At 44.2% G+C, this 72089-nt stretch overlaps 1 protein-coding gene across 1 annotated transcript; it reads left to right on the plus strand.

Moving 5' to 3' along the window:
* Positions 1-10614: 10614 nt before the first annotated feature.
* On the plus strand, positions 10615-13849 carry ATOH1 (atonal bHLH transcription factor 1). Its single transcript, XM_063136087.1, has 3 exons — positions 10615-10623; positions 11483-12093; positions 12562-13849. Exons 1-3 carry the CDS (start codon positions 10615-10617, stop codon positions 13847-13849), a joined length of 1908 nt encoding a protein of 635 aa, XP_062992157.1.
* Positions 13850-72089: the final 58240 nt, after the last annotated feature.

The following is a 72089-nucleotide window of genomic DNA, read 5'->3' on the forward strand; positions in this document are numbered from 1 at the left end:
CCCTCTTCCATAATACTAGTACCCAGGGTCATCTTATGAAACTGATTGGTGGGAGATTCAGGACAGATAAAAGTAAGTAGTTTTCCACACAGTGCATAGTTAAACTATGGAATTCACTACCTCAAGATGTAGCGATGGCCACCAATTTGGATGGCTTTGAAAGGGGATTAGACAAATTCTCGGAGGACAAGTCTATCAATGGCTACTAACACTGACGGCTATGTGCTACCTCCAGTATCAGAGGCAGTAAGCCTATATACACCAGTTGCTGGGGAACATGGGCAGAAGGGTGCTGTTGTACCCATGTCCTGCTTGTGGGTCCCTGGTCAACAGCTGGTTGGCCACTGTGTGAACGCAGTGCTGGTCTACATGAAACTTTGGTCTGATCCAGCATGGCAGTACGACAATGTAACCAGTTACCTAGGGAGGTTGTGGGCTCTCCCACACTAGAGGCATTCAAGAGGCAGCTGGACAACCATCTGTCAGGGATGCTTTAGGGTGGAATCCTGCATTGAGCAGGGGGTTGGACCCGATGGCCTTGTAGGCCCCTTCCAACTGTACTATTCTATGATTCTATGATTCTATGTTCTTAAATACTATAAGCACTATATAAATAATAATATAAAGCCATAAGATGTAAGAGGCCAGCTGGAGTTTGTTTATTTATAACTTTTATTTATTATTCTTTTTAAAGATAAAAAATAGATGTTCTAAAATAAAGAATGCTTACTAAAAGAGAGGTGCTGCTAAAAAAGAAAAATATATTTTTTAAAAAAATAGAAGCAGTGATAGTTCTACTGCATTGCCACTGCTCAAAATGTGGCTTTTTGAGCTTTGGCTTGTGCAAACTAGCGCAGTCTCTGAGAGAGCAAGCTTTTGAGCAATGTTGTTCTTGATGGATAGGATTGCAAATGATATGAGCTTCTCATCTGCCATCATGGTAGATTGCAAGTATGTTTTGATGAGCTACAATTTTGAAAAGCTACAATTGCTAAGGGCAACTGCCAGTGGAAGTGTCAGGAGAATTTGTTGTGCTACCCAGATGTTTGGGAAGACATCAGTCATTTTGGTAGCATGAATGTACTGCAGGGCACCTCATGATGAGCCTTTTCCAGGAGGTAGAATGTGATGGAGGTGGCCCAGCTAACACAAAGGTCACACCATCGATGTCAGAGTGGTTGCCATCGGTGAGCACCTTGTATTGATCCATACAGTGGGTAGTAAATATCTTTTCTGGAAGCTTTTCAAGGTTGTACAAGAATTCCCATGTATTCCTGTAAGATTCAAGCTGCTCAAATTGTTCTTTGGGCTCCATCACACCTACTTTTTTCCTGGTATGCACCTACAATTTTGACCTCTGTTTCATTAGTGCAGCAAGTGCTGGTCCCTTACACGATGTCCGTTGTTGTTTGCTCCCCTGCTATTGCACCCACCCCACCCCTTCTCTTTCCCCCTCCAGTTCATCGGTTTTTGTCGGGTGATGGACGTGGTTGCCTCTCCCCCCACCCCACCCCACCCCGTCCTCACTCTGGATTTGTTGTCTAGGGTTTTACCGATTCAGCATTTAATCGTCTAGGCGCTGTTTCTGTGGGCAATGAAGGTGGGGTTGGAGCAGCAAAAGTCTGTTCCACCAGCTCAGCACAAGTCTGTTCATTCGACTGACAGACTCAGCAAGCTGGAGAAGAACCGCCCCACCCTCCTCTTTGGTCAGCAGGACCACCACCCCCAACAAAAGCAACATAGTGGGAGGGTGGCAATACATGGGATGGAAGGGCACTTCTCTTTCATGTGGAGAAAATATATTGGACTTTCTGGGTGTTTTTATTTTTTGTGATGTGAGGAAGGATAGAAGGGGTGGGAGGCAGACGATATGAGAAGGACCCATGAGAATCCGTGAGTGCCCAGCAATGAGAGTGCAATAAAATGCTTGTCTGATGGAGCTCTTCATTTGAAACATGGGCAGTGTCAACAAACATGTAGAAGAACTCCCATTTGAAGATTTCTTCTAGACTGCTGCGCTTCTCAATGTGAGTCTGGCTCTCATATTCAAACTGCCTCTTCTTGCAACATTTACATGAGGGCTCTTTGAAAGTGGCATCAGCATCAAGGGCTTCTATGAGCTCTTTTGCTATGTTAACCACATCTGCGTAACCACTTTCCCTCTATGCTGTGATGAACTCCACACATTTCTTCATCAGGAAGGTAGCAGTTACTGCATAGCCTTACTTGCAATATTCACATGGAACAGGATGTCGTACCAACCTATGATTGATATCAAGAACTAGGAGTCCACCAGATAGTCTGCAAGGTACTGTGCTTCATGGTGAAGACCTGCATCTGTTTGAGGTGACTGTTATTTCCATCAGAGCATCATAAACTTCATTTGTTTGATATCGAATAGTATTCACACTGTTTATCTTTCCCAGCAAGTGCAACTCAGTGGCTTCATGGTGAGGTTGGACAGATTGTCTTTTAGTATCTGCCATTGTTGAACAGAAGCAGATAATAGCAAAAGATGTGCTGCAGCATGCCAAAAAGGGCAATAGATTCCTTTGATGATGAGCATATTTGAAACTACCAGACTGAGAGAATAACAACCCACAGGGTACAAATGGAGCTTGTTCAGTTTCCCTTCATTTTGACACCATTATCATAACCTTGGCCATGGCAGTACTTGATGTTAATGTTGTTTTCCATCAATGTATTCAGCAAGAGTTCTGTAAGCCTTTCTACAGTTCATTCATGACTCCTACATATCCTGACTCCTACAAAGTGTTCCTTTACATTAATTTTGAATGTAACCCATCCACATCAACAAATCTCACTGTCAGCAATATTGATCCCCATCTTGACCCTACTATATTGCTTCCCAGAATTCTTGGCATTTTGTTTAAAGTTTTCATAAAAAGAGGAAATGGTGTATTATAGTATAAGATGACGCTGAATTTCAACATATAATTGTGTCATAATAGGACTCTCCCCAGCCATGATGAATACAATATTTTACATAGTTATGCATAAAACAGAATAGATGCCAATCTGAGGCTTAAGCTGGCTGTGAAATGTATCCTTGGGAGGCTAGAGGGAGGGGTATGCTAATTAGCTAGGCCTGCAGCCCATCTGAAAGGGAGTCTAAACTAATCATGGTAAGCTGAAATCTTTCTTTATATCTGGGCAGCAACAGAGGCCATAGCTAGACTTAAGGTTTATCCCTGGATCATCCAGGGGTCAAACATGTTCATCTAGGTGACACACAGGGGAACCAGTGCTCAGGCAGGGGTGAACCCTGGATGATCCCAGGATAAACCTTAGGTCTAGCTGTGGCCAGAGATAAGATTGGTCTGGCAGGTACATGATTGGCCCAGGGCAAGCAGCCCTAGTTACAGAGTTTGTTGTAAGGAGAGAAGGAACAGGGAAAGCTTTAAGGACGGATTCCGTAGCAGAGCAGAGCCTGTCCTTGTCACAGAAAGAACTCCAAGCCCACCAGGGAAAGAGTTCAAGGAGTGAGTGAGTGAGTGAGTGAGTGAGTGAGTGAGTGCCAACTAAGATTTCCAGGCAAGGTGCCACTGGAGAGTAATTATTGAGCAGAAGACCTTCAAAGTGAAACTAGGGCCGTTTCTACACCTGCCTTTTTTCCCGGGATCTTCCCAGGATCATCCCTGTGCATCCAAATGACACACAGGAGATTGTGGGAGCAGGCAGGGATGATCCCTCCATTTTCCTGAGATAACCCTTAGGTGTAGAAAAGGCCTAGGATGAGAATCTACTGAATTAACACCAAAAGGTTCAATTCTATCTCTTGCAGCTTGTATCAAGTTAAAGGTTGGTTGGCGGGAGGTGGGGAGTTAATCACACTGCAAATATTAATTAGCTTACCCATACCAGGATGTCTCTGTTACCAGCAACCACTTTTTTTGTAAAATTGTCACTGTTAATAATGTAATTGTCATAGTCTGTACTTTCTACATTTTATTCCCCTTGGAGCTCACTGTTTATTTTCCACAGAGACACCACATGGGTATATATTTACTGGGTATAGTATATATACGTTCAGCTCAGGATAATACTTTGTGCATCCCATCCAAGAAAGTTTATACCATAATAAAGTTATGGAAGTATTATCAACTCAACTTTAAAAGCTCTCAGCAAAAGCTATGTACAAGTGATTTTAACAACATGTGACCTATTTATATATCTCCTCTTTTTGAACTTTTAAAAGTCATGCACCATCTACCTCCTCCTTGTCCCTGAACTAAATGAGAATTTTGCTTGACTCTCACCCTGGTTCTACATGTTTTAAGCTAGAAATACTATCTCTCTGATTTCAGTGGAAGATACTTCCAAGTAAATATGCGTAGGATCAGGATACATACAGTAAGAAATTGAACAGGCTGAGGCTTTTTGTATACTTTTGATTCCCTTGGTGATTCTTCATTTACCTAGATTCTGTAGAAAATATATCTTGAAGCCGTCAGACATTCTTGCTATTATACAGTGACTGTTCCTGAGCGGTATGCTTATATTTCCGATTCCTGTGAAGTTCTCTCTACAGCAGGGCGTACCCTGAACCACATCAAAAGAACCAAGTCCAACAAAAGAGAAAAGAAACTCAAGTAGGCTTGAACATACAAAGAGAGCTAGTAAAAGAAGAGAAAAGAGCCAGGCAATGTTGAATACCAAATGAATTCAGCCAACCCCAGGAGTTCTTAAACACTTACATTTATCTTATTCTGGGAGAGCAGAGCTAACCCAACTCGACACGAGCCACTTACTGCCTTTGACTTTGACTCTTGGCATGCATGTGTAGTAGCAAAGGATATGTATGTATGTATATATGTAGACAGGGTAGGGAGTTTTAATAAAGGAAAGGATGGTTATAAGAGTAGCAAGTGGTTTGCAAAAAAGATAAAGAAAGCTAATCTGTATGTCAGTTAAGTCTTGAATATTTGGTTTTAAGGTGTCCCGTCCCCGTCCCCCGTCCCCCGATGTCAGTGGAACTGGCAGTGCAGTTCTACTGGCTTTAAAGCTGCAAGCCTCAAATAACTCATTTTGTATTCTTTTGAATTAAAGGGGATGACTCCAGAGCAAACAAATTAATTCCCTCTAGGATCAGAGCCTGGAACCCTGTCACTAATCCTATTGGCAAAAGGCAACATTGATTTCAGTGAACCTGATTTCTGACCAGTTTAAGGAGAACAGTGTGATTCCATTCTTGCCCTTTTAAAAGCTGAGAAACAGCTAGATCTACACTACTGTTTTATAGTGGTATTAAAATGTACTGATAACTGTTGGGGGCACAACCCACATTCTATATATACGATTTTCATAGTGTCATATCCAGCTTTTTATTCCACATTCGTAATGATTTGACACAAGGTGTAGATTAAGGTCTATAATATGGGATTTAAGGTTTGCAGTCAAAATTGTTTAACACATTATATAAAACAAATCGGATGTTAGCTTTTCTTTTTTGGAGCAGTAGAAAATATCATCTCATTGCTTTTGCTGTAAAGAGTTTATTAGTGTTATATATTTCTCTTCACATTTGTTCTCAACAACAACAAATATTTATTGCAGTCAATAGACCATTCCAGCCCACCAAAAGTTATGTACAAAAGGACCGAGCTATTAAAAAGACAAGTAGTCATGGAGGATCTAATAGAAATGGCCAATTTGTTATCTGTCATGGAGGATCTAATAGAAATGGCCAATTTGTTATCTGTCTAGCCTTTAACTTGCATTTAAGTTAAACCATTACTCACCCAATACAAATAAATAGTAAGGCAACTCTATGTTTTAGTTTTTACATTTCGGTAAAAAAAAAAGCCTTAATGGTGTTGTTGCAGAATGAGGTTTCTGTGACCACACTAATTAATGTTTTATCCTAGGTGAATCAAGTGTGATGATTTTATTTATTGTATTACTAAATAGCAACCCATTTGCTTCCGCATCCCATTACTAAGCAGGTCTGGTTTGCTATTACATCGCATTACTAAACAATCCCCCAAACTTACCCCAAGATACCAGTCACTGAAATGCCCAGAGACAGGTGCATATATGATGCAAATTATTCCTGAAGTCCTACCCCACCCCACCCCACCCCACCCATGTGCAGATACACACACACACACACACACACACACACACACACACATTGTCCAGTCATATAATCAGGGCCGGCGCCAGACTATACTGCACCCTAGGCAGGCGTGTTCTGAAGATTCCACCCCCCCCCACTCGCTCACTCACCACCCCCTCACTCGCCTGCCCACCTGCTCGCTCACTCAATGCTCTCCCCCGCCCGCTCGCCCGCCCACCCACCTGCTCACCCCGCCGCCCCCCACCTGCTCGCCGCTCCGGCTCCCCCCTCGCTCACATGCTCCGGCTCCCCCCATCGCTCGCCCGCCACCCCCGCCCGCTCGCTCACTCACCACTACGGCTCCCCCCTTGCTCGCCCACTCACCGCCCGCTCCCTCCTGCTCCTAGCTTTGAAGCCAGGACGCTGGGGTTGGGGGGCGGGGCAGATGCTTTGAAGCGGCGTGCCCGGAAGTGGCTTCCTGGTGTGCTGTACTGAAGCCTCCGCCTCCAACCCCAGCATCCTGGCTTCGAAGGAGCCAGGACGCTGGGGTTGGGCGGAGGCTGGGGCGGCGGCTTTGGAACAGCACACCCGGAAGCCACTCTAGGAGAGCAGCTTCTGGGTACGCTGTTCAGTGCCCTCATTTGCTTGGCGCTCTAGGCGGCCACCTGAGTTGCCTCAGTGGCAGCACCGGGCCTGCATATAATAGTTTTATGGAATATTGTTCCACCACATCTAGCAATGGTTGAGTTGTAATGGAAGTTGGTGGCTCCAAACCTAGGCTTCAGCACCTTGGGTAGTTCCTTTAGAGTTCTGACTGGTTCTGACTGAAACCCAGAGCAGATTCACTAACCCACTGATATCAAAGCCACCAGCCTCCACTGTTGGGACATAATGCTGCTGTGGTTTTATGTCTTAAGTACCTATGATTCATGAATTCCCTTGCTGGGATCAAGCCAAGTGTACATGCAAATAACTGCATGAATACAGGGTGGAGACAGAGAGGGCCCATCCCCCTTATCTTTTGTCCAAGCCTCCTTAGCTACCATTTTCAGAAAACTACAGGGGGCTGTTCTTTGGCTAAAAATGGAGTCTGGTGGTAGGGTTTGTGAATTTCTTTAATTTCCCCTCCCAACTACCTTTTCCCCCATAATTTGCTCATTGCCTTTAGTCCAGCATAATGATATCACTGGACTTCGTTATTACTTGGTTTAGAATACGAATATGTGCAGATATATTCTGCATCGAGTGCTATATATCCACGAAACTGTTTTCAAGCTTTGGATGGAAAACAGTTTTCTGAGCTTGCACAGACAGCAATGCATTTAGCAGATCAGGGCACCCAAAACTAGTGGCATTGTAGGGTGAAGTGCAAATGTTCTTTGATGTTAAAATCCTTTCTTTTGCTGAACTGCCCATTGGTTCCTGTCAACTACTTGATGAGACTACCCAACCTCATGGCCTTTTGTAGGGCGATGATCTTCTATTTGAGCCAATTCTCATATTCTTTGCAAACATTTGATGTGGTTGTTTTCTCCGCGTAAGATTTAAAATCTTTTTTCCCTGTGTGTTTTGAAAGGTAGGAATAGGAAAGGGCACTTGAATTTCTAATACTGGGAACTTCATAAGCAATATATTATGGTACATATGTGTAGCACCATCAGCACCCATGTGTCAATATTAGGAACTAGGGGAGAATATAAAAGCTGAGGTTTTTTTTCTTCTGAATACACAACAAGAAAGCTTATAATTTCTGAGCCAGTTCTGAATCAAGCCAAGGTAAATTCACCCATCACTAGCCTAGCATTGCTAAGCAGCCAAGCTGGAAATTCACAAGCACTACATAAAGATGAGGGTTACCCACTCTTGCCTCTTGTATCTATATTACCTCTGCTAGTTGCTAATACCATTTCCAGCAGTCTAGAATAGGGCTTTAATGCTTTGTATAGCTCCTTCCCCTCCCAGTGGCCAGCCAAAAATATTAAACTACCAAATAGGAAGACATTTCTAAATCAATTATGGAAAATGAGATCTTATGACAAATTTATCTTCATATCTATAAATTATCCAGGTTCCAAAAAATACAGGTTTCTTCACACAAAAGTTGGATTGGTTTTTTAAGTGTTTGCTTGTTTGCTTTAAGGCAGAGAACATATTTGTAGTCTCAGTTATGTCGCCTAAGGCTGTAAGCCTACTACGCAAATATGTCAGGCCAGGCCTGCCCCAATAAGCCCCAACTAAAATGATCAATGATAAGAGATGATGGGTGTTCTCACCCAAAACATCTGGAGGGCACCACATTTGGAGAGGCTCTGTTAGTATGTCCCACTGAACTCAATTGGACTGCCTTCTTTAATTTCGCTATACAACATACTGAATCTGGGAAAACCCCACCCACTAGTATTAAAATGCAGTGGTATTATCTGGACACAACCTAAGGCAGACTGTGGACTACAAGACCACTACCAAATATTGGATAGACCACCAAGTGCAGAAATGCACAGTTCAAACTACTGAAGGCCATTGTTATACCATTGTTAACCGAAAATGTCATCATCCCTGAGTTTTCTGTGGAAGAATATTTTTGCTACAATGTTAAACTCATTTATCTGTTAATCCTGCATAAAATTATCTTTCTTCATCACTACAGTTCTCTCTGAAGCCCTATTTCTGTTATGCCTCCTATTTCTCTCTGCACTACCTAACACTCCCTTTTCTCTCTACCCTTTTCTCTCTCAGCCACTCCCCCCTCTATCCCAGGCCACAAGTCTCTCTGTGTCCCACACAGCATTGCTTTGTCTCTCCTCACCACTGTCTGTTCCCACCTTTTCTTTCCCCAGCCCCCAAGTCTCTCCACAAGTCTAGTCACACTCCCATCTCTCCATTCCTCACTTTTCTTTACCTTTTGTTTGTTTGGGGTTGTGGTTGTTGTCGTCATTGTTCTTTCTGTCCCTCCCCTCTCTCATTTCTACTCTGTTGCAACAGCATGCAAGGTTTTCACTCTCCCAGCAATTCAAGAGGGGAGTGCTCCTGCAGCTTTAACTGTTGTAAAGAGGGAATTTCACCAGGTGCTGCATGCATACAAGTGACAGCTGCTGAAATTCCATTTTCTAAACAACTGTTTAGAAAAGTTGCAGGAGCCCTGTCCTCTTTTTCATATGGTCATACTAACATAGTGCAAGTGCCTCTGGTATAGGCTAGCTTTGTAGTGTGGCTGGTGGGGGAGGGAGAATAGAAACAACTCCAGAACCCACCTCAAAATCCAAGGAAAGGATGAGTAGTGCAAACACAGTGATGTAGATATTCCTCCTTTCCCACTCTGACTTTTGATGGAGTTGAGAGGGCCTTACCTGTCTCCACAAAGAAGCTGGAAACAGTGGGCAGCTGGAATTCTTTCTGATGATTGTGATCAATCTCTAGGCCTTATGATGTGCAGACCTCTAGCTGCTTGCTGGGGTTCTTGCAAATAATGATGAATTTGTGTTGCTGCGCCTCATAAACTTACATATGTGTTCTCCCTGTTTTACTGTTTTATTGGTTCATGCTGTGCAGTTTTATTGTGTTTTATTGCTTTCGTAGCCCACTTTGGGATTGTTTTATAATTAAAAGCAATAATAAATTGCATGTACGTATGCATGCATGAATAAATAAATAAAGTGGGCCTTCTGATCCAATAAGACAATTAAGATGTTCACAGAGAATAATCCTCTATGGCCTGTTCTACACCAAGCAGGATATAGCACTATGAAAGTGGTACAGATGAGGCAGGAGCCACATATAGCACTATGAAAGCAGTATGAAAGCAGCATATGGTATGTGCCAATGGGCCCCAACAGTTGTCAGTGCACTTCAATATCACTATAAAGCAGTAGTGTGGCTCCTGCCTCTTTTATACTGCTTTCATACTGCTTGCATAGTGCTATATCCTGCTTGGTGTAGATTTGCCCTACATGTTCAGACAGAAAAATGTTCTACAACTCCCAGCATGCCCCAGCCAAAGGAAGGAAAGGGAAAGAGGCATTTTATTGAACTAAGTAAAACATGGAAACAACATGATACTTACATTTTTAAAAATATGTAACTGATAAGAATGTCTGCCAGCAGAGAAGACAGACCTCTGTGCAGTTCAATTTTATGCATGCTTAATAGGAAATATCTCCCGCTATTCATTCAATAAGGTTTATTCCCATATAAGTGTATCCAGGTAGGATTCTCACTTGAAGAGACATTCTAGTGCTGCATCCATAATCCAGTAGAGCCACACACACAAAACCACGTAGGATGATAAATGATTTTAACTCATAATTTGGAGATACGTTTTGAAAGTAAATGCCACTTATTTCAATGTGATTGCCTTTATGAGTTCAGAATTTGTTTTCTGCGCCATTCACTGAAAATTCAGTTCGTATTCTTAATGCTCAATGTCCTAATGAGTATTCTGGAGTAAGGAGTTTCTTTTCAAGCTTAGCAGATCGTATAGGGGAAATAGGTGCAAACTCTGGGAGCCACTGAATCAGCAGTAATCATGAACAGTTGTAATGGTAATGGTAAATTGTGCCATAAGTGTAAGCAGTTGTAATGGTACACTATGTGCCTATGCATGTTTACTCAGAAGCAGTGGAGGCTGGTGGCTCCAATGTCAGTGGGGCTGTAAATCCACTCAGTCAGAACCAGTCAGACCTTTAAAGGTGCTGAACCCTTTTGGGGGCTAGCTTCTTCAGAGTTCTGGCTGGTTCTGACTGAAACCCAAAGTGGATTCATAGCCCCACTGACATTGGAGCCACCAGCCTCCACTGCTCAAAAGTAACTTCACACAAGATGGCAGGAAAGCTTAGGATACAATCTCATGCCTATTTAGACAGAAAACAGTCCAGCTCTCAGAATTCCGCAGCTAGCTTGACTGACTAGGGCATGCTGGGAGTCGTTGTTGTTGTTGTTGTTGTTGTTGTTGTTGTTGTTGTTGTCATCTAATTTTGCACCCCAGGCAAGGCAAGCTACTTGCACCCCCACAAAAAAATTGCCAACTTCAATTCAGCTGTTCAAGAAGAGTTTCTGATCTATTATATTTTCCTTTTATTACGTTTTTTTTTCTTAAAACAGCTCATTTGTATAAAACTGTGACCCTCAAAGGGCAGTACTGCACCCCTCTGGGGTCTGCGCCCTAGGCGCTGCCTAGTTGGCCTAATGGTAGCGCCGGCCCTAGGCAGCGCGCAGCACAGAGCGACCTCTGACTGGCGAACTTCAGCGGGCTCCGTCCAGGGAGCCCGAGGTACGCGCACAGCCAGGGAGCGTCCTCCTGCCACTGCCCCGCTGCCGAAGAGCGAGCTCCATCCCTTGTCCAAGCCAGCTGGCCCAGTCAGAGGTGCCCAGTGAGCGAGTTCGATTTCGTCCCCGGGGGCCGCTCAGTTTCCCGCACGCGCCGCGCCTCCGTGCTCCGACAGCCAGCCTTCCCAGAGGCGCGCCGCCACTCGCGCCCTGAAACGCGAAGCGCGCCGCGGGCGCCCGACACCGCCGCCTTGCAGCCCGAGAGCCCTCTCCGCCAGAGCCGCCGCAGGGTCCGGAACGTCCCCCTACGCCTCCTCCACCCGAAATGAAGCCGCGGCCCCAGCCGGACTCGCAAAGCCAGAGGAAGAATCCCGCCGGGCTTGGGACGCAATTCCGCTTCGTTTTTTCCGCCCGCTCGCCCCTGTCTACAGCGGAGGCAGCGAGGGGAAAGTGCGCTGTGAGTTGGGATGGCCGAGCCCTCCCGACCAGCCGGCTCAGGGAAAGCAAATGCCGTTGAATCAGCCTTCAGTTTTTCTCCTGGCCGAAGGCATTGGGAAAGCGGGACGTTTCAAGCCTCCCGAAACAAAACGACCTTGCAGAGCTACTACTATCGTCACTGCTATTATCACCAGCGGGCGCCCTCCCCTCCCAACTGAGCCCACGACGTCCCACTCCGTTTACAAGACCCTGGAGAGTTGCGCGCACGGGGCCCATTTCTCGGCACGCGCCCCCGCGCTCGCCTCTCCCACAATGTGGCACACTTTTACCCCACGCACTCTTGCCGGTGAACGTAGCCCCACACACGTGACACCCTCCCCACACGCACGCTATAAAAACTGTCCTACTCCAACTTAGTGGCGGCGCAACTGTCTCTTGGAGACACTCCTGTTATATCCCTGTCCATTGTGTAAAGTTTTTCTGTTCTTTTTATCTCTCTCCTCTTCTTCCTCCTCCGCCCCCCCTGCTCTGGTGCGGGCCAAAAAAAAAAAAAAAAAAAGAAAGAAACGCCAAGAAAGTAAGCCCAAACAAACACCCAACCTTCACTCCTTTGCCCATTGGCTGCCCGCACGCGACAAACCCCGCGGGCTCCAATGGCTGAGCCGACACGCGACTGGCGCGAGGAGGGCGGGAGGTGGAGGGTGGGGCGCTGGGAAGGGGTGTGTGTGTGCAAGGAGGAGGTGGAGAGGGTGGGGGACCCCGGCGCGTGCCGCTTTTTAAAGGGGGCGCAGCGCCCTCCGCAACCGGAGAAGCCTGGTTGTACGCGGGGACGTGTGTCTGTGTGTCTATACGTGCATTTACACCAATATTATTATTACTGTTATTCTTTCTCTGGATGAGCGCCTGAACGGCTGTTGTCGGGACTGGGGGCTGGGCGGTGAGAAGGGCGCGTGCAGCTGCACAGACACCCAGGCGACCCCCGCGCCACCGCCGCTCGCTGAGGTGCGCCTCGCCGCCGCTATGAGCCACCTGCGCGCTGCGACTGCGCCCAACGAATGGGGCGAAGGCGGCCGGGAGTTAGGCTCCCAGCAGCAGCTGGAGGAGAGCCTTCTGCTGGGACAGGACGCGGCGGCCGGCCGGGGCAGCGCCTTCCCCTCCGCTTGGCTGGGCATCTGCTGCCCGGGCCGCGTCCCCTCGTCGCCCAGGTACCTGCTCTCGGGAGCAGCTGAGGGGGATGAAGACGAAGAGGACGAGGAAGAGGACGACGACGAGGAGGAGGAGGAGCTCTTGGAGGCAGCCCAGCACCTGAGCGGCGGCGCCCGGACTTTGAGCGGGGCGTCCGGGAAGCAGCTGTGCGCGCTCCAGCACCGGCACCAGCACCAGGCCGGCGGCGTCCCCTGCGAGGCGCAGTCGCGGCCCCGGGCGCCCTGCACCGGCGGCGGCGGCGGCGGTCTGCTCCGCCCGGGCTCCCAGACGAGCGGCGTGCAGAAGCAGAGGCGCCTGGCGGCCAACGCCCGCGAGCGGCGCCGGATGCACGGGCTGAACCACGCTTTCGACCAGCTGCGCAATGTCATCCCCTCCTTCAACAACGACAAGAAGCTCTCCAAGTACGAGACGCTGCAGATGGCGCAGATCTACATCAGCGCCCTGGCCGAGCTCCTGCACAGCCCGCCGCCCGCAGACAGCGCCCCCAGCGGCAAGGGCGCCCCGCCGCCCGCCGGCCAGACCTTCGAGCGCGCGCCTTGCGCCCCGCCGGTAGGGGGAGCGCTGCAGCCGCCGCAGCCCAGGTCGCAGCCCGCGGGACCCTGCAGGACGCGTTTCCCCCCGGAGCCGCCGGCCGGGGGCGGAGCGGGGGGCTTCTCGGTGCAACTGGACCCGATGCATTTCCCCTCCTTCGCGGAAGGCGCCCTGCTGGGTCAAAAGGCGCCTTCGCCGGCCCAGCTCCTGCAGCCGACGGGCCAGCAGCCGCAGGGCCAGCAGGAGCGCAGGAAACCCTCCCCGCCGGCCCATCGCAGCGACGGGGAGTTCTCGCCCCGATCCCATTACAGTGACTCCGATGAGGCCAGCTAGGTGTGCCGTTGGGCAGAACACCGGCAGGGTGGGGCCCGCTGCCCGTCAGGCCTGCGCTAAGCTGGGAGGCTGCGGGAGAGGGCGGCTCCTTAGGCGGGCTAGGAAACAACCTTCGGACGTGAAGGGGACCGCTGGGTCCTGGCCAAGCGGGGACACAGACGTGTGCTGCAGGCTCTGGACGCCCCACCCCCCAGCAGCCTTAAAACGGCTTTGGAGGCCTTCTGGCGGAACTGCCGTGAACTTCAGCGCAGCTTCTCTCTCTAGGAGTAGCCATTTAACCCGCGGAACTCTAGAATGGTAGAGAAAGCTTTTGATTCCTGACCGCTTGCGAACTCGTGTCTTCAAGCACGATTCTTTCGGAAGGAAGTCCCATTGATTACAACGGGCCTTGCTTGCAAACAACCGTGCTTAGCATCTTAGCTTTTAAGTGGGTTTCTACACACCTCTTGGGACCGACAGTAATCTGTCTGTCTGTCTGTCTGTCTGTCTCTCTCTCTCTCTCAAATCATCATCATCTGTCTGTGCTTCAGTTACATTTTTTTTTCTTCCATCAATGACAGTCAAACATATTTCGGGTGACGCAGCCTCTGGGACAATGAGCTACAGGGCCAGGCGAAAATTAAGCACAGCTTTGAAAAAAGTGCTTAACTTCGGCTGGGTCGTTCCACAAGATTTACTCGGAATTGGAAGATAGGAGTTTGGTTGGATTTGCTCGCGGTTATTCAGCCGTCTAATCTAAAGCAGTGGTCTACAACCGGTGGGTCGAACCCCCCCCCAAAAAAGAGTTCAGTCCAGGTGGGTCACGTCAAAGCTGCTGCCGCCATGATGGGCATAGAGAAAATTGTGACAGTGGGTCCCATGTAGCACGTTGGGAGTCCAAGGAGGGTGTCGGGTCTTGACCAGTTGAAGACCACTGATCTAGAGCAAACACGTTCTATGTTGGGATGATGCTGAAATTCTAGACTGTGATCATATATATATATATATATATATATATATATATATATATATATATACACTTGTACACACACGCATATATGCAAGCAAGCAAGCGGTCGGACGGTGGCAGAAAGAGCCATCGAGCGTAATGGTGCTTCGTTCAGAGTAAACTTGCACAGGAGTGGGGTCGTAAAAAATAGTTAGCTCCGTTGAGTGCGCTGGGACTTACTCCCAGGTCCGTGTGCATAAGATTGCAGCCTTAGCATTGAAATTCTAACGACGGTTTCATGGAAATAAATTTACTGAAATCAGTTGGACAGTTCCAGGTAAATGCACTGAGTATCAGGATTGCCAGAACTCATCCATGACATTTGAATTTCCTCCATATTAAGCTCCATCCTAAGCACAATTACTTGAAAGTAAATGTGATTAACTTCAAAAGAACATCGTTATAAGGTGTGGAGATGATCCATCTGTCAAACTCTCATGACACTCAACGGGGTTCCATTTAGTTTAATTCCAAGCTTGAACGTAAACTACCTTCTCTCTTTAAGGTTCCGCCAATAGATATAAGTGGGCACAATTTCAGGGCTCCTGTCCTCAAGTTGCTTAGTCCGGGTCAGTCCTACAAACTTCACTGAGATCATCGAATAAATGGCTTGCGGATAGTGGCTTTGTTCCGTAACTACACCGACTTTCTGATAGCGGGATCCGCCTCTCCAATAGCGCCCCGGCTCTTCTGTCCTCACTATACATATTTGCAAAAAAGCCCCGTCCCCCACGTCCCCGTCCCCAATGTAATTTCGAGAAAGTCCTGCATATTTACACAAACTTACAGCGCAACTTTAGGATTGATGCCTTAGAGCTCAATGCCTTAGAGCTCAGAAGTGAGTCCCGTTGAGTTCAATGTGTCTTACTCCTAGATAATTGGGTATAGGATTGCAGCCTTACTTGTAAGGATGGGGAGCTTTCCTTGGACTTCCTTTGGAAAGGAGGGTCCCGAGATGGATGCCCCTTGCCTTCTATTTATCTGCCTTTCTACTAGTCCCTCAGCCTTGCGTTAGTGGAAGCGCTCTCGCACTCGCTCGCTCTGCAATTGGGGGGAGTGGATTCTTTTCCCCTTAACTTTCTTCCAAGCCGAATGTTGGAGTCTTTTGTAGGTGGGATTTGGCTCAAGCACTTTAAAAGCCGCCCTGGAGTGGAGGAGATGCGGTTCCCAAGAGAAAAGCGTCCAACTAACTGCCAATTGGATGGTGTACCATTGTTAAACTCAGCCATGTCTATAATAGTTGTAATTAATCTCATTTGCATTGCAAACAACAAAAAAGTGGGTAGGAGGGGAAACTACAATTTTGTTTGTTGTGTCAAACTTTTATATCCGTTTCATTTTGCTTTTGTGATGTTTTAGGTCCAAGGAGAGTTATTTATTACGTAGTGGTTGCTATTTGTTCTGCCTTTATCTCCCCCCCCCCTCGTTTTTTTAAATAATCTTTTTACACGAAACATTTATTTAGCAAAGTCAACTGCCATTGTTTATGTACGTTGTTGTTGTTTTTGAGAGAGAGAGAGAGAGAGAGAGAGAGAGAGAGAGAGAGAGAGAGAGAGAGAAAGGAGAGAGAAATCAAATAATACTAATAAAAAACCATTTTCAAATATTACTTTTGTTGAGGCACTTCTTTCATGGAATCAGGATTTGAAGCAATAAAAAGTAAGTTCCGCTGAACTCAGGGGAGACATACAGTACAATCTTACTCGGAAGTCTGTGCCATTGAGTTCAATGAGGTTTACTCTCTAGAAAGTGTTGGAGTCTTACTTTCTCGGTAAACATGCATAAGGTCCGATGGCGTAAAGATACTGAAATTGTGTAGTTTGTGTGGTTTCTACTTCAGCAGGATTCCTTCGCTTGATAAATAACATACTGCATGGATAATAATAATAATAATAATAATAATAATAATAATAATAATAATAATAATAATAATAATATACTATTACAGAGCTAGGGAATTCCTCAAATATGCCAGTTTGATGCCCATCTTCGAAGGCTTTCCGTATTATTATTTTTTATAAATTGCTGTTTATATTTATCTCATCTATTCCAGAGTGGTTTGAATTGCCATTACATTCTGATTACAGAGTAATCAGGAAGGCAGACAATAACTCAGATGAATATCTGAGAGGCTCTGTTTCGCTGCTCTGCTATTCTGAAGCTGTTATAGTGACATCACAATAGGCTACTTCAGAATCCACAAAGCTGCTGAAAGGGAGCAGTCGAATTTTAAACCAGTGATGACCTCAATCCTAGCCATATTAATCTGCCAACATATCTTTACGATTTCACTTTTTTTCACGAAAGTGCACTTTACCTAGCAGGGAAATCACTCTAGAGTCCACTATTCTAGTGCAGAGATGTGGTGTATTGCCTTGTGTAATCTTACAACACAATCTTCAACATATCTACTCACGAGTAAGTCACGTTAAGTTTAATGGGCTTCCCTCCCAGGTACGTGGGCACAGGGTTACATCCTTACTTGCTTGGAAGTAAATTCCACTTACGGTATTTTAAAGAGACATGGGCTGATTCACAAATGTGTGTACAGCACTGAATGACACTAGCCACTGATCTTCAGTTGAATGTGTGAACTGTCTCCAGTGAAAACCATTATGCTTGGAAACACGCAGGCTGAAATGAAAGCAATGCTTGTGGGTTGATCCCTGATATCTAATGACGAGCCTAATCCACACCAAGTAGGATATAGCAGTATGAAAGCAGTATATGGTATGTGTCAATGGGCCCCAACAGTTGTCAGTGTACTGCCTTTTATATACCACTTTCATAGTGCAATATCCTGCTTGGTGTAGATTAGGTCTTGGTTATCCAGCAATGACCACATACATGAGACCTCACCACTTACTTACGAGAAAACACATGTAGGGCTACCTTAACAGGTGTGTATAGTGGCAGGAATGGATTAAAAACCATTTGCTCAGGAAGGAGCAGGGAAACAAGTCCCGTGGATCCAGAGTCCCTCCACTTCGGGAATATGAATGACAATGTAAACTGAAACTGAAGTCGTCTTCATCACCCCCAAGCAAAATTTGGCACAATTTACAAGCACTCACTCCCACGAGAAGAGATGAGACATGAGATGAGCTACACAACTCCTGGTCTAGCTAGATGGAGCCGTGTGCTTATTATTCAAAGGACACCGGGGATTCATTGACAGGCCTGAAATTAGCAGATGTATGGCTGTACTCAATGCTGTACTCAGTGAAGGCTGGTGTCTTCTATTTCAGCAGGGCAGTAGATCCTCTCTTGATTTCAGTCAGAACCAGTCACAGTTCTAAAGGAGCTATCCAAAGTACTGAATCCTTTGTCATCTAAGGCTTCAGAACCGGCCAGCTACTTTAGAGTTTTTCTGGCTGATTCTGGCTGAAACTCAAGAGCAGATTCTGAGCTCCGCTGAAATAGGAGCCACCAGCCTCCACAGCTGTACTCCTTGCCCGACGTCACCTTTCTGTGGTCTGCTGTGTGGGAAGGCTGGATGTGAACCTCACAGGGCAGGGCTCAGCCTCTGAACTGGTTTTCAGTGCCAGAGCTTAGCTTCTGAAGTCATCATTAAGCCTGGAGTGTCTCTGAGTACGTGCAGAATGCATTTCCGTCCTCACCGAGCAACCGCAAACAGGACACTGTTTCCAGGGCAGACAAAGCCTTAAGCTTTGGACATAGCTCTCTTGTTGTTGTTGTTGTTGTTGTTGTTGTTGTTGTTTTTAGCACGTGGCGCCACGAAAGGCCATTTCGGAATTCACCAGGTGGCCTTTTGGCAAGTCACCTTCTCTGTTTCAATCTTCCCCACCCACCCCATCTGCAATACGGGAGTGGGAGGTTAATAATTCTTACTGATTTCCTTTACAAGATTGTTGTAAGGGTTACAGCAACTAGATAATATTTGCAGTGCTGTGAATACTGAGGATGTGACGATGGTGATGAATTATTTGGTACCAAGCAGGATATAGCGCTATGAAAGTGGGTTGAAAGTGGTATATGGTATGTGTCAATGGGCCCCAACAGTTGTCAGTGCATTCAATACCGTTATAAAGCAGTAGTGTAGATCCTACCCTGGACACGTTATAGTTTCCTTACTGCCTTGGATTTAGCAAGGAGCCCAAGGAAACATTCATTGGATCCAAGGAAGTTATGGTGGGAAAATGCAGAAAAAGATGCAGACCGATTCAGTAAAGCTGAGGGACTGGAATTTATCTTAAACCAGTTCAGCATTCTGATACCCTTAAGTAATTCAACTTTTGAATGTTTTCTGAGTGACAAAGTTCTTCACTGAAAGGCATAGAAAACAGATTTTAAATCCAGAGGAGTGTTTATATTACCCATGAATGATGCCACTATTTTCAAGATGGAATTTACACTTCACTGCTGGTGGATGGGTGGAGAATTTCGCATGAGGAAGATACTTGCTGGATCTGAACCAAGAGCCCAGTATCCTGTTTCCAACAGTGGGCAGCAGGTTGTTTATAAGAAGCCCACAAGCAGGATTTTAAGGCAATCGCACTGCCCTGTTCTTTAGGTTGTAGCCAATGTTAGTCCTACGTTCGACCCATTGAAATTAATGGGACCTAAATTTTTAAGTCCCGTTAATTTCAATGGGTCTAAGTAGAGCTAATATTGGCAACAATTGATGCTGACTGGTACACTCCTTTTGGAGATGGAAAATCCATTTTGCTTTCATGACTGCTAGCCATTGACGGACATAATCCCTTAAATCACTCTAAACCCAGAATCCAATTTAGGCTTGTATCCAGTGTTAGCACAACTTGTCCCATTCATTTGAATGGGTCTACTCTGAATAGGACTAACATTGGCTACCACACCAAGCCAGGAAAATAAGCCTGGTTTGGACCTGGACATTAGAACTTGTTGCACCACAAATCGCACTCCAGGTCCATGATCCAGTCCTGAAGTATTCTGACAAATCATCTATATGAACTTCTGGCAACTGCACCTTTCTAAGTGTGAACATCGGGAAAGCCACAAAATTGCCTTGCAAGCGCAAGCTCTAAAGTTAAGGATCTTTTTTATCATTATTAAAAATAAACTAAAATAAAAGTGCATCTACTTCTATTGTTGTTACCTAACATTAATCTAGATAGGAATAATAATAACAATAATAGCAAGTTAATTCATAATTTTAATTAATAATTAATTAATTAATTAATATGTGATAACTAGTAATAATTAATTAATAAGTAATAATACTTAATAATAATTATGGCAACACAAGCTTTGAGGCCTGGGATATCGATCTTTCTATCCCAGCAGTCTGTAATTTCCTCGAATGAAAGAGCACTTAGCACGAAAAGGCTTTTCTTTTTCTTTTGAAAGAAGCCAGGGCTCTCGCATTTTCATCCGGACTCGCCTCTCAAAATGCGAGCGAGGCATGAGCCTGTATTGGAAAAGGTCTCTCTGTGCCTTGTTCCGTTCGTTGATGCTGGAGTCGTCCCTTCTCTCCTACCAACTAGAAGGCTGCATTCCCCAACTGGGTACCCTCCAGTTCTTTTCTGGACTACAATCACCATCATCCTCAGACCTCCTAGCCAATGGCCAGGGATGAGGGGTGTTAGTAGCTCAAAACTTCCTATGTTGGTGGGCATCAGGTTTGGCATTGGAGGCTGGTGACTCCAACTCCGATGGGGCCTTGAATCCACTCTGGGATTCATTCAGAACAAGCCAGAACTCTAAGGGAGATATCCAAGGTGCTGGACAAATTACTTGGGAGAAAGCCCCACTGAATTTAATATTTCCAAGGAAATCTGTATAACAGGTTGTATCCCATGTTAGTCTAACTTAAGCTTCCCCAACCTGGTGCCCTCCAGATGTGTTGGACGATAGCTCCCAGAATCCCCAGCCAGCCATACCGGAACTCTGGGAGTTGTAATCCAACACATCCGGAGGGCACCAGCTTGGGGACGGCTGGTCTTACTTAAGTCACATTTATTGCAATGGGTCTACTCTGAGTGGAACTAGTATTGGCTACAACCCATCGTTGCATTATCAATCAATGGAGAAAAAGCAGTTTTCTGTTTTTGGTAATGCTCTGATCCACACGCCAGTTCGGCCTCAGTGTTCAGACACCCGGATTGTAATCCTACCTACAAGTACTTGAGAGTAAGTTCCACTCCGTGCGACCCAAATCGAATCGTGTCTACTAAAGAATCTGTCTGATTGAATTCAATCATGCTCACTTGCTCCGAGACAAGTAGCGATAGGTTTTCAGCTTTACTCAGCTCTTCCAGGTAAACTCGCGTAGGATCGGACTTCCCAGCAGCTTCAACCTAAGCACAGCCTGTTTTTCAACAACACTGCCCAGTTGGTATACAATATACTCTCTCAAATCGCATTACACCCAGTTCAAACACTATTGCTGTAGAATTTGGCCAAAGGAGGCTGCTGGCTCCAATTTCGTTGGAGCTATGAATCCATTCTGCGGTGTTACGGTTCAGCACCTTGGATAGCTCCTTTACAGTTCTGGCTAATTTTTACACAAACCCCAAATGGATTCACAGCCCCACGGAAATCCTGGAGGTGAAGATTATCACTGGCTACTAGCCCTGATAGTTGTGTGTTATCTCCAGTATTCGAGGCAATAAGCCTGTGTGCACCAGTTGCTGGGGAACATGGGTGGGAGGGTGCTGTTGCACCATGTCCTGCTTGTTCATCCCTGGCTGAGGGCTTGTTGGCCACTGTGTGAACAGAGTGCTGGACTAGATGGACCCTTGGTCTGTTCCAGCAGGGCACTTCTTATTGCCCTGACTTCCACGGAGAGGGCAGGACAGCTTAAATGACGCACCTTCGTTTCTCACAACAACCCTGTGAGGTGGGTGGGGCTGATAGTGTTCTGCACGAGGGCACCCAGCGGGCCTCGTAGCAGAGTGGGGATTCGAACCTGGCTCTCAAGGAAGCTTTGCAGCGCCTGTTTACTCAGAAGAAAGCCCCACTCTGCCTTGGGTGCCATTGACTCGCGGGATCGCAGCCTTCCTTAAGTGTCTCCCCTCCTCCTCCTCCTCCGTGCAACTGAGAGGGTCCCCTCGCCTCCTCCCTGTCTCTCCTTTCTTGGGCTGCTTATTATCCTCCCTCCCTCTCTCTCTCTCTCTCTCTCTCTCTCTCTCTCTCTCTCTCTCTCTCTCTTTGGAGGTTGTAGAGCTGCCCGGTGGGTGGGGGTGGGGGGTTGTCGCTCGTCTGATGCTCCTGGCAATCAAAGAAAGAGCTGCTCGCTCCGGGAGGCCCCGCCTGGCCCTGATAGGCGGCCGCCGCCGCCGCCGCTACCCGCGCAGGAACCGAGCAGGTGAGAGTGTCACTTTCCCATCCCGAAACAAAGCACCTGCCCCCTTGATAACCTTTTGCACGGCCGGGTTCGCCGGGCCCGAGATAAACATCGGCCATCTTCGGGTTACTTGGAGCGTCACCGAAGCTGCCTGCACAGCTCAGCCAACCACCCTGGGCCGCCTCGCTCGCTCGCCCCCCCCCCCCCGTCCCTCCCGATTTTGTTGACTGAGCTGGGGACACACCGTCCCCGGGCAAGGTGAAAAGTTCAGCAGGATGGTCAGCTCGCTTGGATGGACTGGGCTGGACTTTCCCCCTACCCACCCGCTCACCCCCCTCAAACAAAAAATACCTGCAGGCATGCCGAATCTCAACAACCCCGGCTGCTACGATCCTACGAACTCAGGACTTCCTTTTGGGGGTGAGCACGCAGAGTGGGGTCCGGCTGTGGACAGTGAAGGCTGGTGGCTCCGATGTCGGAGGAGCTGTGAATCCACTCTGGGTTCAAACCTCTAAAGGAGCAATCCGAGGTGCTGAACCCAATCCCCAAAACAGGTCCAGCACCTTGGATAGCGCCTTTAGAGTTCTGATTGGTTCTGACTGAAACCCAGAGTGGATTCACAGCTCCACTGACATGGAGGCACCAGCCTCCACTGGCTGTAGACCCAATTAGGTATATCCAATGGTGTCATTCTGCTAGCATAAACAATATTGCGCTTGTGGAAACTAGGTCCGAACCCAGCACAAGAGGAGAATCCAACTAAAGTTGCATCGTGCAATCAGGTGCGCATTGTGCTTTCACAACCGATTGCGCAACCGATTGCACATAACTTTTGTACAACCTGTTGGGCAACGGGATGTAATGGGCAACGTTCGTACAACTGAAAGATTCAGCGGAGCCTCCGCTGGCACTATTTGCACTTGCTGAGTGATACCTTTGGATACAGTCCGTATGATTGAATCTCAATAAGATAGTTGGACCTCAGTAAGGAGAGCCCTGCTGGATCAGACCAAAGGTCTATCTAGTCTAGCATTCTGCTTACACAGCAGCCGATCAGCTGCCTTTAGGAAGCCCACAAACACGATGTGAGTGAAATAGCACTTTCCTGCAACTGGTGTTGACACCGGAGGTAATACATAACCCTCCAGACTAGAAGCCATTGATAGACTTATCATTTTGTCTAATACTATTTTTTATAAAAGGCACCCAAGTTGCTGGCCCTGACTGCATCTTGTGGTAGCCAACCCCATAGTAAACTCCATGCTGTGTGAAGAAGTGGTTCCTTTTATCTGACCTGTATCTCCCATCCTTCCGCTTCATTGGGTGTCCTTGGCATCTCTTATGATGAGAGGGGAAGGAAAAACTTCTCTCGATCCATCTTCTCCACACTGTGCATAATTATGTACATTTAAGATATATTTTTGCCGATTTATGTTTTAGTATTTGTATTTTTATTGTATGTCAACTCGAGCACTCATTGAGTGGAGAGTATATCCAAAAATATTCTAAATAAAAAAAAATAGAAAAATATACACCTCTGTCATGTTTCCCCTTCCTCCCCTTTTTCTCAAGAAAGCCCCAAACCCTATAAACTCCTACTGAAGTCAAGGGAGATATTTAGTTTCATACCAACTATCCTTTGCCACATGCTGGATCAGCCCATGAGTCCATTTCGTCCAGCATTGATCGTGCAACAGCCAGCCAGCTGCCTGAGGGAAATCCACAAGTAGCAATAGCAAAATCCCGCTGTGTTCCCCAGCATACTGCTTCTGATACTGCGGTCAGCATAGTTGCCTCTTTATCATCTCTAGCCTGAGAATTGCATTTGCACACACGGATTTCTCTCCCCAGTGTAGAACTATTAGGGATTAAAGAGTTTTAACTCCCGTTGCTTTCAATAGCTAAAGCACATCTGTCTTTCATGCATACATTGACTCAAAGGTTCCATTATGTTTAATTGGTCTTACTCCCAAGTAAGTGGGCACAGGATCACAACCTTAGAAGGGCATAAGGATAGATGGTTACTGCTTTAAGGCTATCAGTCCTGTAATAATCCTAATCCTGCAATCAATTAGATTCGACGATATTGCGTTATTGCCTTTTATTATTTTAAACGACATTAGGTAGAAATTTTGCAAATAAATAAATAAATAAATCATATACAGACTTCTCCGGGAGTAAGCTCCATTGAACACAACAGATTAAAAGTCATTGGGAATGCACTGTTAAGATTGTATCCATCCTGGAGGCAGGGGTCTATGTGACATTTGCCCCCATTTATCTCAATGACATGAAATAAAAAGATAAAAGATGAAAATGCTGTGTTTAGGATCACAGCTCACTTGCCGGGGAATCATGGGCCACGCAGAATCTGTTTGGCCTAGCCTACCTCACACAGCGCATGGTTAAATTATGGAACTCACTACCACAAAATGTAGTGATGGCCACCAAACTGGATGGCTTTAAAAAGGGGGGTGGATAAATTCCTGGAGGCAAAGGCTATCAGTGGCTACTAGCCCTGATGGTGGTGTGCTATCTCCACAGTATTCGAGGCAGTAAGCCTATGTGCACCAGTTGCTGGGGAACATGGGTGGGAGGGTGCTGTTGCACCATGTCCTGCTTGTTCATCCCTGGCCGATGGCTGGTGGGCCACTGTGTGAACAGAGTGCTGGACTAGATGGACCCTTGGTCTGATCCAGCAGGGCACTTATGTTCTTGTGATTGTCGCCAGATTAAATGAGAGTCAGTGTAATGTAGTGGTTAGCGTGTTGGACTGGGGAGACCAGGGTAGGATCTACACTACTGCTTTATAACGGTTTATAATGGTTTTGACAACTGTTTGGGCCCAGGACACATTACATATACTGTTTTCAAAGTGTTATATCCTGCTTGGTGTAGATCTGGCCCAGGGTTCAAGTCCCCACTCAGCCATGAAGCTCACTGGGTGACTTTGGTGCTGTCACTAACTCTCAGCCTAACCTACCTCACAGGGTTATTGTGAGGATAAAACGGAGAGGCGGAGGACCATGTAGGAGAAGGTGGGATATAAATGAAACAAACTAACCTTGTCCTATTTGTGGGTTCCTGGTCAACATCTGGTTGGCCACTGTGTGAACAGAATGCTGGACTAGGTGGACCCTTGGGTCTAATCCAGCAGGGCTCTTCTTCTGTTCTCAACTAACTAAATAAGGCGTGGGGGTGGGGCAATCATGCATGTCCCCTGGTACTTCTTGGAGAGAATAAAGATTGTAATGAATTGGGGTTTTTTTTAACTTAATAAAATTAATGTACTGGCAATAAAGGGTTGATATCAACAGCTAAGGAGGGGGGATAGGGAGGAATCCATATGCTTCATGCTTTCTTCTAAATGGGCGTGGATTGTAAGGAAAAACACGGGCACGTTTCCATCGTCAAGTTCTGCTCCGGCGTTTGCGTCCCAACTGTTTGCCAGCCTCCCTCGCCGCCCCCGTTTGCTCCCCATTAACAAGCTGTAGCGCGTAGCTGCAGGTTGCTCTAATCTCATTAATATTTTGGAAACGTGAATATTGAGCGAGGGAGGCCGCTCATTCGCCATATGCCGGGCCACTCCCGCTATGCTGGCTGGTTCCTTTCTCTCCATTATTAGCAATTAGCTTCTACCTTCCCAAGTCGGATCCGAGTATCCAAGAGACTGGGGGCGAAGGAATCAGTGCGGCGCGCGAGCGCGAAGCATGCTTAATAGCTGCTCTCCGGCGAACAAAAGAGAGGGCACGACGTGGCTTTAATAAGGCGTTGGCACCTCCTCCCAAAGCCATCAGCTGGGAAGCAGCTCCCTGGAAATCCATGGGATGGGGAGCACCTCCAAGGACCATGCTGGGGGTTGGAGGGGGAGGGGGAGGGGGAGAGGAGGAGAGGAGGGGATCAGTGGAGGCTGGTGACTCCTATTTCGGTGGAGCTGTGAATCCATTCTGGGTTTCAGGCAGAACTAGGCAGAACTCTGTAGGAGCTATCCAAGGTGCTGAACCTACTTGGATCGCTCCTTTAGAGTTCTGGCTGTTTCTGACTAATATCCGAAATGGATTCACAGTCCCACCGAAATCGGAGCCACCAGCCTCCACTGTAATCGCAAGGGGGTGAAATGAGCCGCAGCCGTTTGGCGAAGATCTCCGACCCCGCTGAAGCGTTTGTTAAAACAAAGCAAAACAAAACTCAAAGAAACATATAAAAGCATTGATTTTAATGGAAGAAAGTTAAACACTTGTTTCATTCTCCCGCTTGGAACCATCAGAGCGCTTCTAATCATGTTCACTCAAAACAACCCTCGTATAGAGCGATGCAATTTACTTCCAAGTAAGTCCGGTACTCAAGTTCGACTGGATAGTGTCTTTATTTAGAAGTGAACTCTCCAAGTCACGTCCTAGGCATATTTACTAAGAAGTAAGTCCCACTGAGCTCAGTTCGACTTACTTTCAGGCAAGTATGCACAAGATTGTCACCTTAAACATTTTAAATTGAAATCAGAACAGGCATACTCGGAAGTCAACATTCGAACTCTTCTGAGAGAGAGGGGGGGAGAGAAATAAAAATCGGGATTTGGAAGACAGCTCTATTGGATTCAGTGAAATTTCTTGGTGAGTAAACATGCATAGGATCAGGCTCCACTTTTACATTTACTCCCAAAGTTTTCGAAAGAACAAGGGTGCAAGAGCTCTTACACACGTGACGCTTTGAGCCTTGGACGCGTGGACAAGCTCCACAAATGGTTCTGAATTGATGACTTCCAGATTTCTTTTTTAATTGGTCTCTCGCGTTTCAATCGATGAGACACAGCGTATTTGGGGTGATGTTAACGTTTGGCTAAGCAGAAGTTATGCATCGAAGTGTGAAATGAGTTGGGGGACCTTTGTATTTCTGTGGCTTTATTGATCCAAGGACGTTTCTGTGGTTTGTACCTTAAGGAGGAAGGGGGTTTTTTTGGTGGGGGGAGGTCTTTTAGATCTTAGTGGGTGGGAAAGGCTTAGAAAGGCAGAACTCCCATGGTGGAATTTTCCAGCGTTTATTCTATTCATTAGAAATCTGACCGTCATTTAAACCGTATGGGAAATTTCATTTTTATGGATTCCATCCACTCCAAATATTATGAGTTAGGTCTACTATCTCGTTGTGTAGTGGTTAGAGTTTTGGTCTGGGAGTTGGGGGAGATCCAGGTTCTAGTCCCGACTAGGTCATGGAAGGTCACTGGGAGACTTTGGGTCAGTCACACACTCTCAGCCCAACCCTACCACACAGGGTTGTTGTAGAGAGGATAAAATGGAGGTGGGATTTATTGGGTTCACTGAGCCAGCTAAGGTTGCCATCTTACTCATACTTACCTGGGCCATCACTGATCACAGTGAGGCAGCTCTGCTGGCTATGGGATTGGGCGGGGGTATTAGTTCCAAGATATTGCCCAGGCATTACCATCTTAAGACCCTTTTAAGCCGACAAGCTCATTCTGCATCTCACTCAAATGCCAACGGTCTTTCCCCCCCCCTTTTTTTTTTTAATGGAGGCTATACATCAGACTGTGGTTTCCTTGTTTCTACCCACCTGGTACTCGCCTACCGCAAAAAGTTCCCTACCCTGACCGATTGTTTGCACCAGACCAGAATTCCCCAACCTGCTGTCCTCCAGTGGTATTAGACTACAACTCCTATTATCCTCAGCAGGTTGGGGAAGGCCGTTAGGCTTAGTACCCTGATTTTAAACTTATTTAAAATCGGTCCTAAAACATATGCCCATCCCAATTTAGAAAAAGAAATATCTGCAAGGATTTCACTGGAAGACCCCGCCACTCCCAGGGGTGATAGTAAATGGTGAGCCTGATCCAGCATGAAGCTCCACTGATTTCAATGGTAAACCTGCCTAGCATTGCAACATTACAGTCCCAACTGCCAGGCCAATCCTACGCTCAAAGGCCCCTGTTTTATTTAGTTGTCCTCAAAACATAAAATTCCAGAGCCTGACTTCAGAAAGACTTCGCAATGTAATCCTGTCCACACTCTGCACTTGGGCATAAATCCATTGGATTCAACTGGAAATATGCTGAATAACCATGAAGAAGATTCGATTTGGAGGGGGGGGGGATGTAGGATGAGAAGATTAACCGTGCATTCCTATAGACACTTTCCTGGTGGTAAACCCCATTGAACTCAATTTGGCTTACTTTTGAGCAGGTATGTATAGGACTGCACTGAAAACGTATTTATTTCCAATTTAAAAAATCGTTTCGGAATAAGTCTCGCTGATTTCTTTGGGACTTGTTTCCAAGTAAGGGGTCTCAGCCTCACTCTAGCTATGAATCTAAATCTATTCTGTTAATTTACTATCAAGTGCCTTTTTAAAAAAAGTAATAGTACCTAGTTAGCTTTGTTTAACAGTCTTGAATAGCGACACAAGGCTCTAAAAAGAATTAATTTAAACTAATTTAATTCTGCTGGCTGGTAAATCTGACTTCCTCCAATAGGGGTTCGAACTTTCTCCGTTTTCCCCAAACCAGTGAGGTTTCGCAGGATGTGTGGTTGTGTATATAACTTCCTTGATTAATTAACCACTCTTGTTCCTCTTCACCTTGCTTGAGATGATCATCTTATCCCACATGATAAGCGATTCGTCCCGTGTTTGTAAGGCTGCAATCCCAAGGAAGCAGCACCAGTAGATACAGCGTGGGACTTACCGCTGCGTAAACCTGCATAGAGTTGGCTGCACATAGTGAATGGGCGTTACTTTTATTTTTCAAAGTTTCAGTCGGTGGACAGAAGAATCAGCCCCAAGTTCCTCGAGGGGATGGTGGTCACCGAAAGGCTTCTTTACGCAGCATTCCCTGATTTATTGCTTTCCTCCCATTGCAGGGCTTGGAGCTGACAGGGAAGGGTTAAATCGTGGTTGCTGCAAGGAATTAAGAAGAAAAGAGAAGGGGAAGGGAGGGGTCGCCATTTCTTGAGCGCTCCTTAATTACGGCTGCCCAGATGACAATGGGCGGGTGGTGCGCGCGCGCGTGCGCGGTCTCGCGCGGGTGGCGACGGCGGCAGCGGCGGCGGGCTTGGCAGCGTATCCTGGCGGCCGAGGCCGGGTGTCTGGAGCGGAGCACGCGCTGTCAGCTGGTGAGCGGAGCGGCCATTCAGGCCGCCCCTCAGGGAGCTGTGGCGGCGCATTGAACGCCCTCCCCATCATCCTCTTCATCATCACCTACCCCCGCGGCCCAGCGGAGCACAACAGCCCGCATTAGTCAAGCCCTCCAGGAGCCTCACAGCAGCCAGGCAGAGGCTCTGCCGCCCAGGAACCGGCCCGCACGCGAGGGCACCGGCGGGGCGCACACCCCGCTCTGGCGAGGGGAGGGGGGGGACAAAGGGAGCCGCGGGGGCGGGGGAGGGAGCCTCGCGGTTGTAGAGACGTCTTCTAACCTCGCGACCAAGAGAGAAAAGGCCAAGGAAAGCCGCACCCAGGGCGGACGGGCGGGCGCACGTGCGCAGCTCCAGCCAGCGGCTTAGCCCCGGGACCTTGGCGGCGCGCGCCGCTTCAAGGTCTGCCCGCGCGGTGTTGGCCTGATAGGACTCTGCAGTGCATGGCCTTAGGGAGAGAAACCCTCTCTTTGCGTCGTTTTCTTTTCTTTTCACAACCCCCCCCCCCCCACCATCACATCTACACTTTAAAGCACTTCATAACAGTTTTGACAAGTGTGGCCGTTTCTACACCTGCCTTTTTTTACTGGGATCGTCCTGGGATCATCCCTGTGCATGCAAATGACAAACAGGATCCCAGGAGCAGGCAGGGACAATCCCTCCATTTTCCTGGGATAATCCTTAGGTGTAGAAAGGGCCTGTATCTGGAGTGTGTCCTGGGCCCCAACAGTTGTCAAAACTGTTATAAAGTGCTTTAAAGCAGTAGTGTAGATCCTGCCCTATAGATGCTGTAAACCAGCACTTCAAGGAAATAAAGTATCCCACTTCCTGATATCAGACGAGCATGCTTGTTTTTGCCCACTCAAGGTTCTTTGCTGGTGTTTTTTACCAAGGCCGTGTCTACACCAGCCAGATAGTCCGAGCTGGTCATGGCCAAGTCCCTGTGCGTCCAAATGACACACAGGGACTCCTGGGGTCAGGGGGAGGATGGGCACGGGTTTTCCCAGGGATAAAGAAACCCTGGGGAAACCCTAGTCTTCCTGCATTCTTGGAACTCTGCCCATCCCGCCTGGTGCTGTGCTTACTCGTGAGTAAGTGTGGCACCAGAAATAGTCATGGAGCCGCGCACCATCCCTGGACATGGACCAGGTGTGTGGACCCAAGGGGGAGGATCTCAGAACCAGGAAATCCTGAGATCCTCCCCTCTCCCTCCCAGAAGGCCAGGAGGTGTAGAAAGGGCTCAAGACGCCCCTTCTGCACCTTTCCTGCCCCTTCTGCTCATTTTTCAATTACAGAAAAAGAACGAAAATCCAACTATGTTCAGCTGTAGCGAAATGTGCCGCCATTTCCTTCTGCGCAGGAAAAGCAACGGGATAAAATACACACTGAATGCGCCATGTGGTCATTGTTTACTTCCTCTTTCTTCTCTGTGTAAAGAAAATGGAATTATTGTGGACAGAAGTGGGGGGAAAGCGATGGTAAGGAAACGTGATTCCCCCTCCCCCATCTGATGATGCTCCTAGTGTAGTTTTGAGATTGCATGAGGGAGGCTTTCTATTTCTATTTATTGTAAATATGATCCCCTCCAACATTTCCTAGAGTGCCCAAAGTCCAGAATTTTACCACCCAAATCTCCAATTTTCTTCTGCATGTTTTTCTAGAACAGTTCTAAAGGAGATTTAACAGGAGTGCTCCTGTGTTTGCTGCATTCTTCTGCCAAAGAATTATCTGTCTCAACAACATAAGAAGCACCCTGCTGGACATAACATAAGAAGCACCCATGGGTTCATCTAGTCCAGCACTCTGTTCACACTGTAGCCAGTCAGCTGCCCATGGGAAACCTACAAGCAGGACTTGAGTGCAACAGCACCCTCCCACCCATGTAGGTATTGATAGTTTTATCCTCCATGAATTTGTCTAACCCCTTTTAAAGCCATCCGAATTGGTGGCCATTACTAGGGCATAATCTACGCCAAGCAGGATATTGCACTATGAAAGCGGTATATAAAAGCCAGGAGCCACACTACTGCTTTATAGCGGTATTGAAGTGCACTGACAACTGCTGGGGCCCATTGACACATACCATATACTACCTTCATACTGCTTTCATAGTGCAATATCCTGCTAGGTATAGATTAGGTCTTGTGGTAGTGAATTCCATAGTTTAACTATGCTCTGTGTGAAGAAGTACTTCCTTTTATCTGTCCTCAATCTCCCATTCTTCAGTTTCATGGGATGACCTTGTATTCTGGTCTTATGAGAGCGGTATAAAAAAAATTTCCCTACACACTTTCTCCACATCACACCACTTTTTCCACAATCCACATATTAAAACAGTTCACCAAATGGAACAGCTTTTTTATGCAAGCTGCAGGTTAAAGGGTCCTTCAACCAGTCACTAGTAAAGCCACAAGGATTTTCCAAACAAAGATGCCATAGCAACCCTGCATTGCAGGCAACTCCTTGCAATTGCGATGGGAGTAGGCTGGGAGCGCTAAATCACCTGTTTTCAGCAACAACAAACAATGACCTGTTCTCTTGACTCCTTCTCAGCCTCAAGTTATGGCCCATACACAATGGGGCTGTTCAGATGACACACTAAGCCATGGTTAGGCTGCTAACCCTTTTGCAGCAAATGGTTAGTGAGTGTGTTTAAATCATGTTTATGTAGCCACCATGGTTAGGAATGGTTCACATGACATGCTAAGTCATGGTTCACAAGACACCCTAAGCCATAATGTTTAGCTCAAAATGCTTAACCATCATGGTTTTAGTGTGTCGTCTGAACAAGTCAGTTGTCTCAAACATAGTTCCATATTAACAGTACTGTAGTCAGGTCCCTGCTTCAGGGAGATGACAAAATCTAAATTCTGATTGGGAGGAAGGTGGAAGACAGATAAAGGGGAGGCAAGCAAGGTAAAATGGAAATGAGTGTGAGCCAAAACAGCCACTCACACTGGCTGTGTGATCTTAAGTACGCTTATTCAGAAGTAAATCCCACTAAGTTGAATGGGACTTACTCTTAAGTAAGTGGGCACAGGATTGCAGCTTAAGGCTTAGATTCAGCTAAGGGTGAGGGCAAGCAGCAGTAACTCAGGTTGACAACTCTTTCATTATAATTATAATCATCATTGCCCACCTTTTAGAAGAAAAGATCCATCCCGTGGCCACTGGTCAACTGTATTTAATTGTGACCACCATCAGATGAGCATTTTATTACATGCTCATTACTGGGCACCTATGGATTTTCACGGGTCCCTCTCATGATGCCATGTGCCTTCCGCATGCCATCCGTCCCTTCTAGCCTTCTTAGCATGACAAAAAAACACCCCGGTAAGTCTGACTTATTTTAAAGATGGAAGTTGCCGCTATCTCCTGCTGTGTGCAGGAGAAGCAGCGGGATCAAAACGGCCCACTGAATGGGCCACATGCACGTAGTTTACTTCCTTTTTCAAAAGAGGAAGTAATGAGGGATAAACATGTGGGCAGAGAAGTGATGGTGAGCAAACACGGTTTCCCCCTGTGTAATGATGCTATGTGAGTGTAAAAGAGTGCTTAAAGTGTACTTAATTTGTCTTAAAGTTCACATGCCCTGCAAATTTGCCTTCTCTAAGTCCTGGGTGTGCTTGGGTTAATAGAATGACTGCCAGGATGAGAATGCAGTGGAACAGACCAATTATCATGTTCTGCTTCCATGCTATCCCTTGATTGCTCTCTCCAACTATAGATATCTGGGGCTGAAGCCAGAGAAATGGATTTGAAGTGGAGCTCCCAATTTCTTCTGATGTTTAAGGAAGAAAAAACAACATTGCAATCAAGTCCATTTTTAAATTAGTATGATTGTTGCGCTCGTAGAATCAGGGTTGAATGGGAACTTGGAGGTCATTTAGTCCACCCCCTTGCTCAGTGTAGGGTCCATAATGTCGGATGCTGCTACAGTATCCATGACAAGAGGACCTCCAGCCTCTGCTTGAATACTTCCAGTGCAGCCCCACAAAAAGAGAACCCACCAAATATTATTAGGAAATTTCCCCTAATGTTTTGCCAAAAACTGCTTCTCTCCCATTTTCACTCATTGGTTATATTTCTTCCTTCTAGAACAACAGAGAACCACTTTGCTCTATCTTCTGCATGGCCAAATGAGAAAACCCAGCAGACCGTATTTGGCCCTGAAGCTTGAGCTTCCCCACCCCTGATGTAGTTAAACAGCCTGGGAGGCAAATAGAGCCTTGAGGTGCACACCATAGCATAATTGCCATGGGACAAAGTAATAGCTTTGCAGTACCATCTTCTGGAAATGACTAGCCAGGTATGACCAGAACTACTTAAAAACAGTAGCCCCAGTTCCAAATCCAGACAGCCACTCCAAAAGAATGCCAAAGTTAATGGTATAGAAATGCTGAGATGTCCAGGAGAATTAACAGGTTTGTTAATCCCCTGTTCTCCTTCCAATGTAGATCATCCATCAGCATGATCAAAGCTGTTTCACTGACAAAGCCAAGCTAGAAAGATAGGCCTCAGCTAGACAAGGGGGTCGGAGGGAGACAATCTCGTACGTCCAGCTCACAACGTCCAGGAAGGAAAAGGATGTTGTGCCCACCATTTTGTTTGTTTTTGTAAGGGAGATGGAGCGCATGAGCATTCATGCACAAAACTGTAAAAAAAAATTAAAAAATAATGATTTCTCCACTCCCCCCACCCTACCCCCTGATGGCTCCCAGCTCCTTGCAGTTACGCGCGAAGAGCCAGGACAAACCGCGATGCCTGCCCACACGTTCCGCAGACCACAGAAAAAGCAGGCTAGAAGTGTAGGGCGAGATCCCGGGGAAAGCGAGGGATCATCCCTCCCTGCTCCCAGGTTCCTCTGTGCATCACGTGGACACACAGGGACGATCCCGGGGCGATCCCCGGGATATCGCCCCATCTAGCTATGCCTTTAGTCAGCAAATTGAAATGGATGCAATTATTCAAGAAAATGCAGTAGGGTTTGAACATAAGTTATGTTGAGCGTAGGGACACCTCGAATCTTTATAGCAGTTACACTCAAATTTGTAGCGCAGTCTCTGGCAGTTTTCCACAAGCGACAAGTAAATGGGAAGGTTTGCATTTTATAGACTGCAAATTCAAATGTAAAAACCTACAATGGCTAGAATGTGGAACAGATTTGTTAACCGTTCTCTTACGCTTTCTGTGTGGCATTGACAACATTGACTTCCCGTCATTTGTGAAAATGTCTTAAAATCCATGTTAAACTAACAAACTTCAGTTGAGCCTAATTTAATCAGGTTAATAGGATTAAACTAGTTTCAGTCTAAATGCACCTTGCCGTAACTGGTTCCTAGACTGGGATGGGTGACTGATAATCATTTAGCAGTGAGTGTGTGTGTCCAGGGGCGAGGGAGGTGCTAGAGTTTTATTGGCCAGTTAATTTGCTGTAGATCAATGGCACTGTGCACCAGCCCATCTGGCTGAGCTTTCTATATTCGAGAGGGGAGGGAGGATTTCTGTTTGAAGTCAAAATTCCTCCCCCAGAGATCATGCTGGGTAATTTAACCTCTTTCCAAACATACACACAGATAACACAATGGACTTGAAGGCTTGTCTCAAGCATTAATATCCTGAAGCCAACTAAATGTTTAACCGTTCAACAGTGCTAATTCCTCTTCTGAAATAAAAATGAGAAAAGGTCCACTGCTTCAATAGTACAGAATTCCTTTTTTTTAAAAAATAAACAATTGTGAGAGATCAGAACAAATAGTGTAAGGAGAGCCATTGAAATTGAGTTTGGGACAAGGAAATTTTCATTTGGGATTAGTTTATCTAAGGTTTAAACTATTTTGTGGTTGGATATGGTGCAGAGAAAAGAGAGAATCCTATAAAATGTAATGGAGTTATTACATTCTAGTTCACGAAAACAAAGAAATGAATGAAGTCTTTTGGTGCATAATCAAAACACTAAGTGTTTTGTTTTTGCTTTTAAAATGCAACTTTCAAATTCAACAGATACAGCTACTGCATATGAGAACTGAAGAGGTTACAGTCCAGTTCAGAATTTACCATATTGCTTCTTCCCAGCACTTCAGGGCATTAAACTACTTCTTGATCTTCTGGAAATAACATAAGCATGTATGTGAGCCCTACTGAGCTAAGGTCACATCAAAGTAATATATCAATACTCTGTATTGATAGTAGACTATATATTTTTCTAGCAGTTCCATCATATTTTGCTCGGATATCTGATCTGTACATTCAAAATAATTATGTACTACTTCAGACTTCACAGGGTTGTTGTCTTCTTCAATGCTCCCTAATTTAAAATAAATAAATACAAACCTCCCTGCACATAGAAGACTAGTGTATCAGGGACAAGGCTAGGCTGGAGAGAGAGAGAGAGAGAGAGAGAGAGAGAGAGAGAGAGAGAGAGAGAGAGAGAGAGAGAGAGAGAGAGAGAGAGAAACTTTAAGTGCAGGTGGGATTGTCCATACTATATCTATTGAATAGAAATATAAATGATACCATCTATAGTTTAAATTATACAGTCTCAGAAGCCTGTACCATATCTTTATTATGAATGTCGTGGACTGTAACATTCAAGGATCACAGGGGGGAGGGAATCTGTGTTTGAGTTCATTTTCTCTCTGTTTCTCTTACACACACACACACACACACACACACACACACTGTACATAGATGAATGACAGACAGCTAGGTAGGCTTCCAGACATGATAAGTTTGTATGTGTAGAGGGATGAGAAAGCATACAAAGATGTCCTCTTCTGCTTGCAAGAACAAATAGTACAGTCTAAGAAAAGCTTTCTCACTTAATTCTGCTAAATGTATAACCTATCTCTTAGTTCCGTGATGAAGATGGGTGGAAGATTCTTTTCTGCTTGTCCATCATGTCTTCTGGTATTCTATTCATGTGCACTATTATTATGTAACTCAGAGAAGCATCATACATATGTGATCTCCCTCTTTTGCCATTGTCTGGGTATAAATCCTTCAAAATTCTACAATAGCACTAGCAAATCAGCTAAAATTACGGCTTTGCCAGAATCAATGGAAAGTCTAATTTAGTTTTCCTATTAGCTAGAGAACCTGCAGTTTCTGGGCACAATTCTATGTAATAAATAAATGTGCTGCTGTTGACTTGTCATGCCCTGTGTAGCTTGGGACCAAGGTATCTGAAAGATCACCTACTTCCATGTAGCTTGCCCATACGCTAAGGTCATTAGCAAAGGTTCTTCTATAAATGCCCCCACTGACTGAGGTGCACTGGTAGTGACTGAGAAGAGGGCCTTCTTAGTAGTGGTACCGTGCCAGTGGAATGCTCTTCCCATGGAGGCTCATACAGCATGTACTTTAATGCCTCTTCAACACTAAGCAAAGACACATTTATTTCCCCAGGCTTTTAATGAAAACTATCTTAGCTTTGGAATTGATTTTGTGACATGCTGCATTAACTGTTGCTTTATTGTTGTTTATGTTTTATGATGCTCTTTTAGTTGGATACTCTGTAAGCCTCCCTGATCATTGTTTATGTGAAGGGGGAATGATAAATTCATTATACAAAACATCAATAAAAAGTCATCACAGCTGCTTCAAACTCTGGTTCTTTTGTTTTCCTCTTCTGTCCTGCATTGATGTTCATGAATGAACATGCAGGGGGTGTTTCCAGAAGCCCACCCCCACCATGGTTCTCCAGGATTTTATCTAGGATCAATACTTTTACAGAGAGGGATGAGGAATCAAACTTGCTTCCTGGTTCAAGAGAGGAACCAGCAAATAAATAAATAAATAAATAAATGTTAAATTATCCTTTACAAATAAACCTAACCACAGAGGAGGCACAACAGCTCTCTGGAGCTTGTATGAGTTGATTTGCAGAATATCATATTGATTGAGCCTTCTATATTCAAAGGCTCTGGGATCTCTTCACAGATTTGGGCTGTGGAGGGCTGTGTGCACACTTTCCTGGGAGTAAAGCCTCATGGAATACCATGGGACTGTTTCTGAATAAACATGCATAGGCTTTCTCTGATAGAGTAACACCAGTACGGTGTAGTGGTTAGAGTCTTGGACTGGGACTTGGGAGTTCTAGTCTTCACTCTGCTATGGAGCTCACTGGGTGACTTTGGGGCAGTCACTGATTCTCAACCTTACCTACCTCACAGGTTTGTTGTGAGGATAAAATGGAGAGGAGCAGGACCATGTAAGCTGCCTAGGGATACTTGCAAGAGGAAAAAAGGTGGTTATAATTGTTGCCAACAACATCCATTATTTAAAAATACAGCATTGGTTATATTTAGAGTAGACCTATTAAAATAGTATTTTAAACCTTGGAATGTAAAAACTCAAAGCCTTTTTTTAACCATATTGATGTTGCAAGCCATGGATCATCTCCATAGGATGTTGAAATAGGACAGGTAAGACAGTGCTACACTACTGGTTAGAGCTGGAGCATGTCACCAGGCAGAAGCCAATTCCAGACATTTCTTGATGCCTTGCTGTAACATACACATGAGCCATCAGGCTAGTTGAACTCAAAGAGAAGTCCTTTGATTGCAACCCTTAGCCTTCCAATTATACCCATGAATCATGAACTTGTAGGAAACATACGAACCACCCTCTTACATTGCTGCCTTTGCCTCCTCTTGATTAGAGATGTGAAGGACGGGGGTGGGGGCGGATTTGGAGGGGAAACCATTTCCTGCTGAATTTTTCCAGCCTTTTTCCTTGTTCCTCACCCCCACCCTTCAAATCTCTGGATATGGAATTTGTCTAAATATCCTGAAGGGTATCAATTGCCCCTTGTAGGGTGGGCAAAGAAAGACATGGGGGGGTGTCTGATGCTCTGTACATATGAATCATAACTGATGTTCTTTGTAGCTTTTATATCCCACACAGAGTGGGGTGTGGTTGTGGTTTCTTTTGTTGGTTTGTTTTTACAGTGGCAGCACACACACACACACACACACACACAAACAGTTTTTAATAAAGTGGCTATTTAAAATGTACAGATGATTTCATAATCTGTGTGGCTTGTTCACAGTGCGTTGTATTTAATAATCTTCCCTGACATTATTAGGCAGCATCACTGTTTTATTGTAACGGCCTATGGCTAAATAGAATGGGTTGGATCCAAAGTTCCAATGAGGAAAGCCTGTCCATGGAACACACCTGCATGAAAGATGGGGCAGGGGGAGGCAATTTTCAGTGATTCCCCCCCCTGCAGCCAATGGTATCTTCCGAAATCTGTTATGGGATCCCCCAGAACTATAGGGTGATTCTGCAAAAATTGCCCCCCTCCTTTCTCCAGCAAGAGCTGTTGCTGGATCTCAGTCCTTTCCACAAATGCAAGGAGCCCTTCCATTTGTGTATGGACAAGTATGGATGTAACCCAATAAAAATGACTGGAATATTTGTCTGGATAAAGAAAGTCAGGTAAGGGAGCTAAGATTAGTTTGTGTTCATTTCTTTTCAGCACTTTAAAAGCAATATAAAGTTGACATAAGAAGAGCCCAGTTGGATCAAACCAAAGCACCTTTTCCCAAAGTGGCCATCCAGTTGACTCTGGGAAGCCCACAGGCAGGACATGACTTGCCATGGATTACTGTATCCTCCATGAATTTGTCAAATCCCCTAGAGAAACCACCGATAGGCTGCCTATACGGCACCGGGTTGCCGTGATCTTAAGCAAAACCCCACGCTTTCTCTGCAGCGGGGTGGCAGCGGCTAATTTTGATGCAGAAGGCAGATGTGGGGTTTCTGGTGGTCATTAGCTCACTGGGCCCACCCCTGTCCTGTGCATGGGTGGAGAGCAACCAATCAAGGGTCGCCGTCCACCTGGGAATACCTCCACCGTAACTCTGGAGCAAGAATAGATGACAGATGAACTGTACTCGCCTCACTCCAGGGAAAAAAGTCAGGGTAAGTCCACAACTTTTTAAAGTCACAGCTTTGTGGGAAAACCCTGCAATGGCTGCGAGGTGGCTGCTGCATCATATAATCGACGCATCCCCACCTTACAGCCACTGCAGGGCTTTCAGACCACCTAGGCAGCCCCCTCATCAAATTGCAGAATTGAACTGTCCAGAGCAGAGTCGGCTGATGCCTTTACGGAATTTATTTTCCTTTTCCTTCCAAAACCATTCTGTCTAAGTTCTGGACAAGTGAACATGGTCCTTTTGGATTCCAAACATTCTCCCTTCAAACTATAGGAACATCTCTTAGAAAGTTAATATCTTTTGTCCAACATTCAAGTGATGCAATCGAAATGAAAATGGAAAACAAAACTTTTTTTTTAAAAAAAAGAACTAAGCCTTTAGTTCTGCTCCTGCTGAACTCCTGGAATTAATTTAATTTTTTTAGTTTTACACGCCCTGTCATAAATGTTTTATTTACATTTTATGGCAACCGAACCTCACAGCATTTACTTTTACCTAATAATAATTCATTAACAACACAGGCAGGTGTTCTCAAGGATGTGATGCATCAACAAGGTGAAAATCTAAATGATTTAGGAATCATATAAAAAAAAGAGACAGGGTAGAACAGAGCTAATGAAACTGTTGGGGTCACACTCATTAAGCCACTTGAATTTCTGGTTTGTAGAATTATACCCAGTGGAGCCATAAATGGCATTGCAAACAGTAACATTTAACTGAATACCACATCTGCACAGGCATGCAAAATAAGTTTGGTTCATATGCATTTGTGCACATAAAAGATTTGTTCAGATGGTCTTCTGATATGGTCTTCCAAAGCCATGAGGCCCATTTGAGTTGCATGGCCAGTTCTATATATTGCTTCTAAGGGGCTACTAGATACATATTTGGATACTAGCTGTATATTACTATATATAGATTTGGTGCAAACGCTATGCAGAAAGTGAAAGGTAAGGTGTGTGTGTGTGTTTTTTTAAAAAAAATCTTCGTTCCCCCCCACCCCACCCCCAATAGGCGCAGAGCTCCTGAGGAGCTCTGCACCCTGTGCGTGGTTCCCAGCTCCTCGCAGGTAACCGCGAGGAGCCATGACAAACCGTGACAGTGGGCCACACTTTCCGTGGTCCTGAGACTGTGGAAAAAATGTGACTAAAGGATAGGGTGATATCTCGGGGAAAGGGAGGGATCATCACTCCCGGCTCCCGGGATCCCCTGTTCAGCATGTGGGCGCACAGGGGCGATCCCTGGGATATCACCCCATCTAGCTATGGCCTTAAATTGCACTAAGTATCATTTGATGTGATTATTCTTTAATAAATCACCATTATTAGAGACATAGATTAAGAATTGAAGAACATATGAAGAGCCAGCCTGGATCAGAGCAAAAGTTTTTCTAGTCCAGCATTCTGTTCACACAGTGTCCAACCAGATGCAGATGAGAAGCCCACAAGCAGGACATGAGTGCAATAGCACAATAGTTGTGTTTCCCAGTGTCTGGCATACCGAGGCATATTGTCTCTGATAGTGGTGGTCAATAGACAAATTCATGGAGAAGGCTATCAATGGCCCTTAGTCATTCCAACACTTCTATTCTATGATTCTATGACTATTGTGTTTCCTTTAAATTTAGAGGCAGTATGCCTCTGCTTACCTGTTGCTGGAATACAACAGTGGAAGAAGGCCAGACGCCCAAAGGTATCAGTTAGCCACAGTGAGAAACAGGTTGGTAGACTGGATAAGCCTTTGGTCCAATCTGGCATGGTTATTCAAATGTTCCCAATTTTCTATGAGTCATGAACCAAAATCCCTGGCAGAGATAAACAGAAATAACTAACCAAGGTTCCATGGCTATTGTGGAATTCAAAAATATTTTTAAGAATCCCTTCACTGTTTCCCCCTCTTTGGTGGTCCACCTGGTTTTCTGTAGATTAGATATTTGATATCCTTTCGAGATATATTCATGACTGGGAGGTAGAATCAAGGAATCACACACTGTGATATTATCATCGTTACTGTTGCTAAGTGAGCTGTAATGAAATAGGCAGTGGTGCTATGGCCTTTGTCATAATTGACATAGTAGCAAGTAGTAGCAAACCTTTCAGATTTAATAGGCCGCACCTATATGTATAATCTCCAGACTCACATGTGTAAGATGCTATAGTTGCATTTTACCTAGTGAGCTATGCTCCTGTCCTTCAGTCATCATGCATTCCCCTTACCATGGTTTTCATCCAGCAGCAGTATTTATTCATTTACATTTATAACTCACCCCATCTCAAAAGCTCAGATGGATAAAACCCTGTCAACAGCAAAACATAAATAAAATTCAATCAAATCACTGAATTTCCCTCCATGTATCCCAATTTGACTCTGATGCTGAGGCTGGATCTTCACTATTGCTTTAAAGTGCTTTATAACAGTTTTGACAACTGTATATGGAGTGTGTCCTGGGCCCCAACAGTTGTCAAAACTGTTATAAAGCACTTTAAAGTGCTTTACAGCAGTAGTGTAGATCTTGCCCATGGTCTTCTAAACATTGTTTCCATTGGGTCAACAAGATGAGCACATGGGAATGTTATAATCAATATATTCCATGTGCCTGTAATTTTTATTGTCTTGACTTTTCTTTGGCATCAGGATGGCCATATGTACTGCTTTACAGAGGACAGTCCTCTATTGGAAGCCTTGCTCCACTGTTGCAGCAGAGGTGTGGCTGGCTGATGGCAACCCCTGATTGGTCGCCATTGGCTGGACAGGAAGGAGGGGGTGAGTGGCTGAGACAAATGGCCACTTCTGCGCCTCCTCTGACAGTGAGGTAGGAAGGGGAAATAGTGAGGAATGCGACGATGCTCAGCAGCATTCATGCAGCAGTGGCTCTTCTTTCCCCTCCCATTAATGGCTACAAACCCTGCGGTTGCTCCTTGGCATGGGGACAACCCCCAAAGAGGTCAAGCAGAAGGTCTGGGGGACTCGCGGTGCCAATGCACCCTCGTCAAGACACCCCCGTGCTATTCATGTTGGGTATCATGGCTCAGCTTCCTGTATCTTATAAAAAACAATCTTATTATATTCTTCCAATTATCTTGAATCTTTTTCAGCCGAAGAGCTGAATTGCAATTCATCAGGGGCTGCATTCCAGCAGTGGGCACAGCCTAAGGCAAAAGGAATGGGGGCCAAGTGTCCCGACTCCTCTTGAAGAGTCTTCTTCTGAGGAGAAACCAAGCTTGCCTGAGCTCAAGGACACTCTTTCCCCTGAGGAGGTCCCAGAGGCACTGTTGCAGGAGGATGGCGGATGTGTGGCTGAGGAGGAGGCCAGACCCTCTGGAGTGACTGATAGGAGCCTCCCTTCCTCTCCCTGCCCAGGATGAATCAGATGCTGATCCAGGTGTGAAAAGACCACCCAGCCCCCAGGAGCGACGATGAATGAAGACTTCTCAAGAGGAGTCATTGAAGACTCCTCAAGGTCAAAAGAGACAGGGTCGAAATGCCTTCATACTTTAAATTAGAGCTCTAACTGTTGGTAATGAAGCTTTAGGAGATGCGCTTCAACCTTTTAGAATGGGCGAAAAGGCCACAAAAGCTGGGAAACCCCCAAATGACCAGTGGCTGGTGAAAAGAGTGTAAGGCCGTGGCAGAAGTGTGTAGCTATCTGGGAACCCCAGAGGGTTGAACAGGGGTCCTAGGCAGGATAAATTTGGCCCCTGAGACTGAGGTTCATCTGCTCTAGCAGCTGGTTCCAGTATTCAGTTAGGTTGTTTATATCCTGATAAAGACCTCCAGTTTGGCAAAGGTGAGGCTATACTCCTGACTCACTCAACAAATTCTGATCTCGTCCGTTGTTTTTGTGTAGTGAAGATAACGATGAAGGAAAAGGCAAAGAGAATGATTTGCCATATTTGCAGTGAAATGACTCCAGTTTTTTTTTTTTTTTTATGTGCATAAACATAAAGTTACAGGTATGGACTTACCTTCTCTGGCTATGATCCACAAAACAGATATTGGAGTGTCTGGAAGATGTATCATCTCATATAAGTAAATAGGTTTGGCAGTTTTTGCTTGTTTGAATCACTAGCCACCTTGGGGATCTGACACAGACCTAAGTACAGTGAAAGTGAAATCCTATGTATGTCTATGCAGAATTAAGTTCAATGGGATTGGCTTCCAAGTACATGCATATAATAGTGGTATCTGAGTGAATAAATGAATAATGGATTGAGACAACATTAAGAATTTTAAGCATTGAATGTGTGTTAATGAAATCAAGGCCACAGCTGTATATACACTTAGCTATGAGTAAGCCTCATTGAACATACTAGCCTTATGTGGATCTAATGCTAACCTATGGCTTAATGCCATGTGACTGAGCCTGGGCAAGTGCTGAGCTGCTGTGGTTTCCTCTCCCTTCTCCTGTGCCATGGCTACAAGGAGCCTGCAAGATTTTATTCACTGTGGTTAAAGCCATGGTTTAAGGTGTCTTCTGAACAGGAGACACCACTCATACAACTGTGATTACTCTTAACTATGGTTCACTAAATAACCCAGTTCCAAATCTTGGTTTATGAAGTTTGTTTCAGTTAACCATCGTTAAACTTAGCCACAGTTTAGGATGTGAATGTAACACTAAACTGTGGTTAATTGAAAAAAGGAAGCTTCCAATCTTCTCCTTGCAGCTACACCAGAGGAGGAGAGGGGAGGTGGAGCACATGAGTTTGTAACAATAAGCATAGTTTATCCTTATATCTGAAGTGGGCCAGTGGGGTGTACTTTTGCATAAACATAGGCTCCATACCATTTGTAGACTAGAATTTTTATAGAATTATTTGCAGACAGGAATGTTGGACTCTTTGGCTGCACACATTGCAAATCATAATTTTCATTTCAACATGTTTAAGCATGTTTAACCCTGTGATAGATTGTGTAAAGTTTTAATTCTCAGCAGTAACCAAAAATGTGTAACTTCCTAACTAAGAACTTATGCCTGAGTTTGCTTTCTCTACCAGATCCCTTTTTCCTTTGTGTCTTGTCCTTTAGAGTGTGTACCTAGAGTACGGACTGGCTTATTTATTTATCTAAAATTAATTTTAGGTCTTCAAATGAATAAATACATTTCAAAAATTGAAGAAATTATTTTGAATTAATCAGAACAGTGTTTTAGATTTTAGTTCAAAGCTTTTCCTCACCAAAGCCATTGTTAGGTCTTTAGCCACGTTCACTTTCAAATTACTGTTACAGTGCTGGAGAATAATAAATTGGGAACACACGACAGGGTGTGTCCTTTACTGCTTGAACAACACGCCTTTAAACATGAGGCCTAAAGCCAAGTCTTGTTAAAGCAATATAAAACACATCCTGTAGCAGTCACTAGTATGATAAAATGTGTTTATGGCTGTTGTAAAATGTGTACTGTCCTTTGGCAAGCTTAATTTTTTAAAACATTAAAAATTAAATAGTTCAGTTGCTGTTAATCAAGGTTTGTTAAGCAGTACTATGCCAATATAATTTCTTCCTTATATTTATTTATTTTTTGCACATATATCCCACCTGTCTTCCTCCAAGGAACCCACAGCAGTATACATAATCCTCCTCCTCTCCATTTTTATCCTTGCAACAACAACCCTGTGAGGTAGGTTGGGCTGAGAGTTTGTGACTAGCCCAAAGTCACCCAGTGGGTTTCCATGGCTGAGTGGGGACTAGAACCTGGATCTCCAGACTCCTAGTCTGACACTTTAGCCACTACACCACATTGGCTCTTATTATTATATTAAGGCTTATTATCATACTAAGGCGTTGCTTCTTATAAGATTGTGAAAATACATGACTAACACAAAGAACAAAAACTAGCCTTAATTCAATGAGAATTTAGCTACAAATTATCACTTTAAAATGATAATAGGAAAAGATTTACTGGGGAAGCAATAGAGTGAATGTAAATAGTACTTTAAAAATACTGAATGCTTTAAATAGAAACATAAGAACATAAGAAGAGCCATCTAGTCCAGCATTCTGTTCATACAGTCATCAGCCAGCTGTTGAACAGGGACCGAACAGGTGCAACAGCACCCTCCTACCCATGTTCCCCAGCAACTGCATCTAATACTGGAGATAGTATAGAGCCATCAGGACTAGTAGCCATTGATAGCCTTCTCCTCCAGAAATTTGACTAACCACCTTTTAAAGCCATCCAAAGTGGTGTCCAATCACCACATCTTGTGGTAGTAGAGTTACCATATGAAAATCTTTAACAGTTGTATTGAAAAGGGAATTTCAGCAGGTGTCATTTGTATATATGGAGAACCTGGTGAAATTCCCTCTTCATCACAACAGTTAAAGCTGTAGGTGCCCTGCCCTCTTTTAAATCTGGTCACTCTAGTATAGCTCCTGCAGCTTTAAATGTTGTGATGAAGAGGGAATTTCACCAGGTTCTCCATCTATAAAAATGACTCCTGCTGAAATTCCCTTTTCTATGCAACTGTTTAAGATACAGGAGCCCTGTCCTCCTTTTCATATGGTCACCCTATGTGGTAGCAAATTCCAGTTTAACTATGCACTGTGTGGAGATGTACTTCCTTTTGTCCTGAATCCATATCTAAAACCCATGAAATAGGGGTCTCCACCTACACCACCACACACACACACACACACACACACACACCTCATCTTACTTCATGGTAGAACGGGGCAGGCAACATGCAACTCTCTAGCTTTTTTCTGGTCCTCAGTTGCCCCACTGCCACACCACCAAAATTTGGCAGCAAAGCAGCAGAGGAAAAAAAGGCCCTCTTTAAAGAAAAAGAGGCAGTTTGCCACCACATTTTCATGGTGCAGTAGCAGTAGCAGCAGCAGCAGTAAAAGAGGGAATTTTAAAGTCAAAAAAAGGGGAAAAACCCACCTTTTTGCTTCTGCCGCAGTTCCAAAATTTGGCAGCAAACTGTCAATTTTGCTTTTTAGAGGGATTCCCCCCTCCACTGAGCCACTGAATTTTGGCAGCATGGCAGCAGTAGGGCAAGTAGAGGCACAGATGCAGCCCCTGCTGTGGTCTGGGGTGGGGAATGTGGATCTCCTATCCCCAGAAGTTGTCCATCCCTGTGGTAGAGCCTTTTTTGAGCTGACCCTGGTCAACTATTCTCTCTAAGGCCACAGCTAGACCTAAGGTTTATCCTGGGATCATCCAGGGTTTACCTCTGCCTGAGCACTGGATCCCCTATGTGTCACCTAGATGAACAGGTTTGACCCCTGGACAATCCAAGGATAAACCTTAGGTCTAGCTATGGCCTAAGCCTCCATTTATATGAAGTTCAAAAGCGGTCAAATTCACTTTTGCATTCCCCTCCCCCCTGCATCTGTTTTACTGTGAGGATTAGTTTGTCAATGATCTATAAGGCTAAAGTGTTTTTTTAAAAAACTTGTCATCACCTCTCTCCACATACCTGGGGCATTTTACAATTGGAAAAGTTGCTGGAGCTGCATTTACAAGTTATATAAAAGCAGGTGAATTTTGAAAGCACATCCTGTTGACTTTTCTAAATCATCAACAAGCCCAATTGCCAGTGTTCCTGATGGTTTGCTTCATAAAACCGCAACGTTGCATACATGATGTGAGCTGCACCAAGTGTTTAAGATGCCATCCTGGTTGGTCAATTATGTCCCAAAAGCTTGCAAGAAACAGAGACATAGTCGGTTTAAACTTCAAAATGAACTTGTGCTACTGATTCCTTCCAAATGTGTAAGTGATACCAGGGCGGGCATCAAATCTACTGGAGCAATGGGGGCGGGGGAGGAAGGAAAAAGAAGATTAGAAAATGTCATCGCAGGTGAGACGAGAAGGTAAAAGTGGGATGGGCCGAACTACAACTCCGAGTTATCAGTCATCCATTATTCATTCCGTAAACAATGGAGGCGCGTAGAAGCTGGCAGACTTTTGTTAGCAGAGGATTAGGTTGTTGGATAAGAAAGACGTGGAAAATAAAATAAAGCAAAATTGGACGTTATTCATAAACCGACAGAGGCTCCGCCAAAATGAATAAAAAAAGGCAGTGAATTATTCATCACTTTCATTAAGTTAATTGGACCACTCTATCTGGGCAGGCTTTCGCATCCCTTGCATGGTAAAAGATTCCCCTGCATGGTCTCCCCCCTCTCCCCACACAGCAAAAGCTTCAAAAGAAGGAATTTGGGGGAATAAATACAAGCCTTTGGCCATGTTCGGATGACACAATAGTCAACTATTATCATGTCGTCTTGGGAGTACCCTCTAAATAGTCATCCGTGGAGTTGACTATTAGCACAGGGTTGACTATTGCCTACCCCCACCCCCTCTCTGCCCTCCCCACTAAATAGTGGCACTGGTTCCCATGAGAATCCCCCCTCATGCCAGGTTCACCCATTATCAGGACCCGGTGTGAAAGAAGATTCTCATGGGACGTGCTGTCCCTGGGTGGGGTGCTGTGATATGCAGCTCCCCATGTGATCCCAGGGATTTGCACATCCTGTCCCTGGGTGGGGCAGAATGCTGCGATTGGGGCATCATGCCTTGGGAGTCATCCTTCACCCCCATCATGATCCATTTCAATATGGGGTTGGGGGAATGGCAGGACAGCTTTTTCCATCCCCCCGACCCCATATCCAAATCGATAATGAGGCAGGGTGGCAGAAGCATCTCTCCTGCTTCTGAGAGCTGCAGGAGAGATCCTTGTGGCACGAGAGAAGGACGACAGGACATGCAAGCATCTCTCCTGCCACTTTGCAGGAGGTGGACTATTTCATCAACCGTTAACTGTTGTGTCATCCGAACCCAGTCACAATGTTCTTATGTTCTTAGCAATGGGGGAAATGTGGTTTACCAGAAGTTGTTGGGCTGCAACAGACCTAGCTGAAGGATGATGGGATTTGCACTCCAACAACATCTGGAGGGCCACACAATTCCCATCACTGCTTTAACTTCAGCTGAGCAGAAGTATATCCAAACATGTCCATCACTAGAGGTGAGAGCAGCCCAGGATCAGGAGAGGTCCTTATAGGATTTTGAGCTTCATGTACTGGGATGGCTTTGGGTACTTTGCACCCAGGGCTGGGCAAAGCTGGTAATAGGGCTGGGCCAGATGGGAAATGTAGGCCCTATTTCAAACTGCTCATTAAGTATTACTAGATATCACTCTTGCTATCAAGCATTCATATTCTGCTTAATTTTATCTCCCACCTTTGCCTCTGGGGAATGCATTTTATGAAGTCTATTAGGAACTGAATCACTTGATCTAGCCTTTTGTGATTGCTCTCAGCCCCATTCATGTGCTTTTGTCTCATCTCTGCTGGAGATGGGGGTTGAAGACACCTTGGCTTTTTGGCTGTCTCAAATGGACTCAGTACTGCTCACTCACAGGAGAGCTACTTTGTAACAAATCTTTACCAAAGTGTCCCCCTTTGCCTCTACTCTACCAGGGGGACTCGGAGTAGGCCCCCTAAAAATCGTAGGCCCATGCCAAATGGTCCCACTGGCCTTCCCTCTGCCCAGCCCTGTTTGCGCCTCGACTGGGGGAGGAGGGAATGGCATTAGTTTCTCCACCTCAGGCAACAAAATGTTTTGGCATGACCCTGCAGTATCCCAAGTGAATAGATGCTTTGTGGCCGTGCAGTACTATAGCTGTGCTTTCCAATTATGAGGTTCATTAGATGAGATTTTATCGCACGCTCGTTACTGCCCACTTACGGGTGTACGTGCTTCCTTTAGATGACGTCGTTCGCCACCCACGCGCCAACCACTCCTACCGCTCATTTTTCCATCACAGAGTAGACCCTCCCCCCAAAAAAACCTGAGGTTTTTTTCAACGGAAAGTGCTACAATCACCTGCTGTGTGCAGGAAAAGCGCTGTGATAAAAATGGCCTCTGAATGGGCTACGTGGTCTTTGTTTACTTACTCTTTCCTCTCCAGGACAGAAGCAGAGGGACAGAAAGTGGGACAGAAGCGGAGGTGGAGAAGTGACAGTAAAGGAAACACAGTCCCTCCCCCCACCATATGATGATGCTGTATATATGGAAATGCACTTAGGTTGTAACCCTATACACTGGGGGGGGGGCATGTGGCCTACGCTGCTCCACAGTGTGGCCCCGCCACCCCTACCTCTGGGGGAAAAGTAAACAACAACAACAACATCAATTTTTTAAACAAAAAAAATGGCACCCAGACAATTACTGAGCACCTTAAAAGGTCAACTCTAGCTTGATTGCTAGCTAGATTTGATCTTTTCTGCACGCCATAGTGCTCCAGATGTCATTGTTTTTATAAAAGTTTTTTTTAAAAAAACAACAACACATTTTTGGAGGGACTGCTGTCCATGGAGGGGAGGGGGGGATCCAGTTGGTGAAAATAAATCTGGATCTCCTGAAATTTCCTAACCATGCTATTCAATCCATGTAACCAGCTTGCTTGGCTATCAATTTTGTACCAGCTTGCTCTGAAGTGAGCCCCACTGAGTTCAATGGGACTTACTCCCAGGTAAGGATGTATATGAATTCAGTCTTAATGTACTGCTTTTAGTTACTTTTTTATTTATTTATTTATTTATTTATTTATTACATTTTTATACCGCCCAATAGCCGAAGCTCTCTGGGCGGTTCACAAAAATTAAAATCATCATAAAACAACCAACAAGTTAAAAATACAAATACAAAATACAATATAAAAAGCACAACCAGGATAAAACCACGCAGCAAAATTGATATACGGTTAAAATACAGAGTTAAAACAGTATAATTTAAATTTAAGTTAAAATTAAGTGTTAAAATACTGAGTGAATAAAAAGGTCTTCAGCTGGCGACGAAAGGAGTACAGTGTAGGCGCCAGGCGGACCTCTCTGGGGAGCTCATTCCACAACCGGGGTGCCACAGCGGAGAAAGCCCTCCTCCTAGTAGCCACCTGCCTCACTTCCTTTGGCAGGGGCTCACGGAGAAGGGCCCCTGTAGATGATCTTAAGGTCCGGGTAGGTACATATGGGAGGAGGCGTTCCTTCAAATAACCTGGCCCCAAACCGTTTAGGGCTTTAAATGTCAATACCAGCACTTTGAATCGGGCCCGGACCTGGACTGGCAGCCAATGAAGTTGTAAAAGGACTGGCGTAATGTGATCTCGCCAGCCAGTCCCTGTTAGTAAACGGGCTGCCCTGTTTTGTACCAGCTGAAGCTTCCGGACCGTTTTCAAAGGCAGCCCCACGTATAACGCATTGCAGTAATCCAAACGAGAGGTTATCAGAGCATGGATAACTGTAGCTAGGCTATCACTGTCCAGATAAGGGCGCAGTTGGTATATCAGCCTAAGCTGATAAAAGGTGCTCTTTGCCACTGAGTTCACCTGTGCCTCAAGTGACAGTTCTGGATCGAAGAGCACCCCCAAACTACGGACCCGATCCTTTAGGGAGAGTGCAACCCCGTCCAGGGGTTGCTTCTTGCTAGCAAATGATCATCATTCCATATTTTATATTGACACCACCGTTCTGGTTTTCAATTGGGCACAATTTCAAGAGCAATTAGCTCCATCTAGAAATGCCAGGTCTATGCTACTTTTATGGGGAAAGACTGTTCGTCCATCAGAAAATGCTTATCTATATTTCTTGTGCAAATAAACCATTCCTATATACAACCTTTTTCAAAGTGAGGCGTGGCTTGAGGACAAGAGGCACAAGTATTAATCTTGGCATTGTTTAACAAAGGCAAAGGTGTATTTCCCTGAAAATATATGAAGTAATAAATGAAATGGGCAGCTATTTATGGTCAAGATAAGTGCAACACAAGAGACTAGTTCCTGGATGGGCTGGAATTGTACAAATAGCATTTGATGCCAGTGAGACAATGCCAATGGGGGGAAACGTTCTCCATCTCTCATAAAACAAGGACTCAGGCTCACCCAACTAAGTCAACTGGCAGGATGTTCAGAACTAACAGAAGGAAGTACTTCTTCATACACCATGTAATTTAGGTAGGGCGGTAGATCCTTGGCAGAGCAAATACTTTGCATGCTAAATGCCGCCACGTTCAATGCCTGGACTCTTTAGGTAGGGTGGGAAAGACTCTGGTCTGTCAAAATGGGTAACTGCAGAGGGCACCAGTTGTGGAAGGCTGATGTAGACAATAATGAGCTAGATGGACCATGGGTCTGACTTCTCATGTTCTAATTAACTTAACATAATAAATTATGACAAGGTGTAGTGATGGCCACTAGGGGGGTGTGTGTGTGTGTTTTAAAGAATTATTATATAATATTTTTTATTTTATTAATTATTCCTTAGTTGCTTCTTATTATTATTATTTCCCACTTTTTGTCCAATGCTGAGCCTCAAGGCAGCATTACAAAATTTAAAACATACACATTTAAAACCTATAAATAGAAATATACAAAGTTAAAAATATATTAGATATATTCCAATATTAAAACATTTAAACATTTAAAATGACAGTTTTTAAAGTCCTTGGCGCAGACAGAGGTCCCGATCATTCGCCAAAGGCCTGCCAGACCGAAAAAGTCTTTGCCTGCCTCCTAAAGCACACCAGGGAGGGAGCCAGTCTAGCTTCCCTGGGAAGAGAGTTCCAGAGCACTGGAGCAGCCACCGAGAAGGCCGTCTCCCACGTTCCCACCAGGCATGTCTGTGATGGTGGTGGGACTGAGAGAAGGGCTTCCCCTTAAGATCTTAAAGCACGAGCAGGCTTGTAAGGGAGAAGACGATCTTTCAGATAACCCAGACCTGAACTGTATAGGACCCATGCTGTATTGTTTTCCCAAGGCATATAATCAAAACAAGGATGTTAATAAAAACATATTAAATATAAAGAATTTTAATAAAACCAGTTTCAATGAAATACAATTTAAAACATCCATCGGTAGTGAATAATATAACAAGGGCCAGATCTACACCAAGCAGGATATGACACTTTGAAAACTGTGTATGGAGTGTGTCCTGGGTCCCAACTGTTGTCACTGTTTCAAACTACACTTATTTAAAGTATTGAATTCACTACCACAAGATGTAGTGATGGCCACAAATTTGGATGGCTTTAAAATGGGGTTAGATAAATTCCTGGAGGAGAAGGCTATCAATGGCTACGAGTTCTGATAGCTATGTGCTACTGCCAATAACAGAGGCAGTAAGCTTATGTACACCAGTTGCTGGGGAACATGGTGGGAGGGTGGTATTGCACTTGTGTCCTGCTTGAGGGTTCCTGGATGGCAGCTGATTGGCCACTGTATGAACAGAATGCTGGACTAGATGGATCCTTGGCTCTGATCCAGCCTGGCTCTTCTTATGTTCTTAAAGCAGAGGTGGTTATTTGGAGCAGCTTGACGTTGTTCATGTGACATAAAGCGAAAAGATGCAAACAAAACTTAGGATGTCACTGAATCCCTCTGCGGCTCTGGTTTTGCTGGCTAATGCCTAGCTGCGGTGTGGCTTCTTCTTGCCGATGCACACACTCATCGCCTCACATTCTTTAGTGCATCCTTGAATAGAGCTTGTTCAAAGAAAAATCCCTCCCTTGATATGTCCACGTGAATCTATTCTCTCTGTGTGTCCCCCGGGGTGTGTTGCGTCCCCCTGTTATCGTTGCAGGCTAACATCAGGGATCCGTTTTGCTTTGCGAATCCTCCTCCCGTGCGGCGTTGGCATAGAAGTTTTGCTGCAAGAGCTCGCCGCTGTCGGAAAGGTCGGCTGGATAATGTGACACACATTTTACTTTCAGCAAGCTTGTTTATAGCAGCTCTGAATTTTTCATGAGCGCTTCAGTAACCTGTAGCCGAAACTCTGGGGGCTTCCTCCACAAAGGGGCGGATCGGCTTAGCTCTCACTTCCCATCTGGCAGTGGGTGACAGGGACAGTCAAGAGGCTGCAGGAAACCTGAAGAACAAGGGCGGGGAAGGGGGAGCTGGGAATTGATGTGGGACAGCCATTGTGATGCATGAAAAGCCAAACATGCGCTTCTTGTATGGGCATGGATTTTGAGACATTTGTTTATGTGGCAGGCTTGAAGTGTAGACTCGTTTCACTCTCGAGGCATCAGAACAGCTGTCTCTTCTGGGGATAATACAGCATATACAGCATATAATACAGCGTATTTCATTTCACTTTCATTTCATTTATTCAATTTATGAGTCGCCCCATAGCCAAAGCTCTCAGGGCAACAATGTGCATCATACAAGCGAAAACAATAAAATAAGCCCAATGATAAAACAGATCGAAAGCATGATTTTAAATGCAGCGACAAGCGTCCAGCATTTAAAAGAGATAAATAACTGAGCTGCTCAAAACAGAGATGATGATTTTAAAATGTACCGTTATGCATATTAAAAGTAAAAATGCTTTTGAAAAGCCTGGGAAAATAAAAAAGGGTTTTCTAGGCACCAAAAAGTCAACAAAGTAGGTTCCAGGTGGACCTCTCTGGGAAGGGCATTCCAAAAGAAAAGACCCACTTAAGGACCCCTCCTAACTTCTGAGGAAACCCATGGTCCCCACCCCCCTACACACACACCTTGAATATAGTTTGAAAACCACTCCTTCAGAAAATGATTTAAGGCCTGAATACCTCCAATCTTCAGCACACACAAAGACTCGGACTATGGTGAAGAGGGAATTCCAGTTTGAAGGTCATTGGAAAGACTTGTGGCTCTACCGATATTACATGGGATTTCTGTTGCTGACTTTTCTTGAGTTCCCATCTCATTCTTTCATGCCCTGTGCACTAAGTTGTATGGAGTTATGCAAATCAGAAACCTTCTTTAAAGGGGGAAATGAGACAAATTAAACAATTAATAACTGGGGGAAGGAGTGGGGCTGGAACATCAAGGGGATGATCCAGTTCTTCGTCTTATGCACATGATAATACGTACTCATGTTCAGCTTTGCATGTAAGAGGAGCCCAATGGAGGAGGGGCTGCTAATATGGACATTCCCTCCCTTGCATGGCCAAGAGAATAGATCCAGAGAGGAACTGGACCAAAAGAATGCATCAACTATTATTTTGGAATGATCCATAATGATAATAATTATGGGTACCTCTTTTTCAGGGATTCCTTCTTGGTTGTAAAAGTGGGACAATAAAACAATAAAATGTTGCTATTTATCCTTACCTCCTAGTAGAAGTGCTCTTGTTCAGCTAGCCAGTTGGCTATGCCCTATTCCAGCAGGCCATTCTACATTCACTCGCACGCACACACACACTTACTTTTCTAGTTTTCTTCTCCAAATAACACTCAACATTCCATGACTATTGAGCTACAGTGACCATATGAAAAGGAGGACAGGGCTCCTCTATCTTTAACAGTAATGTAAAAAAGGGAATTGCAGCAGGTGTCAATTGAAGAGGGTGAAATTCTCTTTTCATCACAACAGTTAAAGCTGCAGAAGCCCTGCCCTCTTTTGTATCTGGCCACTCTACTATAGCTAGTGTAGCTTTAACTGTTGTGATGAAGAGGGAAATTCACCCACTTCAATTGACACCTGCTGCAATTCCCTTTTCTACATTACTGTTAAAGATACAGGAGCCCTGTCCTCCTTTTCATATGGTCGCCCTAATTGAGCATACTCACACCTCATTGGGCTGTTTTATTGGGAAATGTTTACCCCCTTAGGTTCCCCCCTTTTTTATTTCATTTGTTTCTCACCAGCCTTATCTTGACTCCATTTCTGTTGGCACTCACCACCTGAGTTAGGGTGACCATATGGAAAGGAGGACAAAGCTACTGTATCTTTTACAGTTGTATAGGAAAGGCGATTTCAGCAACTGCCATTTGTATGCATGCAGCACCTGGTGAAATTCCCTCTTCATCACAACAGTTAAAGCTTTCCCTCTTTAGCTAGAGTGACCAGATACAAAAGAGGACAGGCTCTTGCCGCTTTAACTGTCCTCCTTTCCATATGGTCACCATACAGAGTTCACTATTAGAGGGAGCAATATTCAGTCTTAGCACATTATTAGAAATCAATGGAAATACACACACACACACACACACACACACACACACACACACACACACATATATATATATATATATATATATATATATATATATATATATGAAACCAAACCCTGTGTCTTCTGATCTAGTTAGTTCACCTGCCCAAATGTTCTGCATCATCTTTTAAATAACTGCAAGCAGTGAATGGATGCTTTCCTACACAGTTTTTACTAGGTTTCAGATACATATTTAATGTGGTTTCATTATATCTTATAAATGTTGGCATTAGAATAATCTCCCCAGGGGATTCTGTGAATAAGAGAAGGAGGAAAATGATGAACAAACTTAGCACACGTCCCCACAACTTCATGATAAAAGCCAGCATTTCCCCGTACAACACCTGTTGCTGGAGCTGGGTTAATTACTTTTCATTGTCGTCAACTGCCTGAAATATTTATTGCCCTGCCCGTTAATTTCCCCCAAATCTGAAAAGCAACACCCATAAAAACAACACACTCCTCTAATTTCTCATGCATGGAATCCCCCACCCCACCCCAGTTCCTGGATTTAGCTTTAAGATATGTCTTAGGGACATTTACTGGGTCAAAAAGCTCTGTGAAAAGCCCTGATCTTCGTCGTCAAAGAAGCCAGTAATTTATCACTGGTGCCAAAGTGCTGCAACGTTGTTATGCATAGGAACATAGAGAGCTGCACTTTGAGTCAGACCAAGGGTCCACCTAGCCCTCTATTGTCAACACTGACTGGCAGCAGCTCTCCAGGGCTCCAGGCAGGAGTTTCTCTTGACCTACCTGGAGATTCCAGGGATCGAACTTGGGACCTTCCACATGCAAAGCAGGTACTCTATCACACTGAGCTATGCCCCCCCTCTCTGGGGCCCACTCTATATTCTGGGCCCCATTGTGGTGGCCATGTGCCCTCTTTTACATAGGACAGTCCTCTATTGGAAGTTGTCTTCTGTTTGAAGTGCTGGCATAAAGAACCATCACAAGGAAGAGCTGGGGGCCTTGAAGTTGCCCACCAAAAGCACCTGGACAGCACACTGAGCAGGGCACACAGGTGACCTGATCATAGTTCTCCACACTATGGTGAGATGTACTATATTTCTATTTAAATTATAATAATTATTTTTACATTTGTATCTACACATAAACATTAACAAGTGGTTGGGACCGCAATACCTGATGGAATGCCTCTCCCAACATGAACCTACCTGTACACTGCGCTCAACATCAAAGGTCCACCTCCGAGTGCCTACTCTGAGGGAAGCTCGGAGGATGGCAACAAGGGAGAGGGCCTTCTCGGTGGTGGGCCCCCCAACTGTGGAATGATCTCCCCAATGAGGCTCGCCTGGCGCCAACATTGTTATCTTTCAGGCGCCAGGTCAAGACTTTCCTCTTCTCCCAGGCATTTAACGGCATTGAACGCTAAGTTTGTTTTTTAATGGACCACAGAATTGTTGTTTTAAATGGATGCTGCTGTTTTTATACTGTTGTTTTTATGTCTCTGATGGTTTTTAAATTTTGTATACTTTTAATGTTTACTGGTTTTAGCTTTTGTGAACTGCCCAGAGAGCTGCGCCTGTGGGGCGGTATATAAATGTAATAAAATAAATAAATAAGTAAATAAATAAATAAACAAGTGCCAAGTTTTTGTAAATCAATGTCCTCTTTGGGTGATGTATATCCTTTTTTCTTTTGCCATTCACAAATGGTCTTGTATGTGGCTTCCTGTCTTACAGCAGGGTTGAGCTAAGGTTAGAGTGACCATATGGAAAGGAGGACAGGGCTCCTGTATCTTTAACAGTTGCATTGAAAAGGGAATTTCAGCAGGTGTCATTTGTAGGCATGCAGCACCTGCTGAAATTCCCTCTTCTTCACAACAGTTAAAGCTGCAGGAGCCCTGCCCTCTTTTGTAGAGAGGGCTGGCAAATGGGTCACCATGACACTGATATGCAGCAATTTTGCTTCTTTTTGCTGCTGCTGCTGCTTCTCTTGTTCCCCTGACCAGCCAACCTGGTATTTTGTAATATCTTGCCTGATAAATACATCTGGTGATCTCAAAAGCTTGCACATTTTTTGTGATCTTTTAGTTGGCCTAATAAAAGTACTGCATGATGCGAATTTTGGAATGATTACATGAGCATTAGTGTGATGGCAGTGAAGTGAGAGTATTAGGTAAGAGATCTGAAAAATAGTAGATCCGACACCATTTCATTGGTGCCAAAATCATACTAGCTCATCACTGGAAAGCCATTATGGAATGGTTACTTAAATAATATCACTAAGATGGATAAATTCGCAAATAAACTACATCAAATTAGTGGGTTAACTCTTGTGCGAAATTAGTTGAAAAGTGGCCTTCATTGGAAAACTCAGTATAATAATACAAGCTTGGAAGGGCGATTCTTTTTGTAAATGTATAATGATAGCAGAATACTTTTTCTCATAGAAAAAAAGAGAAGACGAAAACCCTCCAGTTCCTCCACTGATTATATATTAAAGTAAAACATGGATTATACCACAGATTATATGATGATATTAAACCAAGGTCCAAAATTATGGGTAGTTGTCTCACTCCAGTCTTTAAAAACAGAAGATGGCTTCTTTAACAATAATAATAATAAAAAATCATTGTAGATGAGATGTCAATCAGATACATGGTTATTCATGGATCTATGTCATATCTATGTCTAATGAGAATTTGATTGACAGTAGAGTTTGTTACTGAGGGGACAGAGGTCAGAATCTCACTGGCAGGTTAACAATGGAACTTTTTTTTTAAAGGCACACATACAGCATTATAAATATAATGCACCACTTTGAAATCTGGGGATAGAAATCCATGCAATGTGCCAAAATACAGGTTCACACAAGAGCACCATGCATATGAAAACTCTCTTAAGTTTGCCAGTGTTTTGTTGCACATATATTGTCTCAAGCCACCAAGGGGAATTAAAGTACTACATGAAAGTGTTACATTAAAGATCAATTAGATTATTTTTGGATGACATACTGTAAAGGATGTGAACCGCCCAGAGAGCTTCGGCTATTGGGCGGTATAAAAATGTAATAAATAAATAAATAAAATGTAATAAATAAATAAATAAGGATACTGAATGGTACCTGAAGTGTTGTGAGCTCGAACCCACAATTTGCACATGAACAGTAGCAGTGGAATGGAGTTTTATATTTGAAACTTGGCAGGATGAGTGGTGTAATTCATTATTTAGAATATTGCATGGGAGCTATATTCTTTGGGATTTTTCAAAATTCATTCTTTTTCATTAATTTCCTCTCTCCTGAACTGCAACCTTACAATAAAATCCTAGGCATGTTAACCCAGAAGTAAGTCCCTAGTGACTGTGATTAGCATTTGCAGCCACAATCAAATAAAGCTTCAATTGATTAACCATTGTGGGGCCAACTTTAATAAATGGGGCTATGGGTTAACAGCAAGCTTGTTTATTCTTTTAGGGTGTTTGCATTCCTCTAATACAGAACCTTTTAAAAAAGGAAGGAAAGGAAAAGAAAAGAAAGATTTCAAATTTCTAATGCCTGTATTATATTAGATACATCCACCACTTGTAAGAATTAAAGTGAAGGCCCCTTCGAATGCATTGTTACTTCTGGCATGGGATGCATACTTTGTTTTCTCTTCATTAAAAGATTAATCCCTGTGTTAAAAAATATAATCTAGAAAGGAACAAGCAGAAGCAAACACACTCCGCTTTGTATCTTTCCTCTGCCATTGCAATGCTCTGCTGAATGAAGTGTGTGTGTGTGTGTGTGTGTGTGTGTGTGTGTGTGTGTGTGTGAGAGAGAGAGAGAGAGAGAGAGAGAGAGAGAGAGAGAGAGAGAGCTTCATTCCACATACCTGTTTCCCTCAAATTATCCCCTATAGCACTAAGCTGTCACGGTTGTTGTTGTTGTTGTTGTTGCTAATGGGCAGCTAGATCCTTTGCATACCAGGAAATGGGTTTAAGTGGGGAAATGTAAAAAAAAATCATAAAAAATCAACGGATGACCCAATCTGATTCAAATTTGGCATGCTTAAAGCTCTCCTTAATATCTATTACTTTGCCAATTTTGATATCTTTATCTTTAAAGCTTACACAGATGTAAGCATTTGTTTATTTTTTTCTTCAAATCCTGCTCCTGTGCCCCAGTGGCTGCTCAGAAAACAACCAATGATATGCTCAAATACGAGTAGAAAAAATATTGCACTACTTTTGGTTAAGAAGCACAAATAAAGCAGGATGCATGGGAGTACTTCCCAATAAAAGCAGATTATAAAATGGAACACTTCGGAGTCCTTTGCATGCAATTCACAGTGATCGCACAGTAGGTGTGATAAAGCTCTGTGTGTGATGCTCTTACATGGATTGAGCTGCAAGGAAATAGATAAATGGATTCTGAAGGTCATAATGGTGTGGGGCTCTATTAGAGCTGTAGGTAAAGAGAATGCCAGATGTGGAGGATCCACACTGACTAAGAACACTCTGCTCGCAGCTCGTCCAAATTCAAATATGAGGTCTATTTGCAAAAGCAAGCTCCTTTTTTGTCAGGAGTTTCATCGGGTTTAGCATCCCCTCCATCTGTGTTGCAGCATGAGATCCTTCCTTCCTTCCCTACTTTTTAAATCCCTTGATATTTGAGAGGCATGGCCTGTTGTGTGACTCTGAAGTTCTCTTGTTCTCGGGGGGCGGGGGAAATCATGGCTATTTCTAGTATTGTCACATAAACACATTTGTTTTAGCTTGTTAAGATTCAATGGCCAGCATTGGACGCACCCCAAATACTTTAATGCAGCATCTAATTTGCAGAACTTGTGTGTGCACAGGGAGGCAGTCACGGGGGTGTCCATAAGTGCCACTTTAGCTGCTGATTCTGCTGCAAAGCAGCATCATAGAGTCATAGAATAGTAGAGTTGGAAGGGACCTATAAGGCCATCGAGTCCAACCCCGTGCTCATTGCAGGCATCTACCTTAAAACATCCCTGACAGAGGGTTGTCCAGCTGCCTCTTGAATGCCTCTAGTGTGGGAAAGCCCACAATCTCCCTAGGTAACTGGTTCCATTGTCGTACTGCTCAATAGGGTTACATGGCAGGAGTGACTGGAGGCTAGCTAGCTAGGAAAATTTGCAGCATTGTCACACAGCGATAATGGGCAGCAAATATTGAGTGACTGAAAACCTTCAAAAGCATTTTTTGCTGTTGTTGTTGTTTTCTGGCAACTCTGTGCAACATTGTAGCTTTGAAAGCCTGTAGCTGCGTTTCTGTGCTGTTACAGTTAATTGAATTTGTTTTATACATAATAACTGTCCTTTCGTTCCAGAACACGACTTTTAATGTCATCAGGGTGGCCGTTACTAAACACTCCCCTAGAGCCCGCCTCCTGTCCTGTATTCTCATGCCTACCCTCCACTGGGATCCGCCCCCTAACTGCACGCACTCTCTCAATCCAAACCGAAACCACCCATCACCATATGTACAAACAACCGTGGTGACATCAGAGCAAAGTAAAAACTTTCGGTAAAACGACACATCGGAAATGTGCAGCTTCGTGGGGAATAATATGATGTGGCTAGAAGTTGGCGGCTGAAGGGAAAAAATCATTTCTACAAGTTCAAAGCTATCCACAAGCCAGCTTGCTCTTCCTATTTACTCTCTCAGTTGCCACACAAGATCAACCTTCCTCGATTTGATGTCCTCCAGAGGTTTTGGACTACAAGTTCCATCATCCCTGACCTTTGGTCATACAAGCTGTGATTGATGGGAGCTGAAATCCATCTATTTCTGATCAACTCAGAAATAGATGGATTTTATACCTGATAATTACGAATATAATTACCTGCCTGGACCCTAAGGTCATCCTCAGGGGTCCTTCTCTGTGAGCCCCTGCCAAAGGAAGTGAGGCAGGTGGCTACCAGGAGGAGGGCCTTTTCTGCTGTGGAATGAGCTCCCTAAGGAGGTTCGCTTGGCACCTACATAATATTCTTTTAGACGCAAAGACCTTTTTATTCTTCCAGTATTTTAACAGTCTATAAATTAATTTTAACTTTGTTGTTTTAAATTTGTATTTTAACTTTCTATTTTTGCATTGCTGCTGTTTTTATCTTGGTTGTGCTTTTATATTGTATTTTATATTACGGTTTTATACTATTGTTTTGTTTTAAATTTGTAAGCCGCCCAGAGAGCTCCAGCTATTGGGCGGTATAGAAATGCAATAAATAAAATAAAATAAAATAAAATAAATAAATAAAATATTTCTTGTCAGGGTTGCCAGGACAACCATGGGGAAAACAATGATCAAGAGGCTGAAACAACTTCCCTTTGAGGGAAGTTAACAACAGCTGGGATTGTTTAGTTTGGAGAAAAACTGAGGAAGGGAAGACATGTTAGAGGTGTGTACATTTTTGTGTGGTATGGAGAAATTGGACAGGGAGACATTTTCCCCCTCTCTCGTACTACTAGAATCCAGGGTTATCCCATGAAGTTGATTGGTGAGAGATTCAGGACAGATAAAAGGAAGTACTTTTCACACAGTGCATAGTCAAACTATGCAAATCACTACCACAAGGTGTAGTGATGGCCACCGGTTTTGATGGCTTTAGAAGGGTGTTAGACAAATTCCTGGAAGAGAAGGCTATCAATGGCTACTTGTCCTGATGGCTATATGCTACCACCACTATCAGAGGCAGTAAGCCTGTATACAGTAGTTGTTGGGGAACATGGGTGGGAGTTGTTGGGGAACATGGCTGTTGCACCATGTCCTGCTTGTGGTTCCCTGGTTGACAGCTGGTCAGCCACTGTGTGAACAGAGTGCTAGACTAGATGGGCCCTTCGTCTGATTCAGCATTGGTCTTCTTATGTTGTTATATTCAATGTTGCTTGCAGTTCCCTGACGTTTTACCAAGTATCAATACCTGTAGCTACCTCTGCACCACCAATTACATACACATTTCTAAAAGCTACACAAGATGAAAGCTATTTTATAGCAGGTCAAACTTTTTGTTCATCTGGACAACAGTCTACTCTGACTGACAGCAGAGCTCTAGGATCCTCTAACAGAGGCCTTCTCCACATCATTGGATTCCTGATCTTTTTACCTGGAAATATGCTTACTGTATGCTGAATAAGTTTATTTAATCAGAGGACCCAGAGGTGCAATGTTATGGACAGAGCCAGCAAAATCTGGCAAAGCTTGGATAAGGAAAGCTACCTAAGGACTTGAGGAATGAGCCTTCCGTCACATGTTCTGGGGAGGGGGGGGGAATACAGAAATTCTCCTCCAAATTTAATCCTAGTGGAGAAACACTAAATTGGCTTCATTCCAGCTACTTTACCTTGATTGGTTGTGAACACGGCCTGTTTGTGTACCACAACCCTAGTGTGGTATGGGAACATGACCTTCCAACATTTGAACACAGTTATAACTGCAGACAGGGCCATTTTGTTGCCTGGCTGTAGTAGGATTTCCCTTTCCCTTGAACAGAATCCAATCTCTCAGTTGCAGTGCTTAGACTTTTGCATGAAAATAACCTGTCTTTCTCTCCCTCTGCCCCACCCTCTTCACAAACCTCAGAAGAGACCAGAGTGGGAGTAGAGTCACAAAGCACTTCTTGTACTGAAGAGCCTTTGCTTGTCATTTGTGTGATGCACTTTGGTGTTCAGCAGTATTAGTTTCCCTGCCTTTTGTTTTTTCAAAGGCTTGCACTGTCAGCAAGTGTTACCATGTATACTACGCAAAGTTTTGCTATCTCTGAGTAAGGATTTGTGTGTTGGCCAAGCAGGAAGATAATATTAGAAGGGGGCCTTGGTAGCTGTAGGCCTTGTTCTTTTCAAAAAGGCCAGTTCCATGGCAACAGGGCCTATTAGGGAGCAGCAATCTTGTCACCACAACTTTAAACCCTAATAATTCAACCAAAAAGATAAAACGGAATGTGGCAACTTTATCTTGCTCCATCTTTTACATAAAGTAATTTCTCAGAAACATGATCAGCATCAGAGACAACACTGATTTAAAATGAGTGAAGCTGTGGGAGGGGGAAACTGTCCCATTCACATTAGAGTTTTGAAAGATGAGTGAAAGATGGAAGAAAACATGATATTACAGCAACCTTGTTAAAAAAAACATCCATTTTTTCCTGGGTCATGAACAATTGAGTCAAAGATTAAAATTTTAAGATTTAGATTAATAACAGTGTGATTGGCAAAGTAAGATAGAACTTTAAAAAAGAAGGAAAAGAAGATTCTGTAAAACGGCCAAGGCTAAATAGTTCTGCCATCATGAAAGATAGAACAAAACATTTAGGGGCTAATATGACATAGAGGAGAGGTGGGGGAGGATTGAGAGCAGGAAATTCCCATACGCAGAGGAGTGCATTGAGGAGGTAGGGTGTCCATCTACACATCTCCAAAACAGAGGACATGCATCACCAAAAAAGAAATAGAAGACAAAAGATGAAACTATATGAATAAACTGTATAGATGCATACGTCAAAAGAATTATTATAATCTAAATAGAAATACAGAACATTTCACCATAGAAGGGAAGACTGTGACCTGCATGCCTGATCAGTCTTCTGTGCTGGCGCTGCTGACTGTTGTGTGCAACTTCCAGCCCCTTGCTCTTCTTTCTTCATGGTTCTTTATCTTTATACACCAAGTAGGATACGACACTTTGAAAACATTTTGAAAACTGTATATGCAGCGTGTCCTGGGCCCCAGCAGTTGTCAATATCGTTATAAACCATTTTAAAGCAGTAGTGTAGATCCTGCCCAGGTTTGGATCGAACAGTTCGTCAAATAGAGCAGACCTTGAAATAGAGCGCTGTCCTCTGTAAGTAAGACCCATGGCCACCCTAACAGGAAGGTGTGGGGAGCATAAAGTGGGTTCAGCCCTTAATATTCCCGCAAAGACATTTAAACCCATGCAAGGACAAATCTAACATATGTTGCTATCTTGCCTGCAGATCACTACATTGCAGTGGCAACTACAACCCTATTCAGATGACACGCTAAATCAGTGGGTAAGCATTTTGAGCTAAACTAGGGTGACCATATGGAAAGGAGGACAGAGCTCCTGTATCTTTAACAGCTGTACAGGAAAGGGAATTTTAGCAGGTGTCATCTGTATGCATGCAGCACCTGCTGAAATCCCCTTTCTGTACAACTGTTAAAGGCACAGGAGCCCTGTCCTTCTTTCCATATAGTCACCCTAGCTAAACATTAAGGCTTAGCATGTTGTGTGAACCATTCCAAACCATGTCGGCTACATAACCATGGTTTTTAACATGTTCACTAACCGTTTGCTGCAAAAGGGTTAGCAGCCTAACCGTGGCTTAGCGTGTCATCTGAACAGGCCCATTGACACTTCATACTGGTTTATTGCCAGTATTACCAGCATGTTGCCACCACTTGAGGAATTTTGTTCTGTTACTCTGTACACTCAGATATATACCAAAGGAAATTTGTTGCTGCTTTAAAAGCTCCCTCTCTCTCTCTCCCTCCCTCTCTCTCTCTCCCTCCCTTTCTCTCTCTCTCCCTCAGCTTCAAACTGTCCTAACTGATCACTCCCGTCAACTGTCTAACTCAGAGGTGGACAACCTTTTGGATTGTGGGCACACTTGGCAATTTGATAAACTATCCTGGCACCACCACAAAATGGCTACCATGGGAGTTGTGGCAAAAGACTGAGTACAAGGTACAGTTGTGTGAAAAAGAAAGTACACCCTCTTGGAATTGTATGATTTTACATATCAGGACATAATAACAATCATCTGTTCCTTAGCAGGTTAAAAATTAGGTAAATACAACCTCAGATGAACAACAACACATGACATATTACACCGTGTCTTGATTTATTTAACAGAAATAAAGCCAAAATGGAGAAACCATGTGTGAAAAGTAAGTACACCTTATGATTCAATAGCTTGTAGAACCACCTTTAGCAGCAATAACTAGAAGTAATCGTTTTCTGTATGACTTTATCAGTCTCTCACATCGCTGTGGACGAATTTTGGCCCACTCTTTTTTACAACGTTGCTTCAGTTCATTGAGGTTTGAGGGCATTTGTTTATGCACAGCTCTCTTAAGGTCCCGCCACAGCATTTCAATCGGGTTGAGGTCTGGACTTTGACTGGGCCATTGCAACAACTTGATTCTTTTCTTTTTCAGCCGCTCTGTTGTAGATTTGCTGGTGTGCTTAGGATTATTGTCCTGTTGAATGACCCAATTTCATCCAAGCTTTAGCTGTCGGACAGATGGCCTCACATTTGACTCTAGAATACTTTTGTATGCAGAGGAGTTCATGGTCAACTCAATGACTGCAAGGTTCCCAGGTCCTGTGGCTGCAAAACAAGCCCAAATCATCACCCCTCCACCACTGTGCTTGATAGTTGGTATGAGGTGTTTGTGCTGATATGCTGTGTTTGGTTTTCACCAAACATGGCGCTGTGCATTATGGCCAAACATCTCCACTTTGGTCTCGTCTGTCCAAAGGACATTGTTCCAGAAGTCTTGTGGTTTGTTCAGATGCAACTCTGCAAACCTAAGCCGTACTGCCACGTTCTTTTTAGAGAGAAGAGGCTTTCTCTTGGCAACCCTTCCAAACAAACCATACTTGTTCAGTCTTTTTCTAATTGTACTGTCATGAACTTTAACATTTAACATGGTCACTGACGCCTATAGAGTCTGAGATGTAACTCTTGGGTTTTTTGCCATTTCTCTGAGCTTTGCACGGTCTGCCCTGGGGGTGATTTTGCTGGGACGTCCTCTCCTGGGAAGATTGGCAATAGCCTTGAATGTTTTCCACTTTTGAATCATCTTTCTCACTGTAGAATGATGGACTTTAAATTGTTTGGAAATGGCCTTATAACCCTTCCCAGATGGATGGGCAGCAGCAATTGCTTCTCCGAGATCATTGCTGATGTCTTTCCTCCTTGGCATTGTGTTAACACACAACTGAATGCTCCAGACCAGCAAACTGAAAAAACTTCAGCTTTTATAGACGTGGTCATACTTAGAATCATAGAATAGCAGAGTTGGAAGGGGTCTACAACGCCATCGAGTCCAACCCCCTGCTCAATGCAGGAATCCACCCTAAAGCATCCCTGACAGATGGTTGTCCAGCTGCCTCCTGAATGCCTCTAGTGTGGGAGAGGCCACAACCTCCCTAGGTAACTGATTCCATCGTCGTACTGCTCTAACAGTCAGGAAGTTTTTCCTGATGTCCAGCTGGAATCTGGCTTCCTTTAACTTGAGCCCGTTATTCCGTGTCCTGCACTCTGGGAGGATTGAGAAGAGATCCTGGCCCTCCTCAGTGTGACAACCTTTTAAGTATTTGAAGAATGCTATCATGTCTCCCCGCAATCTTCTCTTCTGCAGGCTAAACATGCCCAGTTCTTTCAGTCTCTCTTCATAGGGCTTTGTTTCCAGACCCCTGATCATCCTGGGTCCCTCCTCTGAACACGCTCCAGCTTGTCTGCGTCCTTCTTGAATTGTGGAGCCCAGAACTGGATGCAATACTCTAGATGAGGCCTAACCAGGGCCGAATAGAGAGGAATCAGTTTCTCACGTGATTTGGAAGCTATACTTCTATTAATGCAGCCCAAAATAGCATTTGCCTTTCTTGCAGCCATATCGCACTGTTGGCTCATATTCAGCTTGCGATCTACAACAATTCCAAGATCCTTCTCATTTGTAGTATTGCTGAGCCAAGTATCCCCCATCTTGTAACTGTTCATTTGGTTTCTATTCCCTAAATGTAGAACTTGGCATTTATCCCTATTAAATTTCATTCTGTAGTTTTCAGCCCAGCACTCCAACCTATCAAGATCACTTTTAAGTTTGTTTCTGTCTTCCAGGGTATTAGCTATCCCACCCAATTTTGTGTCATCTGCAAATCTGATAAGCATTCCCTGCACCTCCTCATCCAAATCATTAATAAAAATGTTGAAGAGCACTGAGCCCAGGACTGAGCCCTACAGTACCCCACTCGTTGCCTCTCCCCAGTTTGAGAAGGTTCCATTAATAAGTACTCTTTGAGTCCGATTCTGTAGCCAACTGTGAATCCACCTAATAGTTGTTCCATCTTTTAGCTAGTTTGTTAATCAGAATATCATGGGGCACTTTGTCAAATGCTTTGCTGAAGTCAAGATATATGACGTCCACAGCATTCCCACAGTCCACAAGGGAGGTTATCCTATCAAAAAATGAGATCAGATTAGTCTGACAGGATTTGTTCCTGACAAATCCATGTTGGCTTCTAGTAATCACCGCATTGATTTCAAGGTGTTTACAGATTGACTTCTTTATAATCTGCTCCAGAATTTTTCCAGGGATGGATGTCAGACTGACTGGTCTGTAGTTCCCAGGTTCCTCCTTTTTGCCCTTTTTGAAGATAGGGACAACGTTAGCCCTCCTCCAGTCGTCCGGCACCTCACCCTTCTTCCATGATTTTGCAAAGATAATAGACAAAGATTCTGAGAGTTCTTCCACTAGCTCCTTCATTATTCTTGGATGCAGTTCATCGGGTCCTGGAGATTTGAACTCATTCAAGGAAATTAGGTGTTCTTTGACCATTTGTTTATCAATCTCAAACTGTAATCCTGCCCCCTCAACTTCTGCTTCACTTTTTCCAGGGGGGTCATAGACCCGCTTTTGGGAGAAGACTGAGGCAAAGTAGGAATTGAGCACTTCAGCCTTTTCTTTGTCATCTGTTATCAATTTGCCATCCCCATTAAGCAGTTGAACCACCACTTATTTCCTCTGTCTTTTACTACTCACGTATCTGAAGAAAGCCTTTTTATTGCTTTTAGCATCCCTCGCTAATCTGAGCTCATTCTGAGCTTTAGCCTTCCTGACACCATTTCGGCACTTCTGTGCCACCTGTCTGTACTCTTCTTTTGTAGCCTGGCCTTCCTTCCACTTCCTATGTATCCTTTTTTGTTTTCAGGTCATCTCTAAGCTTTTTGTGAAGCCACATTGGTTTCCTCTGTTGTCTTCTATCTTTTCTCTTTGTTGGAATTGTTTGTAACTGTGCCTTTAAAATTTTCTTTTTTAAATACTCCTACCCATCCTGCACTCCTTTTCTCATTAGGCTCATTTGCCATGGGACCTTATTTATCATAGTTCTGAGTTTATTAAAATCAGCTTTCCTAAAATCCAGAGTACATGTATAGCTACACTCAACTTTTGAGTCCTTCATAATCAAGAATTCAAGTATGACGTGATCACTTTCCCCCTGAGTTCCCGTAACTGCCACTTTATCCACTTTCTGTAGGAGAAAGTTATCACCCACACATGTCAGGAATTTCTTGGAAGGGACGCTTTTGGCAGTATTCGTCTCCCAACAGATATCAGGGTAATTGAAGTCTCCCATCACTGCTACATCACACTTCCTTGCTGATGATCAATTAATCACGAACATTTGATTAGCAGCACCTGTCTGCTACTAAGCATCTTAATTCCTATGGAAGCAGTAAGGGTGTACTTACTTTTTCACACATGGCTCCTCCATTTTGGCTTTATTTCTGTTAAATAAATCATGACACGGTGTAATATGTCATGTGTTGTTGTTCATCTGAGGTTGTATTTACCTAATTTTTAGACCTGCTAAGGAACAGATTATTGTTATTATGTCCTGATATGTAAAATCATACAATTCCAAGAGGGTGTACTTTCTTTTTCACATGACTGTAGATATGAGGTCTGAGCCCCAACCAACTAAACACCTCCTATGAACTTGCAATTGTCAGCACCAACAGAAACCTGTTTAACAATGATTTCAGCTGCTGGTAAGAATAAGTGTTGGGGAGAGGAGTGGGAGGAGTAACACACCTTAGCAGGTGCCAAGGAAAGTATCTGCAGGTGCATTGGCTTTCCCTGAAGTGTGACTCAGCCAGCTATGGTTTGTAGCACACAGTAAGTAGTGTGTAGTTTTACTTTTGAATAGCACTTATTTATTATTGTGTAGCTTTATTGTTGCATTGTATTGTTATGGGAATGACTCTGGGCTGTATCAATGGGGCCAATCCGCCTCTGCTGGTTCTGTTGCACTCATGGAAGTGGCTCCTTCTACAACAGGGCTTTTGTGCTTCTAAAAATATCCCCAGAAACAAGCTCCACTGACCTGCCCCTTTCCAGAAACAACCGTTTTACTCATTTTTTGTTTATTTTTTAGAACCAAAAAAGGCCCGTTGTGCAAGCAGTCACTTCCACGACTCCACAGGAATAATAGGATACTACCCATTGTATGTTTACTGCTTTTACAACTCTGTGGAAAATAAATGTAATAGATCAAAATAAAACAACAACAATACCATAAAATATAAAAATTATCAACAAAACCTTGCTAAAACAGTAAAAGAACATTAACAATCTATTATCACCTCAGCCCATCAAAGCAGGATATTTGCTTCGCTTCTTTTTAATAATCAACATATTACTTTACATTTCTCTGTGTGTGTGTTGAACTTTAATAAAACCCAATAATCCTCTATTGGACCACAACAACTTGGCCTTTGAATTTGGCATTTCAATCAGCACAGACCGATACAAAGAAACAGAAAAAAGGCAAGAGTAAAGCACAGCCTTCAGTTCTTGCTCCCAACTCAAAGTTGCCCCTTGGACAGGGGTAGTTCCTCTAGCTTCTCACCTCTCCAGGGTAATACCCACCTGTCGCCATCCAAATGGCTGCATTCAGTTGGAAACAGGAAGTGCTAATCAAACTAGCCTGGAACAAGAGAGCTCTTTTGTGCCTGACCCTTGCAAGATCCTTTGTGCCTATGATGGAAGTATCTTCAGGCCTTCAAAAACATTCTAGGCTTTTCTGGCCTTTCCAATGCAATTAAGAAAAATCCAGATAGTCATTAGATACACTGAATTTGGAAAGTATGCCTCTTCCTAGCCATATTAGTATGAGGCAAGCAACAGATGTTAAGACTTGACCACGTGTAAACGGGTAATGGGCTTTTTGGAAAGGAGGGGGGAACACTGAAGTATGGGTGGTACCTTGTAAATTCTTGCACAAAGTAAGGAGCTGATTAAGGTGATCAGACTATCATATTTGACCAAACTCAGTCTTGTTGAGTTGGGGCTTGAAATATTAGTCACAAATGGGTATGGTTGTTTTTATACTTTTAGTGGTTTTAAGTTTTATATATCTGTTTTAATGTTCATTGTTTTTAACTTTTGTAAACTGCCCAGAAAGCTTTGGCTATGGGGCGGTATATAAATGTAATAAATAAATATAAATAAATAAATGAAAAGGCAAGCAACAACCACAGGAGTTTCACTTGATAGGATAAATATGTAGGATGCAACCAACTCACTGAAATGTCATTCCCAACATTTCATGTCTGGAGTGTTTTCCTTCTTCCTAGATGCACAGATATTAAACAAAATAAAACGTTATTCATATTCAATTGTTACATCTATTTCTATTTCTGTCCATACAATGCCCCTGAAATTAATCTTCCGCATCTATAAATAAAAATATATGGAGAGCCGAATGCTCTTTTTATTTAGTGATTCTTTTTTGAACCTGGGCACATTAACATGAGGCCAAGCTAGACGACTGCAGGATCTTCTTTCAAGATAAGAACGGAGCAATTTGTTTCCTTTCAATGGAATACTAGCTAAGACATTCCTTGCCACAATCAGATCTCAGGCATAAAATTAGAGTCTTCCCAAGGTTTGTATTTTAAATGCGTTTTAGCCATAACCATGAATGTTATGCACATCAGTGTTAGTCATTAATGAAAAAGAGCACCAAAGCCAAACATAATTATACAACCTGTTAAGCCTTTTTCCCTCCCATTATGGCTGAAGAGGGAAATCTGTTTATGAATGGGATGTTTCCAGCTCCAGGTGATAAGAGGCGGAATGGCTCTGAAGGTGCTTGAACAGAGTGGATGAGTTTGCATGATCTTGGAGGGAAAATAAGCTTGTGCTGGTCACCAGCCATGTAATTAGCATAATTACCCTCTCAGAGTGTGGGTTGTCATACTCTAGCTAATGGGTGGGTGGGTGGCTGGGGTGATTTACAAGCATATTGCTTATGAGGTGCCTTCATCATTAGGTTTCTGTACTGCCTTTTTGGTCTTTGCAAAATTATGTGTTCCTCTTGAGAAGTCATCTAGTAATATAGAGGGAAGCAGACATCATGAAGGGAAAATAAACCAAGAAGCTTGCAAGTCATAAACCACCTAATTAGCATAATTATCCTCTCCAGGTGCAGGTTGTCATGACATGCTAAGACGGAATATTGCTCCCTCTAATTGTGAACTCAGTAGCGTGACCGTATGGAAAGGAGGACAGGGCTCCTGTACCTTTAATAGTTGTATTGAAAAGAGAATTTCAGCAGGTGTCATTTGTATCTGGTCACTCTAGCTAAAGAGGGCAGGGTTCCTTCAGCTTTAACTATTGTAATGAAGAGGGAATTTCACCAGGTGCTGCATGCATATAAACGACACCTGCTGAAATTCCCTTTTCTGTACAACTGTTAAAGACACAGGAGCCCTGTCCTCCTTTCCATATGGTCGCCTTAAATAAGATAATGTCTATGTGGGTTAATGTCTATGGGTATAACCCATGTGGGTTAACAGCAACCCACATGGGTTGCTGTTAAGTCATGGTTAGCAACTGTTAGAATTTCCTTTGGAACTCTCCAACAAGTAGTACTCAGTTCATCTAGTTTGGCAGTGAAGAACCTCAGGCACGGGGTGGGGGTGGGTTCCATAGAGGTCCTCCAGGGGTCCACAGTTGGACACGCCTCTTTCTCTGGCTCCACCCTCTTCCCACACTCACCAATTGTTTGGTGCACTCCTGACCTTTATGCATCTCTTCCCCATTCTGAAAGGGTGAAATGCCTTTCCAAAGGCTGATTTATTGGCAGTACGAGCTTTAAGCTAATGTATGTTGTTGT

Source organism: Elgaria multicarinata, chromosome 10 (genome assembly GCF_023053635.1).
Source record: "Elgaria multicarinata webbii isolate HBS135686 ecotype San Diego chromosome 10, rElgMul1.1.pri, whole genome shotgun sequence".
NCBI lineage: Eukaryota > Metazoa > Chordata > Lepidosauria > Squamata > Anguidae > Elgaria > Elgaria multicarinata.

Coding starts and splice junctions, on each gene's coding strand:
- ATOH1 (XM_063136087.1), top strand. Junction 12,094..12,561: donor GCGCTCGCCTCTCCCACAAT/GTGGCACACTTT, acceptor CGCTTTTTAAAG/GGGGCGCAGCGCCCTCCGCA.